The 72089-nt window shown below is 40.3% G+C and overlaps 1 protein-coding gene and 1 long non-coding RNA gene across 2 annotated transcripts; both read right to left on the minus strand.

Moving 5' to 3' along the window:
- Window positions 1–412: 412 nt before the first annotated feature.
- Window positions 413–53077, minus strand: glra4a (glycine receptor, alpha 4a; the record flags this gene model as incomplete). The annotated part of the gene is made up of 9 exons (XM_083980333.1): window positions 413–703; window positions 6295–6444; window positions 8578–8792; window positions 9123–9260; window positions 15108–15190; window positions 16257–16480; window positions 17607–17674; window positions 19741–19871; window positions 53010–53077. The coding sequence occupies 9 exons, from the start codon at window positions 53075–53077 to the stop codon at window positions 413–415; spliced, it is 1368 nt and encodes a 455-aa protein (XP_083836459.1).
- Window positions 53078–57226: 4149 nt separating this feature from the next.
- Window positions 57227–59125, minus strand: LOC310992582. Its single transcript, XR_014595700.1, has 4 exons — window positions 59096–59125; window positions 58785–58873; window positions 58065–58256; window positions 57227–57645 (listed from the first exon to the last, which is right to left on the minus strand). It is a non-coding gene; the product is annotated as an uncharacterized lncRNA (long non-coding RNA).
- Between the last annotated feature and the right edge of the window lie 12964 nt (window positions 59126–72089).

Raw genomic sequence — 72089 nt, forward strand, 5'->3', positions numbered from 1 at the left:
CAAGTCAGTATATCTCATCCAGCCAGGATCAACATCAATCAACTTCTCTAAACTCTCCTCATCGCAAACAAACGTCATAAACTCAAAAGCACCAGCAGTGTTTTGTCTCTGTTGCAATCAGGACAAATCAAAACCTAGATGGTTACAGAGGCCAACACAGACGACACCAGCCTTAATCCACGCAACTTAACCTTGTCTTTCCCCTTTGTCACTCTTACTCTGAGATCCTGAAGACGCACCTGAGCACAAAGTTTTTTTTTTTCTTTGTTTTTTTTTAAGCAGTGGTTTTAAGAAGCACATCTGCTTCTTGCCACATTTCCTCATTGTAATGTAGATCTGACAGGCAGTTTTGGTTCTGAGAAAAAAAAAAGGAACTAAAAAATGTAAGCGTCTGGTGTCGGCAGAGAGCGTTTTACAAATTTGCATGGATGTCCTCGTGTCGCAGCACTTTATAGGTGATCCAGTAGAAGATGTTGAATATGAGGAAGCTCAAGGGAAATACGGCTCTGGATATGGTGTCAATGCGCTTGGCCCGGTCCACAAAACGCTTGTGAAGTACCCCTCCGTCATACAAAGTGACCGGAGGTGGTGGGGCGAACACAGTGGCCCCTTCCACGGCGGCACCGTCCTTGGTCTGCAGGCAGTGTCCCAGTCCGTAACCCCGGAAGTAAAAACCACGGCTCTCCCTCATCAGTTCTTCCTCCTGTGGAGTCAAGCATAGGGAAAAACAGATTGGCCTCTCTCTGTCAACAAGTATTAGCTTACAGCTTTTCACATTTTCTCTCGCTGGCTGATTCCCAAATGCGTTTGGGGGGTGTAGCAGCACAAAAGGGTAGCAGAGTGCAACAGATTAAGGACAGTGGCAGAAAAAAGAAACGTGGGCCACCATTGAAAAAGGCAATTTTCAAATACAGTGAATGATTTGCTAGTGACTGTGTGTAAAATGGGCGACTCCTGGTTTGTCTCCATGTTTTGCTTAAAAATGAACACAAATGTTTGTTTGAAAAAACTCAAAAGTTCATTGATGAGGTCTCTAACAAGAACTTTGTTTTCTAAATGCAGGTTGCACAACACAAACAAATTGTGTGTTTTTTTTTCCTATAAATGAAAATAGTAAATCGAGACAAATATAATTAATCCAAAATTAACATTTTTGGTTCACGCTGTTTCACTATAACAAAGAGATTAGCTATTTTGGGTTTCTGTAATAGCTGCGGAAAAGTATCAAAGTCTTTTTGTCAGACAAACTACTGGGTTATTCAGACGTTGTCACGTATTTAACCACTGCTTACCTCATATTTCATGGTAATACATGAGAGACCCATGATGGGGGCTTATACAGGCAGTAGCCTCAGATAAACTTTAATCAATTACGCTTTTTGAAGTTTCTGCAACACAAAGAGGGGAATTGGAGGGCATCTTCATTAAAAGGAAGAAAGAAATTATAATTGTGAAAGTTAATCAAAAAATTAACCTCCATCTCTCCTTTCAAGTTGCAGAATGATAGACTTTTCAAAATGCCTATTAATAAAAAGTCATGATCTAAGCCCCACCAAAAAAAAAAAAAAAAAGATTGCACTTGGTATTATGCTTTGATGAATGGCAGGGCACTTTCTTACAGTGAATGAGACACTGTTCCCGCCCTCTGAAGAGAATATTAATAGACATGCAGCTTAACTCTGACAGCCTCCTGACACTTTGAGAGATTCACTTTAGCAGGGGAAAGTGAAGATGTGGGATCTAAATTGGATGATTAGTAGTCAGTGTGAAGTGCCCTGAAAGCTCTGATCCCTGCGTCCCCTCCTCGCTCTCTCTGCTCCTCTCTCGCTGACCCGGGCAGCTCTCTGCTCAACTTCACATCCCGGTGCTGGGGGGACAGACTTGGCCGTGACGTGAGACACTACCAGCTCCTGTCAAAGGTCCAGCGCTACTAATGTATTTCACACCTGTCTCTCTGTGTTAAATTTCTCTTGTGCAGTGCATTCACTTAGGCCTTAAACAACTTCCTGTACCTTTGATCTCTTCCAACTGCCCTTTATTTGCACCCTTACTGTTGAGCTGAGGGCGACGGTGCTGCCTTCATTTACTGTAAACTTCCTCCATTTTACAATTGTCTGGTTGTGACTACCTCTATGTGGGCGATCTGTTGCTCCAATGACAAATTACACCATACAACAGGGGGATAGGGAGCAGTAGCTCTTCTAGCACAGCTTAATTATCCCTCCTACTCTTTCCTAAACGATACAGTACATCATGTGTGAAGGTCTAATGGTGCGTTTCTCTAAAGATAATAGGTGCTCATTGTTTTTTGGTCTGTGTGCTCAGCAGCAACCACACACTATGTGATTTGTTGGCATAAGATCAGCTGAGGATAGTCCTGATTATCACATTGTGCTCAGTAATGTCATTTTCATTGAGTGATCACTGGCCAGCTGTTTTTTTCCTTTTTTAGGAGTCAGTTCTGTTTTGAAAAAACAACTGAAAGAATTAGAAAAAAAAAACTCAGCTGGGAAATGCACCTCTTTTTCTTTTATGCCGAGAATTGATGAGAAGATTAAGACAACTTTCCTTTCCGTCTTGTAAAGCTAGTTAGTTTAAGGGATAGTTCAACATTTTGGCAAATTGGCCCATTGCCATAATCCCTATAGTCATAAGAGTAGGTTTGTTACCTTTTTACTTTTTGGTGCAAGCTATTTTAGAGCAGTGGAGCTGCTCAGAGCTACGCTACGGAGGCTAATGGGATTTCTTGGTTTCCCTCATCAAACTCATCAAATACACAATCCAACAACTCTAAAACGCTCTGGTGGACAAGTTGTGACCTGCACATTCACGCTATGAGATAATAACAGAGCGTTACAAGATGGAGTTGTTTTCGAGGTAAATTCATGCAAAACCGCTGATGCGCGTTCCTGTCAGGAGCAGTTTTTCGGCAAGCAGTCTCTGCATTTGCCTTGAAAACGGCTCTGTCTCGTAATGTTCCATTATTACTTCATAGTGTGGTGAGTGTGCAGGTCATAACTTGTCCACGAGAGCGTTTTGGAGTTATTGGATTGTGTATTTGATGAGTTTGATGAGGGAAACCAAGAAATCCCATGAGCCTCCGTAGCGTAGCTCTGAGCAGCTCACGGCTCTGCTCCGCTGTTCTAAAATAGCTTGCACCGACAATTAAAGGTAACGAACATACTGCTATGATTATAGGGATTATGGCAATGGGCTAATTTGCGGTCTATTTAAGATGGGCAACTTACCCATCGTCCTCTTTGCTCATCTATGACACAGCAGAATCTCACAGCTCTACCCTATTATCTGCCCCACCACCACCCCATCCACCTGTAGGCTCCGGCTTATAGTCGCTCATCACCCCCATATACTTTAATGAAATCCTTTTCTCAGGGAGTGGTGAAGTCGGAGCCTTGACGCCAAACTCAAATGTATAATGAAGCTCCAATAAATATTTTCAATCATGAGTTGTCTGACTGAATTATGGCAATGGGCTAATTTGCCAAAATGTTGGCCTATCCCTTTAACATATGGTCTATACTAGAAACAGGATGAAACTGGTACCCTTGCTCTGTCAGTAACATATTTACAGGCTTTTGTATGGATCAAACAAATGAACTGTTTGGCCTTTTGATTAGTGACTATCTGAGATTATGGTAGATGGATTTTGTTGCCTTCATAAAGCCAGACCAGCTGTTTCCCCCCTGTTTCTCATGATGCCTGGCTAAGCTGTCGGACTTCACATGAAAAGTATCAAGCTTCTCATATAACACCTTTCAAGACCGCAAATAAACAAGTTTCCCATAATGTTAAACCATTTCTTTAAATTAACCAATTCGATTATTTAAAAAAACAAAAAAACAAAAAAAACAAATAATAGCTCTGCCTTTTGAAAATGCAAACAGTCTTTGAGAAATATTGAATTAAACTTGCAGAACACACGCTAGGAAAGAATAAAGGGCAAAGTGAGTATTGTTGGTATAAAGGGGCAGACGGTCTGAAGGAGAGGGTCACAGAGACGGGGTGAGATCAGCAGAAAGTAGGTTTGGTTGGTTGTGGGAAAGATGCCAGGATAAAGTCAGGTTTGAGGTGAAAGTTGCACAACACAATCAATTTGGGAGGCTGGAGGCATGGACAAAAATTAGGTTTGAAGGTCAGGGTTGACATGAGGGGGGTCAATTTTTTTTTTTTTTTTTTTTTTACCCTGGCACAGGCGCTGCAGTGCTGATTCAGATTCCTGTAGGTTGTGTTGTTACCAGGGATGTCATTCACTTTCCGCAACGACTCAACACTTCCCGGCTGACTGTCAAACACCTCCACAGGAAAAGAAGGTAGATGCATCAAAATAACAATTATTGCTCTATTTCATCTTTTTTGATTTAAAACAAGAAGTATTAGAAACTCCTGTAAGAGAAATTCCTTCACACAATTTGTTCCCTCTGCTACATTTAAATATAAAAAAGGAAAAGGAAACAAATACCTGTGTGTCATGCCAAAAATAAAGTGATTAAAGATGCATACTTCAAATTCAAACAACAAACTCGAGCAGACGTTCTTAGCTTTTAATTGAAGAGGTGCTGTAAGTGTGATAATACAGGGCATTATCTGCCACTGTGAGTTTGGAGAAGTGGCTTTGAAGACGAAGACAAAATCCTCAAGGAGCCTCTTCAAGTTATTTATGTGAAGACTATAAATGGAATTACACATCTATGTATTTATTTTGTAGTCCTGAAGGCTGTGTTGGGTATACAGTCTTTATTGTATTTGTTTGACATCTCTGGTGTTTTCTTAGCCAAAGACGAGGCTGGAACTGCACATTGATTAAACCTGGTCAGTGTGGGATTTGTACACTCCATCAGATTCCCAGCCTCTTTCTAGTACAACACATCGGGTCCTGCGTCAATACCTCTTAGATGGATAGTTGGCGACCTCAAACTCCTCAGTGGGAGTAATTGTGAAGCTGATGTGGACAGGGGAAGTCCTTTCCTCCACAGACCATCATTTCTCTCTGCTGTATCGATGCAGCAGGGACAGACTGCCCAGTAAATCTGCATGGACTCTTCTGCCTTTACTGGGGAACTTTGCCATGAGTCTGGGAGGCTGCCCAGTCTCTGAACTGTTTTAATGGGATTTTCAAGACATCTCATCTGTCTCGCTTGAGAATAACCTCTCTCTCTCTGTCACAGAAGGCCTCACACCTCTTACCAAATGGTTTTATTTGTCAACCTACAAACTGTTTTACTTTATAATCTTCATCGAAGATAAATCCAAGAATTTAGCAGGGATATGTAATAACCCGCAGTGGGTTTACTGATGTTAATAAATCATGCATTAAATGATTTATAGATCACCAACAAACATTTATCAGAACAAACTGTTGGTGTGTTGTCTCCCCTACCAGCTTTGTGTTCTTAAATGAGCATCTAAGACGCTGCCACCTTTTACCTCCTTCATTCAACAGCAGCCTAGTAACATTTTTAACTACAGGCTTTAATGTAGTTATAGAAAATGAAACGCATGTCCCTTAATTAATGTCTCATTAACATTTTCTTTACAACTGCAACCGTCCAATGCCTTATTGGAAAGCTGAGCGAGTCATTTCTATAATTAATTGCATTGTCACTTGAAATAAGAAATCAAGTAGTTCATTAATGGTCAAACTGTCCAATAACAACCCATGAAATCTTGATTTGTAAATGTTAATTCCGTGGAATCAGTGATGATTCAATTGCTTTTATCTTCCTGAAGTTAGTCATAAGTGAGAGGAAGACACCTTGTTAGAAACTGTATTCAAATATATACTAGCTATACTGTATATGTTAATCCATCAAAATTAAGTTAATTTGGCAGGAGATAAAGTAATTGGAGTGCCTCACACTGTCCACTATACGCATGTTAACCAGGGTGGTTCCCGTAGAGCCAGGGTATCCCGTCTCCAGGGGGGTTTGTTGGGAGGCTGTTGCTGTGTCAAACGCGGTGACAGAGGGGAAGGATCACAAAGGCTCTTCACAGGTCAGCGCTCACCATGGAAACAAGCTGAAGTGAAGTGAGCAGATCTTCCTCATGTAATGTGACAGCCAGCTGTAGCGTGTTGATGTTGTCAGTTCCTGAATCTACAGCGTCCCACAATAACGAGATGCATAAGGCGGCGTTATAGGGACTGACAAGGCCTGTGTGTCTGTGTGTGTTTCTCTCCTTAGTTCTTAGAATCTGCTATAATGTGACAGTGTGTATGTGCATGCATTTCCTTGTTGAAGCATGCTTTAGCATGCGTGTGTGTGTATGTGCACTTACTATTCTTTGCTGCCGTTGCTTTTTCCTCAGTCTGATGAACTCCTTGTGTTGCCTTGAGACAAAGTTGACTGCGGCGTACTCCAGCAGGGCAGCGAACACAAACAGAAGACACACTGCCATCCATATGTCAATGGCCTTCACATAGGAAACCTGGGGACACGCAAGGTCACACAGTCATCAATAGCCAATCAATGAGGTTGATGGATAATCTGTGAGTTGTTCACAATCCACCCATTCCTCATCTCGGCCACGTAATGACATACTTTTGTGGCGTGGCCTAGAATTGTAATGAGTCAGCGGGATGTGGGCACTTGACACACAGCCATGAGACAGGTCACGAGTAAGACTTGGGGAGAGCCCTGGCTGTGTCGCTCATGAGAGAGGATGTGTCAAAACACATCAGCAATGAACACTGAGCAGGCATAGTGCGGAAACTTCACTCAATTGAGCAGCAGCTCGCCGACTGTTTCATGGAGAGGGAGAAAGAGTGGGAAATGACACATGGGTTGGGTAAAAACTGTTACCTCCTGTGGACACGGGGAACACCTCAACCATGTTTTAATCAACACTTCCACCACATTAGTCTCATACTCCAGCTGTCACACCTCTTTGTCTTCTTTTTTCGTTCTGTCAAAATACCACTTAACACCCACTCACTGGGCTAACAATCTTAATACTTGTATTATCTGTGCCTTCCTTTCATGATTAACCCATGAGACGGCACTTATGCGTGTTCAGGCAAAGAGGAAATAGACACTAGAAAACTGGACGTGACCAACAAGGTTGTCCAATTACCAAAAATCAAAAGGTAAGAGTTATGTAAACTAATTTTCTTGTCAAATCATTCAAGGTTTTGAAATGATTCCTCCTTGTGCATGTTTTGTAAAATTACAAAAGTTGAAAAGCCTTTATTCTGTTGGCTACATGATAAAGACCCATGTGTAAAACAGATCCACACTAAGACCAGAAACTGTTTTTAGGTAGAACTCTCTTCTTCGTTCATCTCTAGTTCACCCCTAAGGACAAATGGGGTACAATCATGGTGGGGAGAGTGTCCATGGCATCTCCACTACTTTCCGCTAAGTATCCCATATTGCAGTGTTGCATTTTATGGATGTGAAAATTGCAGCAGCACGACTCTACAGCTGTCAGTAGTTTAGTTCAGTATCTATTATACAGACAGTCTATGTTCGTACTGAGCAGCTTCCAGGTGTAAATGTGTGAACTGTGTGAATGTGAACAGGCAACCGTCAAAAAGGCAGCAACGCTCCCGGTGTTAAAAGTTGTTAAAAATCCTTTTCAGGGTCAACATGCAGCCTGGCAAAAATCTGCAAGCACCACCAGTGAGCCAACTGGTAACCTAGCATTAGGCAGAAGTACTGTTGCTATGGTTACCCACAATCTGATATAGGCCTTGTGCAGTGATTTAGAAACACTGGATCTCATCAAGGTATCGTAAAACACATTTTAATGGACACCTGCCAGCCGATCGGAAACAACTGTTTGGCGTTGTGATGGGAGACTGTGTTCTCTCCACGGGTTCAGTCTGCCCTCCTCTGCCCAGGAGCTGTGCCCTGCATGTCTTTCACATGGAGCCCTGTGTCCTCGGCTCACCTGGCTGCATGGTGTCTCCTCCCTACAGTAATTCGTCTCATGCAAAGTCAGCGTTTCATGGCCCAACAGGTCATAGCACTGCAAAACTCTTGCTAATGCCTCCTTTCACCTAACTTTGGGGAAACACAAGTAGGATGCCTTTTTTTTTTGCAGATGACAGTGACCAGAAATCCTTTGTGCATCTGTCATGTGTTTCATGAAGCATTTGTGTCCGCCTTGTCGGCATGTCAGGAAATATCAGCCACTAAAGGAAATGGTATTTCTAAATCATGCATCGGTTTTTTTAAGGGTATATGTCAGAGACAAAATGTCAGAATAGTCGATACAAGTTTCAAACTCTGGATATGCTTCATTTATTAGACTGTTTTAGTTAGTCACTGACCTTTTTTATTGAGCTGCTCGCATTATGTGATGCTGTTTTCTTTCACACATACGTGTTACTTGTAGCACATTTTAAGCTCAGTATGAGAGAACTCCTCTTCTTTGTGCTTCACTGATTTTTTAGACATCAGCAAGACTTGTTTCGAATATGCCCTCAAGTTGAAAAGTAGAAAAATATGAAAAGTTTTGCAGCCCTGATTAGAAATTCAACCCCCGTACTTCTGAATTCTTGCTGATCACTTCACATAGTTAAGTGTCCTACTGCATCAAAGAGGGTTCAGGACTCACCTTGGGCAGCGAGGCCCTGGACCCAGAGCTCTGCGTGGTCATCGTCAGGACAGTGGTGATACCCAGGCCCACTCTGGCAGGTGCAGCATCCATGTTTATCCAGAAAGATACCCATGAGAGGATGACGATGAGGAGTGAAGGGATGTACATCTGGATCAAATAGTATCCCATCTGACGCTCTAGATGGAACTTCACCTCAATGCAGGTGAATTTACCTGAAGGCACACGACATAGTTCGAGTAGTAGTTTATCTCAAATATGCTGTTGGAATAATAGAATATAAGTAGATGTAATTGGTCAATTTGCAGAATCAACGTTTTAGTCATAACAACTATCCTTTGAGCTTTACAAGTCATAAATCAATCCCAACAAAGAATCAAAAGAACTGTATTCATAGTTCAATCAGCTGAATTTCTGCTCTACACTTTGTTCATTTTATAGACCTTTCTGAGGAAGAAGTGAGTCGAAACACTCAATTAGAATTTGCCTTTTTTACCATGGGGTCACTGCTTTCTCAACACTTTTAAATGGAATTCATAATGTACCTGTGTTATAGTGCTTAGTGCAGTAGCCCAAATCCTTCTCCTCTTTTAGCACAAACTGTGGGAGGGTGAGATCATCAGCCACCTGAACAGGGTTGTCAGACAGCCACTCAAAGATCAAGTCATTCATGGTGTAACCAACTGTGAAACGAGAACAGAGCAGATAAAGAGGAGAGAGAAGACGTCTAAATAAGGGGGAGATGGTGAGAAATGAGGCTTTGCAGCAGTCGTGAACTCCGGCATATTTCCTCTTGCTTTGTATTCGGTACAAGAATAACAAAGACAAAGCTGTTTAGGTTTTGATACATTGCTGAAAGTCAAGTAATGTGCAGCACAAGCTGTTAAAAATTCATATCCTTATTATCACTATTGCTGTGATTCTCCCTCCTCTTCCCCCCATTCCTCCTCCTTAACCTCATTTTTCACTGGGATCTTGTTACTGTGGAGTAAAATCTGTGCCTCCGAAACATCAGAAACCTTGGCTAATGAGACTTGGAGAGCGAGGGAAGGAAACTTGGAAGATTGTGGTGATGTAATGGCCCTGTGCCCATCTGTCCAGCTACCAGCTACCCTCTGCCATCATGTTTGTCACAGTAAAGGTCACACACCATAGTTACATTGGAGCTGTCATGGTGGCTTGAAGGTTACAGAATAAGGGGGGGACATGAGGAGCATAGTATCTGCTTAGGATGGTGGAGATACTGCGTGTGTTCACTCGCACTGAGCTTATTAGTGTGTGTAATCCTGTTAATGCACAACATGTGGCTGCAGCCAATAAAAGTGCAGATGTATGTATCTTTGCAAGTGAAATCTAAAACTACTGAAGCATTAAGAAATCTCTGCTCGGGATACATCAATAATTATTTTGCCTACTCGCTTGAAACACAAACACACACAGATTCGCTGTTGATTTGCATGATCCTTTTTCAAGGGCTGAACCTCCTCGCAGCTGCCTGATTATAGGTGTATTAAAAATGCATGTAACATGCAACAATAACGATGCAGAATTCCTCACACATCTGAATAATACTGATGTCTTCTGGGACCCTTTAGGGACTGACTTACAAAGGCATCAATTATTCAAGATGTTATACCCTATCCTGTACCACACGCCTGGAAAAACAACACCACTCAAACACGCTTATCTTGTTCATGAGGAGAAGACGCTGTCATTCACACATCCTGCTCTAACAAGCAAGGGGAATACCAATGCTTTTAAAAGATAATGAAATGGTCTCCTTTTTGTCCACCCATAATGGCCAAGAGACGTTAAAGAGCAACTGACAATGGCCGCGTTTCCCAGATTCGATCTTTCTTAAGGACTTAAGAAGGCTCTTAAGAAGGGTTCGGCTAAGAAGGAGCGCTAAGATACGGGTGTTTCCCAGATGCGTTCTTAACTGCCTTCTTAAGATCACGCCAAAGAAGCTTCTTAAGAAGCTCTTAACGGGAGCTGTCCACCACCACAGTACTGAAACTGAATCAATCGATGCCAGGCAAATCGATTATTATATCACACGGCACCTATTACGCGCATAAATCACACACAGTGACAAGCGCAGCTGCACCGACGGGCGATGAATAAACCGAAAACGGGATTTCCACTTGTCAAACATGGGGTTAACACAGGTCCCGGTGTCCGCGGGCCTGATTAGAAACTTCTCCGCTGTTGTTGCCGCGTTGGTCACGGGCAGCGACGGACTGGCCATAGATGACACGGCACAGCCGCGTAATGATGCGGCCAGACGGCTGCGTGACCATGTGATTGATGTGTGTGAAAATAAAAATGTGCGCAGGGGCTGGCTGGTTTACAGCCAGACAACTCTGGAAGGATGAAAACACAAGGTAGCAAATAGCTCACTTCATAGAGTATCCCCACTGCAAGTTGAAGCATTGCTGTGGTCTGGGTTCAAATCCACCCAATAGAAAATTATTTTGGTGGTCAACACGTTTTTCTTTTCTCATCATCACTGAATGATCAATGCTATACATATAGGCTACATATATATTTAGGCAGTGGAGTGTTAATGCGTGACAGTCTTTTTAGTGCCAGTATAAAATGGCACGGGAGGATCGGTGGCACGGCTGCCACACTCCGTGACACTGACCCTTGCTTGCGATGCCCCCACCACACCAAGAAGCTGCCCACTGCATAAAAACACGATGCAACAGCGACACTAGGGGTTGATTTAAGAACGGCTGTGTTTTTGATGTTCATGCAGATATGGGACGTGGATGTGTGCGTAAAAATTATGATAAATGATAGACATGATGATTCATTTTATTTGTGTGCCTGATGTGCAGAGCACACGTTATTCCTCATATTTAGGTTATTTATTGTTCTTATTTTATTTTTTATCTCTATTTTTTTATTTCGGCACATATTTAATATGTTTTAAACATACGATGCGCACTGTTTAAATCTTGCTTAGTGTGATATTGATTTGCCTTGAAAAAGTGCTAAAAAGTCGCTAAGAAGACTCGAAAGAGTGGGTCAGCTCGATCTTACATTTCCTTCTTAGTGAAAGATCTTCTTAAGCTAAGAGCGACTCTGGGAAACACGTTCTTCTTTCACAGCGTTCTTAAGAGCGCTCCAAAGAAGATCTTAGCGCTAAGAGCTTCTTAACAAATCTGGGAAACGCGGCCAATAGCGCTCGAGGTGCAATGAAAACAAAATTCATGAGACAGAACGTCTGGGATATCTCGGCAAAGTAGAGTAATGAGCGTTAGTCACATGTCATCTCCCTTTTCATGTAAGAGGCAGTTCACCTAATGATAGCCACTATCTTAATATGAGTGTGGTTATACTTCTGATTTGCTGTCTTAGTCTTGCTTTGCACTTATAGTGCAAGTTACGAAGTGGATTTGAGGTTACTGGACACTAATTGCTAAAGGCAAAGTGAAATGGTATAAGCTGCGTATATGGGGCTTTGATGTGTCAGAATAAGGCAGAATCTATTTATACGTCTATATAAGCCAGTGGCACGAAAGGCCAGAAAAGAAGATTGGCCTTGGCTCTCTCGAACCCAAAAGATAACTCTACTTTTTCATCAGCCTCTTCCTCTCTCTCTTTCTTTCTCATGTTGAACAGACGGTGTTGCCACAGCTCCAGCAGTGGCAGTAAAAACCTATAACTAGGGATGGGTACCTTTCGCATTTGAATCGATACGGTATCGATACCCGGTACCTGGGAACCGATACCGGTACCAATCGGTACCTGTTTTCGGTACTTTTTGTGTGTGTGGTAATTTACAGTAAAAAAAAAAAAATCAAAATGTCTAAAATTTTAATATTTACCTCTTAACAACATCACAACTCCTCAGCCTTTAAGAGTGTTTTATTATTTTAGGGATGGGCAGTGATTTTCATATAATGGAATAGTCATTCAATGAAAAAAAAAAAAAGTTTATGAGACTATCGTCTTGTCTGAAAAAATGTCAGTTTTTACTGTGGAAAAATGAGAAACATGGAGAGACTCCTACAGCCATCAGAAAGCTCTGTGTGAAACTTTGTCAAAAAAAAAAAAAAAACTGAAACTGCAGTGCAAACTCTGCAACATGTGGACTTCACGTTTTGACGAGAGGAGAGTGGGAGACTTCATCCTCGTTTAGATGTGCTCTCATTACATGACGAGGACTTGAATGGCGCCGCTGTGATGAGAAGCGGGACTCGGGACCGGACCGCTTCGATACGGATTGTCACAACAGTCCGTTCTTCACGTTAAATGACGGACGGCTGTGTCTCAGGTAGTGATTTAAAACGACGGGCTGGCGCTACCGCTTCTCCACGTCTCATTTCAGAGAGAGGGAGAGAGAGGGATAGAGAGAGAGGGAGAGAGAGAGAGAGAGAAGGGGGGCGGGCGCGAGTGTGCGGGGCTCATGCAGACTGCACTCTCGCTGACGCACGACGATGGTGCGTTCAGGTACCGAAATGTGGTACCGATTGACTTTATGTGAATCGATACTCGGTACTTTGGTGGGAATTCGGTCGGTACCAAAAAAGTACTGAATTTCGGTACCCATCCCTACCTATAACGCCCTCTTAACATCGAGCTCTAGCCAAGGTGATCACACCCTTGGGTGGTGTACCAGCACTTGTCAACACAAGGCCAAGTATCCTCACCCACCAGGCCTTTAATCAGAAATGATTACATCTCCTCTAATGGCTGTGTGATACGATACACTTATAAACACAAACTTGCACACACACATGTTCACATACACACACTTCTGCCTTAAGCACACATCTGTTTGCCTGGAATTCTGCTCTCCTCTGCAGCTAAAGGGTAAAATATTGGTACCGTTGTTTTTTTTTGTTTTTTTTTACTGGCTTGCGTATATCTTCACTACTCATTGGATTTTTTTTAGCGCTTGTCCTGTGTTAATTTGCAGAAATAAATCACGCTGCCTGCTGTACATAGAGGGAGTTCTGGCTCCATACAAACCAATACCTATTGTTCTTATTGAATCAGATAAGAATGCAGGTAGTGATACCACCATTCAGCCTGACTTATTTCTTTGTGAGCAATGCCTCTGTAAAGGAGCAGTGACTTCATTGTATGAGTGCTCTCTCTGTTCCCCCTCTGCTTGGCTTAAATTCTTTTGTCCCGATGATGGGAAATTAGGTCACCTCTAGGCACAGGGGGTGGGTCACATATAATAAAAGGGACACAAAATTAAAGTTTCATTATTTATATCCTGGAAATTGGTTTCATGAGGGCAGATACTATCTCTGCCAACGGCGATGGAGGGCTTAAAGGGGACAATATTATTCCTACCCAACGTTTTTATCGCTGTAATAGCATTTTAAAAGGTTTCAAATTCATTTTGTGCATTTCTCGAGCTCTCTGCTTTTAATAAATGTACAGAAAATGTGAACAAATAGAAATGTAAAACAAGTGATTATTTGCTAAGCTCCACTGCACTGATGCTACACCTGTCAAGCTTCCCACTCACACACACAGCACATTTGCAGCTTACAGTGCTTACAGTGGTAGAGCAACCACTTGAAATACTCAGTGGTTATTGAAACAACTTGTCACTGGTTTCCAACGGTGGCTGATAACAGCAGACATCTAGTCTATAGTCTACAACCATCAATTTCACTAGCTAAACATATATGCCTTGTCTGCAGTTTACAGTGTCTGTCCTTTGGGATGTGGACTAACCAATGTGTCTTAACACTAAGCTACCTAACAGGTTAGGCTGAGGGTTTCAAGAAAATGTCCTAAAATCCAGCAGAGCAGGAGAGTTGTTGTTGTGGGGCTTCCACACACATGGAGAAAAAGCTGTAGTTGTGATGGTAACACTTTATTTTAAGGGGTCCTTGTTCCTGTGTATCTACCTAATTAATTACAGTGTAATTACCTATGTAACCGTATGTAATAACATGTACTTACATTGTAAATACATAGTGTATTTTGGTGTACTTACAGGTCCTTGTTACACTTGTAATAAGAAATGCTTGTGCAAAGAGAGAGGCCACTTTGGCATTTCTTATTACAAGTGTAACAAGGACCTGTAAGTACACCAAAATACACTATGTATTTACAATGTAAGTACATGTTATTACATACGGTTACATAGGTAATTACACTGTAATTAATTAGGTAGATACACAGGAACAAGGACCCCTAAAATAAAGTGTTACCGTTGTGATTCTCATGAATATCTACTTTTCCTAAAATGATGTGGTATGAAATGCCTTAGCCTTGGACATTGATCAGGCTGGGTTACTGCACGCACCAAGATAAGCTTCACATGCTGTTGATAAATAACTGCAAAAACATGGGATGCTATCTGCAAACACAAGAGAATTATTTTCCATACAAACGTTGCATAAAACCCTGGTAATGAGACAAATACTTGGGACAATACCGTGTCTCTTAGTTGGAACACAGCAAGGCTGGCCAAGCAAAAGGTAGAAAATTTGAAAATAAGGAGAGATTTTAAACAGGAAAGTGAAGGAAAAAGGAAGCAAGAAAAGACTCACAGCTTTCAAGCTGCATGGTACAGGTCTGAATATCCATAGGGAAATTCTTCAAGTCCATAGGGCAGGACAGGATAAGAGTCAGCCTAAGATAGACAGAATAGAAGAGAGAAAAGGAGCCTTACTGGGCGTCAAAAGGCACAAGGGGCTCAAGAGAAGGAGAAATTATAGATTAGTGGTGTAATATATCAGCGCCAAAATGCTTTCTTTGCAAATTATGAAACATGAGTTGTGCAATTGGCCAAATAGGCGAAAAAAGGTAACCTTAAAACAGTAAATTGGAGAAAGTGTATAGAGTTTCTACCATTTGATTACTCATTGCACCACAGTAATGGCAAAGTAATTGTTGTAGGCAATGGCATCCTTATGTTTATTTGTTGTGGTGTGGATGCGTTAAGCCTTCATGAATCCATGGAGGAGAGTGAGAGAGCGAGCTATTTGTGAGTCTGTCTGGATGAAAGCTGTGTAATTACCTGCTGTAATGCATCACCCAGAGGCGAGACAAGAGCCGCCAGCAGTATACACTCAGGCACCCATTTGCTACTGCGTTATGATGACACAATATCCTTTTCGCCACATGAAGAACAAACTGTAAACACCCTAGTGATTGACTTTCAACTGTGTCATATATTTAGAGCATAGAAATATGTAACAGAGACAGTAAATCAGTGGAATGAGCTTTTGATTATCTGTATTTACATTACTTTTAATATAAGTAGCTACACTGGAGGAATTTGTTGCACAGCTCTCCCACTACTACTGTTCCCACTTCGCAAGCAATCTAAATCACACTATAGTTAAACATGTAAACATTTGCCTTTGAAATGTTGAAAAATTATTCCACTTCAACTTTATCTTAACCAGCATGATATTTTACAGAAAAGCACCCCAGCGTGTCTCAATCAGGGGGGACATTAATTTAAAATCAACACTGTATTGCACTTTCATCCAACAATTTTGTTGCACTTTCATTTTATGTATTTAGTGGTAGCCTGCCTTTATGACACAAATAATGTGAGTGTGGGAGAGCACTTATTCTGCAGCAACATTTCTGCTTCAAAACTGAGCCCTTGATTAAACCCGTGATGTCATTCTTCGACTGGCCAAATCGCTGCAATCTGTAAAAGTTCGGGAGAATTATCTCTTACTTACCTGATGCTGTACAAAACATTGCCGTTTTGGAAAATCCGTAGCAGCTTGTTATCAGTGGTGACCTCGTGGAAATTGGCTCCTTTCTCATTCGCAAAGAATAAGTCAGGTTTCCAGATAGAGTCCAGCATGGATGGGTCCAGATCAAGGGAGTCATCTGGGTATTCGCTGTATGCCAGACGAGGGTCATTCCAGTTTTGCCGTAGAAATACATTGAGCCTGTAGTCCTGTGGAAAAACTCAGGCGAGTTAATGGAAAATAATAAAGCAGTGTTTTGTGGTGCAAATGGGACTTTTGAAGTGGCTCATTCTGCAGTAGTGATTTGAAGTGCTTCTGGAAATGGATGGATACTGGTCACTAATGGAGTTCCCTCTAACTGAACTGAACATGTTGTTGTACTACACGAAAGATGAAACTTTTGCAAGTGACCATATTGAGATCGGGTGTCAATTTAAATTTCAAAACTACAAAACTAATTTCAAGATACTGTATGTGCATTGAACCGTTCATCACCAGAAAAATGACTATGATCTACAGTGACTGACAAATATGGTTTTACTGTCTGTTCAACCGTAGCAGCCATGTGCTGCTGGTGAACAAAGGGGTTGGCAACACAAGACAGGCCAATGTCAAATGCCGAACGCAATCACTCCTGCCTGCAGCCAGCATACATGAGTAATTAAATTAGAATTCTAATCCATGCAATTAATTCAGAATTCATCTTTGGGCATTGTAGATTGTTGCTTTCCCTGCTTGGTCACTTCATTTATCAGAATAAAAAGCAGGCTTCACCAGTGCATACACTGACATCATTAGTGTTGTCGTACTCTGTGCTAACCTGACCAGAGGTCTGGCCTTCTGGGCCTGCCTTGGTCACCCTTAAACAATTCACCGCTGCATTATGCTGATCCAACAGTTATTACTCTGTAAGTGCAGACTTGAGGGCACCCATTTCCCCATGAACCCCTCGTCCTCTCTCTCTGCCCCCTTTTCATTCATTTTCTCAATTTTTCATTTTAATTGCAGAGTGGACAGTTCATTATCAGTGTGTCAGTGACCCACTGGTCTCTGAAGGTTGCACTGTTATGCTCCAGGAAACACAGAAATGAGGGGATGGCTTCAGCACTGAGTGGATTAGTGAAGAAGTTTGGAGGAAAGAAAGAGGATGGGGTGCTCCAAGTTTTTTTTTTTTTTTCTTCTTTTTTCAAATGGGTGAGATGTAACTGGAATTGCACCAATCATTATCCATAATCATGACAAATTAATTGCAGTCAGGGTTTTAAAGATGATAACGCTGGGAACATATTAGCAGTCGTTGATATAAAACATTTGAAATTACACAGATTTTCTTACCATTGTAGTTTCTGTGATGGACCCAAAGCTGTTGATGAAAATATTACAGGTGACATTCACAGGTGGACCTGAGGGAACAAGAAACAAACTGAATTTCACATCTTTCACCTCAGATGGGATTTATAAGCTCACACTGTTCACTCCTCACATTAAAGACATAACATATTATCACACATGTAAATGTCTAAAAATGACCATAGCACCACTAGCCTACCGCCATTATCTCATATCTCATTTCATGACACCATCTTTGATTATTGTTTTGATTGAGAGACCTCAAGCGGCAGAAGTTACTATATACATGCATTTAAAGATACAAGTTATTATGTACTTCTCATTAGGCCTCTTAAAATTTGCAGCATTTACTCCATTCATTTTCAAAAAGTTGCTGCTTCAGTGCGAGTCATACCAGCTCCAGTGCTACTGCTGCCAACTGAAGTCATTTCGAGGAAGTACATGTTTTTTTTTCTTTTCTTTTAGGGCCTCTCACTTCAAGTGTAATTACTGGTATAAAAAAATCTAATTTACTGAAACTAAACTTAAAAAAAAAGATATAAGAGAAATTCTAGGGGGAAAAGAACTAATGTTGGGATTGTTAAAACTAAGCTCAAGGAAGGTCATAGAGACATGTCTGTCCACATTTTGACAAATCCTCACTGTGCGCTCACCTCCCCAAATTATATTGTGTTACTATTTTGCAATGGCAAATACATTAAACATCACCCAGTGTGTTTATCAATATAATGAAACTTTTTGGCAAAAGTTTTTGGAAACAACTATAGATAGACTACTCACGCTTTGCGAGAATGTTATCTCTGAATCCACTCTAAAATATAATCCCAGTTTCCATTCATAAATCCACTGCAAACAGGAGCTGACAGTAGCCGATTTGGCAATACATTTTTGGATGCCAGTTTGCAAAAAAAAGTAGACAAATACAACCTAAAATGGTATATTTTGTATTTATATGCTCCAAAGGCCCCAGATTGTTCAAAACCACAATAATTATGATTATCCCCCAATCAAAAGTAAGATGAATAGTAATAGTAAAAGTTAAACAATCCATTAAGATCAACTGTTTTGGTGTTATTCTATGTTATGTTAAGTGTCAGGCTTTAAAGGGGACATATTCTGCCCCCTTTCCACAAATTAAAATAGTTCCCAGGTGTCTTAAAGACTATCTGTGACATGCTTTGGTCAAAATACCCCAAGGACCAAACATCACAGCTCTTTTCATCCTCTCAAAACAGCCCTGTTCAGAACGGCTGATTTCAGTGCCTGTCCCTTTAAATGCAAATGAACCACTGCTTGCCCCGCCCCTTCTACCAGTGCAGGTAGGGGTGGGGTTATGCAATTTTGATTCCTAGTTACATCACTGGAAGACAACTGAGGGAACAGCTCGTTAAACCAAATGGATTTCAACCTAGGGAGCCTGCACATTACAGATTTTTTTTTTGTCAATTCTCACATTGTGGGGGCCAGAAGGCAAGACAAACACCTAAATATATGTTAAAGAGCCTTCAAAACGTAATATTTCCATAATGCCCCCTTTAATTAGGCCTAAAATGAGCCAGATATAGGACTTGTGAAGAGGATTCTTGTGTTAGAAGAATGTACTTTGTATGAACACCAACGACCTAAACCACCTCTGTATGACTTGCGCATATACGAAAGTGTACCAGTGAACATAATCCTGACGGCAATTATTTTCCCATCAAAACAACATTGTCAATACAATTTAACAGTATATAAATGTGACTTCTAGGAGACCGTGTTCTTGTACTTGATGGTGAAATATTCTGTTCTTAAATTAAGTCAATAGAAAAACAACAAAATGGCTGGCTGTCACCTCAAAGGCTTAATTAAATGCTGAACTCTTTGAAACCAAGCAGGGTGAAAATGAGGACAAGCTGATGCAATATATGTAGCTATACTGGAAGGCTGGAAACCTGAGATCTATACTATAGCTTCAGAATAACATTCAGCACATACACATGAGAATGGTCAGATGCTCTGCTTTCACATCACAGATCCACTGGTCTTTTTTTTTTTGTTCTGTTTTTTTTTGGACTCATATTTTCCACAGGATTTTCTTGAGGGCTATTGCGATGGTCGGCCTTGGCATGTACTGTACCTTTGAAGTTGGGCCTGATGCGAGCATCATAGCCTGACGTTCTCCCCATGAGCTTGTCCAGGAAGTCAGAAGGCGACAGCTGTGGTCCGGCCCTGCTGGGGGGCTTTATCTCCTCCTTACAGGAGCTCAGTCTGACATTACCCAGGGAGAAAGGGGAGAGAGAGAGAGGGGGTGAACAAATACAAACAGAAAGAACAGAGAGAGGATTTGAGAAATAGCAGAGGAGGACTACTGTGTATATGTATGAGAGGTAGCAGTGGGGGTGGTGGTGGTGGTGGGGAAATAATGAGACACCAACAGAATGAGAAGCCAACAGCTATCAGCAAGTCAGTCATCAGCAAAAAATACCCAGCGGTGGAAGAGGAAATGAGGGTGAAAAATGACGACTGAATGGCTTGCCTCAGCTGGCGACTAAAAGCTTATCTATTTCACATCATGTCTGAGACTTATCGTTGTTGTTAGGCCCCGACTAGAGAGAAGCAAAACAGAAGTGGAGGTAAACTCTTCCCTCTCCTGTGCTTCCTGCTGCTTGTGGCTTAGCAGGGGTAAGACTTGACAGATTGATGGCTCAATTGTAATGCTATGAATGTCACACCGGGGAAGGGAAGGAGTTGATACAAGCTCCGGTGAGGCTCAGGCAGCCACTGACAGGAATAACCAACAGGCCAGAGAGAAAGTAAAGAGAAGGAGAACAGAGAAGATCCAAAAGAAGAAAAGAAAGACATTAGAAATGAGGAATACACTCCTTAAGCAAGGAAACCCTGCTTTATTGTGGAGTGGATTTCTTATGAGCTCCTGCTGTAGCACAGCTGATTGCACCCCATGCTTTGATACAATTGTTAACAGTTCACGATCTGTCATGATCTGAAACTCTGGAGTGCAGATGGTGGGTTCAATCCCCTCCGAGGCACAGCTTTGCTGATACCCTGTATTCTCATGAGTGTGTGTGGAGCCAGCCACTGATCCACCAATCTTATGGCCTCTTAACTGTATTTAGAGTCACATAAACTGCATTGTCAGGGGCTACAGGATTGGAGGAATTTGCGGAGGATATTTTCGGGACTTCATGAGTAAAGCTGAGCTGATCCTGAGAGATTTTCCATTTGTAATAGTGCAGACAACAATTAGAAATCATATGGAAACTAGAATGGCACTAAGGGGAGCGCACACCTCCTCTAAGGCTAAACAATCCTACACATGTCTTTTGTTCTGGGTATATCTTCATTTATGTGTTATCTATAATCCTTAAAGCAGCTGTATGGTGTCATTGCTTTAATGTAAACATTATACAAGGAATTTGCATTCATTAAATGTCAAGTAAAATCCAGATGTAAACCTCCTTAAGTGCTGCTGATGACATATGCATATTTCCTGTTAGTAGTTTGAGTTTAATTTGGGTTCAGCATTTTCTTCCACCATATCCTGATCATCATGTGGATGTACACCAATTTCTTGCTATTTGTGTTTATTTTGGCATCAGGATCCAAATATTATTTCCTGAGAAACCAATGAAAGTGTTGGAAAATAATAAAATCCCAATTTTGTAAAACTAATACAAAATTCCTGCAACAGACACATCTCCAGATCTGCACCAAAATTGTAAGGCATGGTTCATACAAAGTGTGGTCAAAGTTGCTCCTCTACTTTCTGAATATTCCTGCTGACAAATGTAGACAAACTGAATAAAAATGAAGCTACTGTGTGATATTCTGTTACACGTTACAGTAAATGTCCCAAGATGGGTGTGAGGTCTCACCGGGTAATTGCACACTAAGTGGAACAGGCAGTGGCATGGGATATCATCAGTGATGTTGTCTCTATTATCTGGATACACTGAGGACATTCACCTCCCTGTACACCTACATAGGAACTTAGGTGTGTTTCTAGGCTATAGTATGAATTTTACTTTTTGGCCCTTCCTTATTTGCTCTCTGCACAGACTGCTTATCAACACACCTATATTTGAAATGCCCTTGCATGCACACCAGTGATTAGTAATTGCTTCCTAGCCTTCAGAGAGAAAGCAGCATGGTGTCAGTTGCTCAGTGCTCCGAACTGACAGCATTTCCATACAATGTCTGCATATAAAACAATAACAATGCAATCTGTTGCATAATTTAATCAGTTCAATCACTTTTCATGAGGCTGTTATGTTGTCTGCAACTCTCTTTACTGATTCAGATAATGTCATAAACCCCCCCCCCCCCCCCCCCCCCCCCCCCCAAAAAAAAAAAAAAAAAAAAAACCAAGTCACTAACAATCCTGTTTACTTCTCCCTTACCTGAGAGACTGAATCACTGTTAATACATATTTAGCATGCACTGCAGTTAGTGCTGCTTGTGATGAGCTTCTGCTCCGTAGTACATTGACTCTGTTGCTGGTTCCAGTTATTCTGTTCAATTCAGACATGGACTATAGGCCTCTACCCTTGTTTATAAGGTTAATGGCTCTGTGATCGACTACTTACAACATCAAGTCACCACATCATGGCTGTTTCTGTGGCTATTGCAGTGTCTTGATAAGATTTTATCACCTATACGCCTGATCTGACAATGGCGCAGTTCATCACCAGTGATGGGAGCTTTGCTGCTCACAGTTCACTTTGACACATTAAATATTCACTCATACACATATAAACACATCTACTCTTGTGAACCTCATGTGTTTACTACACTATTTACTGTGCTGTACTTATGGAGGCACCTTCTCTGCCTGCACAGCCATGTGAGCGTAGTTAAAATCATGACATATGCCATATTAGTATGATAATATCCATGGTAAGGTACAAAATTTCATTGCGAACCCTTGAATAGTTTCCATCCCTTGAGCTTCACACTTAATGTGGCTAAAAATAATACGAGCACCCTGCACCTTTGGTTGATTTTCCCAGTGGAGCTGCGCACACATCTCAGTCTTTCTTACATTATAGAGCTTAACTCTCACTGGTCCCCTGACTCCCCTCCACTGCTTCTGGCTAAAGTCCACTCTGTACTTTTGCTGATGTTACACTATATTGTAACCGTTTCATCTCCTCCCCTCACACACACACGCGGTTTGACAGAGAGGTGGTCTGAGTCTTAAGTTTACAGTAAACCCCTGATGACAAATGGCCTCTCTTGGGTTGCTTGTTTTACAAAGCAATGTTTAAAAGAACCCTTCAAAACTAACTTATGTGGTTCTTTGTCTGAATGATTCAATTAAAAAAAAAATCCTGTTTGGAAAAGTGTGACTTTTCTTTGATGGATGGTCACAAGCTTTCAGACACAAATGATTGTGACAGTAAATACTATAGTTTTAAAGACATATTGGCAGAAGAAGAATGACTCACTGACACAATAGCGCAGGTTGGCAGTGATTTGTGAATGCATTTAGACATTGCTGGCTTGAGACTGTTGAAAATGGTCCATTTGATGACATTTCTTTCTTGTGAACATTATAAAGGAGTTCACTACAGTCAATCTAGTATTTCCAACACATAACAGGTCAGGCCCGTGGGTCGTGTTTTTATCATGTTTTGATACTGAAAAAGACTCAAGTAGTCTTAAAGCCCCAGTACGGAGCTTTTAACTGGATACGCAAAAGTCTCTGGTTTCTGCTGATGTGTCTCTGTTACCTACAACAGCAAATGAGCCCATCAGTGTGAAGACATGCTATTTCTAAGTAGTCTAATTCTATATTACCTCTGGAAGGCATGGTCGGGTCGGACCACTGATGAAACGATACGAATAGATACATTACTACGCATGCTGCGATAGCTGCTAAAAAAAAAAAAAAAAAAAAAAATTTCAAAGCAAGTCCCGTCTTTCCAACGTTTCCAAAACAAATCTACACGCGCTGGCCGGACAAATGTCTTCACGACAGTGGGAAATACAGTCTTCATTTCAGCAAAACACCACCGCTTTCGTCCACAGGGGCCGCCAAAATCAACACTAAATGAAAAGTCTGTACAGGGGCTTTAATTAAGCAATATTACCCTCGAGGGTGTGCTTTAACGTCATTTGAGCACGACGGTGATGCGGTCAGGACCGAGGCGCTTGCGCCGAGGTCCGCAAGCATCACCGAAGTGCTCAAATTACGTTTAAGCACACCCTCGAGGGTAATATTGCGATTATACAACAATTACCAACAAAATAGAGCGTATAATTAAATAAATATTCATGTTGATGGACATTTTGCTCTCAAAATGTAAAGTTTTTTGCGAGTGTGCTTCCCGTTTCCATGGAAATAAATGGGGTCTGACTAATAACTGAAACACAATCAGTCACGTCAGTAGACTCCTATGTGTAATGGAACCTAGTTCACCTCTACAGCAAATAGTCCGAACCTTAGTAACGACCTAGCAACAGTAATGATTTTCTAGTCCCAGATGAGTGAACTCTGAGCTGACGTTCATGTTTTAACGCGGTCTCGGACTTTCCCGAACTAAATCAACACTGCACAAACTCGCCCAAGTTATGACAAAGATGCCGTTTTTTTCCTTTCACAGATGTAGCTTCTACAACCGCAAACTCTGCATGTAAATGAAGTTATAGCGCCGTGTCGCCGACACAGCTGATAGAGAAAGCCAAACGATTACTCCAGATTACTTAAAAGCCCAAAAGGCGCAAGCGAGAGAGAGGGAGAGAGAGAAACATACAGGTAATCACCTCCGTTTTATCCAATAGTCCAGGCAATTTAGCTAATTTTGGACCCAAAAATAGAACTAATTGTCACAGAAGGTTTTTCACCATACATCATTTCTATGAGGTGTCTAGAACAACATACTAAAAGTCCTAAGAAATCCTAGTTGGGGAAATATGTTTAATTTGCATCATTATTTACTGTATAAAGTCTATGGTGCCGACAACAATACACCCCAATGGGGCTATTTTTTTCCTTTACTCCTATCACAATGAAACTTTACATGATGAAAGTATCCATGAAATGTAAATTTTTTTGTATTACAAGTTTCTTTGAAAATGCATTTGAATATGCAAATGAGCCTTACACTAATCAAATATGCCCAAAATACACCCGAATAGGCTTCTTTTTTTCCTTTACTCCTACCACAATGAAACTTTACACAATGAAAGTAGACATTAAAAGTAACATTTTTTGTATTACAAGTTTCTTGGAAAATGAATTTGAATATGCAAATGAGCAATACACTAATGGATTATGCCCAAAATACACCCGAAAAGGCTTATTTTCTTCCTTTACTCCTACCACAATCACACTTCACACAATAAAAGTATACATTTCTGTATTTCAAGTTTCTTGGAAAATTAATTTTAAATATGTAAATGAGCTCAACACTAATTGAAAAAGCCGCAAGCAGCAAAAACAGGGGCCAAATAACTTAGTTCTTAGTCCCGCTCATATGTTGTTGAACATAACAGCATATTTAATATAACATCACACACAGTCGTTGAAACGACTTTGATGAATTCTGACTTTCTTCTTATGTTCTCTGCAAACTGGGAGGAAAGTCGTTAGGCTTGTTCGCTAATAAATAAAAAAGAATTTAGAAAGCAACTGGAGACAAGACTGTGCAATTAATTCTTAAGGTCAATATAGGTCTTTTAAGTGGCAAGTGACATGTGTGTATGCATAAGTCATGTATGGCAAGTGACAGCACTCAGTGCATAGGTTAACTTATTGAATGGACATGAATGTGTTAGTTATTTGGCCCCTGTTGCTGCTTGTAGCTTTACGGCTTCTTGACCATAAATCAATTAGTGTTGAGCTCATTTACATATTTAAAATTAATTTTCCAAGAAACTTGAAATACAGAAATGTTACTTTTCATGTATACTTTTATTGTGTGAAGTGTGATTGTGGTAGGAGTAAAGGAAGAAAATAAGCCTATTCAGGTGTATTTTGGGCATAATCCATTAGTGTATTGCTCATTTGCATATTCAAATTCATTTTCCAAGAAACTTGTAATACAAAAAATGTTACTTTTAATGTCTATTTTCATTGTGTAAAGTTTCATTGTGGTAGGAGTAAAGGAAAAAAAGAAGCCTATTTGGGTGTATTTTGGGCATATTTGATTAGTGTAAGGCTCATTTGCATATTCAAATTCATTTTCAAAGAAACTTGTAATACAAAAAATGTTACATTTCATGGCTACTTTCATTGTGTAAAGTTTCATTGTGATAGGAGTAAAGGAAAAAAATAGCCCCATTGGGGTGTATTGTTGTCAGCACCATAGACTTTATACAGTAAATAATAATGCGAATTAAACATATTTCCCCAACTAGGATTTCTTAGGACTTTTAGTATGTTGTTCTAGACACCTCATAGAAATGATATATGGTGAAAAACATTCTGTGACAATTAGTCTGTCGTAAAACGCTATTTTGCCTGGACTACAATGAAATATTCAGCTCCAGGCCATATTTAAAAAAAACATATTCACCGCGATCACAACTCGTGTCTCTCCGACTTTGTAACGTTACACACATGGGAGGGAGACAATCCTCTCAGCTGTAACGGGGAAGTTTACAATATATTAACAAAAAATAAAAGAACATAATTGTTCTATAAATGTGACTTTGGCAGCTGTCAGGAACAACCTACAGCAGGTCAATGTAGTTTGTGATTTATTTTCACGAGTAATAAATTACGTTTTTCAAAATAAAAGGGGGAAAAGTCCATGTTGCCATGGAGATGTATAAACAACATGACATGGCGAAGTAATATTTTCAGTGATAAGTCAGCCGTGCTGTAATGCTGATTTGAGCACGTTCTAAATGTCTTATTGACCAATCAGATTGCTTGGTCGGAACTACTTGTTGTATAAACTGTATTAAGAACAGGACAGATACAGTTGTAATATGTCTGATATCAGTGTTTCTTTCTTTTTATGGTTTGATAAGTGAATCTCAAATTTGCATAATACTGCAGCAACCAAAATGTTGTGTTTTTTTTTTATCTTTAATTTCTTTTATTTGTGAGCTCTGTAATATCTGTAAGCAGTGACTCTTTGAGGGTGATTTGGTACTTCAAGGCTAAAGATAATTGTAATAATAGATACAAATTTGGAAAAAAAAATTGGCATACCTAGCTGATACATCCTGGGATATGCACAACAGAAGTTCACATTTTTTACAGACACTTAAACCCTGTGGTGGTGTGACAACAGCTGAACTTCTCACCCCCGGCTGTGCGAGTAGTCGTGGGTTTCTGCTTTCCCTTGGGACCTACAGTGCTTCTCCATCAACCTCCATGCATTTCTGATTAGACACTTTCCTATTGTGTACGGGACCATGGAAGCCTATAGCTGACTATATTTAAATTATAATATAATTTCCAGATATGAATATGTTATTTCAGTAAAAAATGACTGTGTAATATGACTTTTCATTTTCACTTACTACTTATACACATACATACATTGTAGGACCATATTAAAATGAAAATGGAAAAGATGTTTGGATTTTCATTTTCAAAGACATATACCCTTCTGCCCAGTGGACAATATTCAAATGTTAATTAAAATGTTTAAATTAAAATGCAGTATAGACAATTTGACCTGAATAGGCAAACAATATCCAGGCCACAATGAAAATGCATTAGACTGCAGGCTGTTCTGCTTATTGCATTTGAATATGGTCCACTGTGTGGAGTCCACAATGTTTTATTTTTTAGATTTTCTAGTTTTGATTTTAACATAGATTTTGCGTGCCTCAATGTGAAAATAGGTTAAAGGTGTTTTATATTACATTTTTATTTGAATATTGTCCACCCAGCAGCAGGCTATGACTTTTGAAAATTAAATGTCAAACAGCTTTTTCTTATGTTAATTTTAATTTTGTCATATATTGCTCATACGCGTTTGTGGAAATGCAAATTGGTTTACTGCATTTTCACTTCCATTTAGTCCTTTTCAAGCTTCCATATAATGCCATCAGCACTTGAATACTATCTCATCTTACATTGTGAGGGGGATGAAAGAAGAGACAGTCCAAATCTGTTTATGAGCACATCAAATTTTTAGTCTTTGATGCTTTGGCTTAAACTCGTACTGTATGTCTGAAAATTTGCATACTTGTGTCAAGAGTGAATGAGGCTTTAGATGCAGTTTAGAAAGATGGATGAACACCTTCAAAGATGGCTGTTTCTATTGATAACCAGTATATTACATGAGTTGGGCAAATGTTTTCAGATATTAGTACTTTTGAGGTTAATGTACTGTACAGCAGGTCTTCTTAAAATGAGATCTAATTTATTAAACTACATGTGTAACTGCACAGAACCCTTCAAAACTAACTTATGTGGTTCTTTGTCTGAATGATTCAATTATTAAGATGCTCTTTGCTGACATTTAATGAGCCTGACCTTTTACTTCCCTCCACATCCCTTTCATTTGAGCATCCGTGCCAGACTGCTGTCGAGAATACGCAACAACTTTCTTTCCTTCGTTTAAAGAGCTTTGGCTGTCACTCTGCTGTTAACAAGGGATTTTATTTGGCTTTTTAAAGTAAAGTTGACTCAAAGCTGAAATGAAATTGTATATACACACTTTGAAGTTTCAGAAAAAGAGAGGTGGCTATAAAAAAAGAAAGAAAGAGAGCCATATTTAAACACACCTTCACGGCTACTCAGGAATTGATTAGTCTTTGAAATTTCAGTATATGTCAGCCATTGTTAGTGTACATCTTTATTGCTTATATGAATATCTTATCTATTTGAATTCTTGAATCTCTATGAGGAGAAATGAACATTGAAAACAGGGCTTTAATCTTGCAATCCTGTCCAGATACTGACACAGACTTAGACAGAGAAAGATTCAATAATTCTGTTCTGAATGGAGTTTGTATGGTTTAAACTAATGCAAACTACAGCTATGAAAGGGAAAAAGAAAACCGTTACTCTTATAAAACATTGTCTGTCAGCAGATCAACCATGGGAAGCCACTGTATGCGCAAATAATCAGAGGAGCTTTTCACTGTCCGTTCCACCACACCTGGCCTGAAACAAAAATTTCAGTCAGCCATTAATTTTAATCAAAGTATGTGTACACATGACCAGTGTTTCAAATAAACGGCATGTAGTCATTTTCTGCAAACATGGATGCATGGAGCAGTGCAGGACATGGTTTCCTTGTTTTTCCAATTTTCTCACACCCCTACAGCGAAAAACTTATATGGCCCACACTTGTTTGTAATATGTATTATACATAAAATCATTATGTCAAGAGCCCTAACCAGGATAAGTGGGTGCAGACAAATATAACAACACTTAAAAGTCTCACTTTTCAACACATGAAATGAGTTGTGGTACATGTACTGGGTGCTTAAAGAACAGTTAAATACCCATGAAATTCTTGTTTTTGCTGAACTCCTTGGGCCCTAGTTTGCTGGCGCAGCGCAGGTGGCGCAAGGTAGCGCAGCCAGTCTAATGCAAGTTTCGACCAGCGCAGCCTAGCGCAAAGTCAGATTGGAAGATTGGCAGATCGCGCTGCGCTGAGATAGGCGTGGCCGCGCAGCAGGGGGAGGCGTCACAGATTCTGCTTGGTGCAGTGGAAGTTTCGTCCGAAAATGTCCCGCCGAAGTTGCGCTGAAAGCTCGCCACCTCCAACCAGGTCTAGTCTCAGCGCAAGGCGAAGCGCAGCAGGTGCAGTGGAAGTTTGGCTGACTGACCTGCAGTGCACACACGTCACCAAGACCTCACAGGCAGATCTCCACAGTTCCAGACACATTTCAATGCAATAAATATCCACAATAACCACTATTTAATGCAACTAACGGAATCAACACGTGAATTTATATCTATATAGATTGTCCCGTCACATCTGACGTCAGATCAAAGCAGAGATCAAAGGCTGTCGGTGCGTAAAGGAAACTCCACCTGAATTAACACAGCAGGGACGAACTGGCACTGAAAAGCAGCTGTGGATGTCCCAAAAGCAGGACTGAGGGTGGATGACTGCATGTCGCTGCCGTGTTGAGATACCACTCTGCCCTTGTGATGATCGCTGTATTTATTTATTTACTTATTAATTCATAAGCACGTGCGACCGCATCACGCAGCCGTAATGAAAAACAAAACACAAATCATCATCTCTCTTAGTCCACCACCACTGCCTCGGTATCAGATAGTCAGTATATAGCCTACTACAGTATATTCAGCATCTCTATCACAGAGAAAAAAAGAGACGGACAGAGAGAGAGAGAGAGGAGGACAGAGAGAGAGAGAGAGAGAGAGAGAGAGAGAGAGAGAGAGAGAGAGCGCGTCCTTGCTGATTTCATCCACATGGTGTGTGTTTATGTTGTGATTAGTGTAGCCTACACCTCTGATCTTATACACAGGGTTTGAATAAATGTGAGTTTCTTTATTAGTTTATTAGTTGTTGTTTCTTAGATTGCGTAGGGGTTCTCAGTGTATCAGATCAATCCTGGTTAAGTATATTAGTAAACTCATTATTGGTCACTCTGAGCTCGGACCTCCGGGGAAACAGCTGTTTCCTCCGGGGAGAGGTTCGGCCTCTGGCGTCGCTGTTTCCTCCGTCCATGTCCAAGTATAAAATGACAAACTTGCAGCGCGCATCACCCGCCGCGCAGTTAAAGGTGAGGAGAGGAGCTCCTTTGATTGGTGAAGATCTGACTCGGCTGTGTCAAACCCACTCCACGCCTTTCTCTCCTCCTCCCGCCCTGTCTCCTCCCTCTTCACCGTTTGCGCCGGTGGGAGGGACGAGGGGAGGGGCTGCGCCGGTCTAAGTCTGACTGCGCGGCCCACCAATCTTGCGAAATGGACCTGGGCCACACCCCGTTGGCGTGGCGAAGCTGCGCTGATCACAGACTTCACCTGGTCGACGAAACTAGGGCCCCTTATGTTAAGTTTGATACACATTGTGTGTTTGTTTTTGTTAGTTTTTTTTTAATAATCGGGCATCTAAAATACTTATCTCTTGGCTAAGGCCGGGCACAGATCATGGTTACAATTAATAAAAAGGCAACATTAACTGCGCATATGGAATGTAACACAAACCTTCTGACTGCAGCATGAAAGTTGACCTACAAACCTGCACTGCTTCACCTTCTGGCCGTTGGATTCAATTTAAAATATGGATACTGAGCCATTGCAGATGGTGTATAAGATTAATTTTGGGCTTTTCTTGTAAAGCAATTTTAATTGTTGACCATTCACAATCTTTCATAGTAGATAATATCTAAAATGAATGTGCATAGGCAGAAATGGTGCCCACTTCCAGCACAGTGCATCATTTGGTTACAAGGAGTAGTATATGACCAGACACAGTAAAAAAAAAGGGGCTGTAGCTGCCATGGTGTGTATGGTACATAAAGCTTAAATGTATGAGGACACAAATGGACTGGGGAAAGGGGTTAGGGCGGCAAGGTCAGCGTCAGACCAACATTCGTTTACATCTGCAAAATTAACTGTTTCCTCTTGTTCAATATAAAGCTTATGTATATTACAAGTGTAGATAGACATAAATCTAAAATGTATGCATTTGCTGATAGACAGTGAAACCGGTTGATTGGTTTTCACTTAATAACAACATGAAGCATTTTGTCAGTAAGTTATCGTCTTATTCTGTGTAACTTTAACCTCGTTGAGCCTCAGATTTGGAAGTAACGGTCCAAAATGATTTCTAATTAGACGGGATGGGATTCTGCCCATGGAGTGCAAACATATTCTGTTAATTGCTTTTTCATTAGAAAGCTGGTGATCAGAAAAGCACATCATTTCACAGTATGTCTCTTCCTGGTTTCCTACAAGGAAGCACTGGGGGATATCAGGGCCATTAGACATCCATGCATGAACATACCAAGTTTTTAGTGCCATTAGCATAATGGGTAAGAGAACAAAACTGCTTTCTCTGCCTGTTGAAACACATTTCTCTAATTTCTTACTTGTCAAATTGACCCTGACATCCACTTGAGCCTTACTGCTCTCATATCAAGGCTCTCACTATGAAGTTGGATGCAGTTCTTTTGGGCAATCAACACAACTTTCAGTCCATCCATATGAATTGACTCCTGCCAGTGATGGGCCTTACATCAAACTATATCCAAAGATGGCTTTATGGTAATACAATGACATGTCATTTTATTTGACTTAAATGACCTGTGTAGCCATTGTCTTCTCACTACTGTATATGATCGCCTATGGTTACTGCTGTCCCTTTTTTGATCAATAGGCTCATTGGGGAATGGGATTTGGAGCACACTGCAATTTACCCTTACACATTCATCTTCAGTGACATGACCACTGCCAGTCCTGCGCAGACACCCCAAGGTATGGAAGCACATATAAGTAGACGGAGCTTCCTATGGTTAAAGGCTTCTCAGTGAGACTGTTAAACCACATTTGAGTGTCCAAAGTACAGTGGACACATGGATCACAACTAGAGACTTAGAGGGGTTGGAAAAACCAACTTAAACAACCCAGAGAGGCAGACTGTAGTCAGAATGGACTAGTCTTCTGTGTGCCAAATGCCAATAATAAGGAAGACTTAAGGAGGATTGAGATGAAATGAAAAATTATGTGCAGATTGCATTCAGTACAGAGGTGCCATTTGCAAGGCAGATTACTGGAAATTGTTCCACTGGGTTTATGATGTCATGGGAGAAACCTACGGGGCATACATGCATGTTGATAAAATAAAAGATGGATGGATTTGAAATTACTCCTGAATTTTTTAGACAGTTCATTTCTTTTCTTATGACCTCTATCTGTAGAGTAATATCTGTCATTATGTACTGTAGGAGGAGATTGACGAGCTAAAGACTCCACGTCTTGACATCATTACATGCTTCTACTGTATGCTGTCTGCAGTCAAACAAGACCATGAGCCATATTCTGTTTTGCTGCTTCTAGTAAAGGTACAATATGTATGAATGTGAGGCTGTTTCTATTATTCTTTGTTTTTTTATTGCCAATGTAGGTATAGCTAATAATAATAGTAATGTATCATAATAAAGGTAATATAGTAAGGGGACCCTCCAGAGTGCTCTGGTAGAGCACGTACCAGGCGCTAAGTCCTTACCACTGAGGCCCACGTTTAAGTCTGGTCTAGATCCTTGGCTGCATGTGAATGATAGATATAGACAATGTATTTAGTGTCGATCTATAAATCCCATAAATAGACCAAACCCAACAATGTGTTATCTGTCACTGTAATTTAGAGTAAATTATACTCAAACAGCAGTAAAAACAATCCTTTGGTAATACTAATGTACTAAAGTCACATAATTCAGTTTGGGTTAGTCTTCTCATGACATTTGTTGACAGAGAAATGTGGAGTATCCCCACACTCCTTCTTTAAAAGAACTGTTGAATGAATATACCAATCAATATAACAGGTTTATACATAATCATTATAACATAGTCTATATTCCACTGGTTCAGCGTTACTATCACTGATTTTATACATCACAACAGTAAAGCTGAAAGAAAAGAAAATAATTTTTGAGGATGAGTTGCACTTAAAACAAAAAAAATAGTGGCAGAAAACTCCCACAAGATATGTGTTTACAGGCTCGCTTTCATTCCCATGCCTACCTTTGATATCTATTCTCCATAGTGTTAACTTTGATCTTTTTTTTCTTTTTTTTCCAATAAGCATAATTAGTTCAGCCATGAGCCAATGCTAAAAGTAGAATACAGTATACTTCTTGTTAATACAGGACTACATATAGCTGCCTCAATGCAAATTTAGATTAATCCATACTAACCCAGGGTAATTCGCAACTCTGTGCCATCGCTCGTACAATCTAATTTGTAATGCAATCTTTAATCTTCTGAGACTGGGGCTTGGCATCTCTGGAGTACCCAGCAGAAATGATGTTTCCAGGCTTGTGCCACAGTAATGACAAGGGCACAATGAGCTGTGGCTTGATGACATATTTGTTCATGCCTGTTTCTACTATACTGAACTCCAACTACCACCCCAGGCTTTTTTTCCCCATGCAGCCTTAAGTAATCTTCAGCACTCTAATACATTCTAGGCAAGTGACTTAAAATTCATATTTGGGTGAAATATAATCTCTCTCTTTTTGATTAATTCTTTTATCTGTTGGGCTTCTGAACACTGCCATTAAATCTGAGCGAAACTGTCCCACACTTTTCTCCAACACAATTTCTAAATCTGCTGTCAAGATGCCATGACAGAATGAATTGTTCAGCCCACACACACCATCAAGAGAATATTCTTCTCTGAGTTAATCTCTGAAAATACTCTTACATTTAAACTTGGGAATACAGAACACTGAATTCATATGCGGAAATGTCAAACATGTTAAAGACGAGAGCTCTGTGATGAACCTCTGTGCTTATAGTAGATTACAATGTATAGGATCTGTCGAACAATGGCGATACCAGAGCTGCACTGCTGAGATCTTATCCATCACCCTGTGCTTTAATCTGATATCGTCACCTCCACTGATGGGCAGTTATTGGTTTCCTTGCACCTCAATCCCCAGAAACCATATACTGAATTGACTCCTTACTGGCTACCCTACAACTCCATTATGCCACAAATGTGGACAATGAAGAGGAAATGAGATGTCACTCATTGTGTTTTCAGGCATTGGTACCACCCTGTGTGACTTAAAGACTTAAACTTCCAGCATAAACTTCCAGCAAACAGACACAGGAAAGCTGAGAAAGGTTGAATTGTATGAATGGAAGCCACAACCTAAACAGAGTCACTTAAGTGTTTTCTACTCAACTCGAAATGGGGGTCATTGATTCTCTAAACATAGTGGCATGAACAAGATGCCACAATTTCAATGATAAGAATGATTCAAGGATGCACATAGCTGAGAGATTGAGACTTTTTCATAGTGGCAACAAGAGACACTGCCACTTGAAACGCTTTAGTGGAAACAAGGAGTTGTCGTAGCCAATAGATCTTGGTTGAATACTTGATGAAAAACAATATAACAGCCCCGGAGGAGGGGCCCTGCATGTCTTGGGCTAGTATTTTCTTATATTATGTACATTATCAAATGTATATTCTTAGCTAAAACCTACGGTCATAATTGACATTTGAATCAACAGTGACTCAACCAAAGTGATTTAATGTACAGCCCCCTTTTTCCAACCGGCCACTGGCATTATACTCTGTTGGAAAAATGCGTATCTGATTGTATATGTCGTGTTTGGCATTCTTCTTCTCCCCACAGCCAAATCAAACTGACTAATGATTTCCAACAGCAGTGGTTAAAATGGCAATTTTTGTGATAAACCTGAGGAGCTCACCTTTGCCCCCCAACCCCCCCCACCCCGAGGGAGCTGAGTGTAGCATCAAGCATCCTCAGACCCACCCATCCTCCAGATATCTCTCAAAGCCTCTCTGTATTCAGGGCACCTTTTCCACGTCTAAGATCTGATATCGGCGCGGATTGCCTCCTGTCAGTCTGTGAGAAACAGAGTTAGCAGGATTTCTGATAGAGAAAAGGGACTGTACTGACTGCAAAAGATTGCTTTGATGTGTCTGCTTTGGGGCTTGAGATGGACTGTGGCTTTATCCTAATACAGTAGGCAGCTGCTCACCACAGAGGCTTTAGGTTTGTTTTGTCATGTTTCTGCAGACTGGAAAGGAGGGAAATAGTTGTCCATTTTTGTTCAAAAACAGAAGCAGCAGGTCTAGATGAATGCAAATAGAACCTAGTCTTTCTCTATATATTATTAAATATATACAGTACATGCACCTTATCATTTACACATTCAAGACTTTCTGTGGCTTCTTGAAGCTATCACAGCTGATGTATGCCTGCATGGCAGTTCATGCTTATATCGTTATTAGCCTCGCTGTAAGTTGAATGTTCAGACACAGGAGGGTGTAAACATCATGATCAAAGCAGGCTGTTTGTCTCTCTCATCTCCTCCATGTACTGTAGTCAAGGTAATGAAATGCAGTAGATAGAAGTAAAAGGGGGGTACCAGTAAGATTGGATTTCTCGCTGCAGCCAAACTGGGATGGTAATTGCATGACATAATGAAGCACTGCTAAGCGCGCGCGCGTGTGTGTGTGCATGTGTATTTTCGGCATACAAAAAGAGGGCTGTGTGTTTCCTCCACATGTTGGGGCTTTGCATCCCCACACACTCCTCCCATCCTCTAGTTTTGAAGTCTGTCTGGGGAAATCTCTACAGCTGGATTCCTACAGAAGGAGACTACAGTCTAACAGTGAACATGTAATTAGAAGCTGTAGACTGCTTGACTGTGATGATTAATGTTCTCCATTTGCTACGTGTACCTATATGAATATGGATAGAGGTGTCAGCTCCCATCTGTCTCCATATAAATCACATCCTCTGATAGCATATGCTTGTTTTCCTGTCACCACTGCAGCTCATTTCCAGCTATCATAATCTTTTTTTTTCTTCTGTTAACTGCTTTGAGCTGCATATGCAATGGTTTGGCTTTTTGCTACTATGAAGTTTAGTCTTCTGTAGTTCTGGCTTTCCTCTAGCTGCTCCCTCGTGGTTATTAAGTGCTAACTGATGCTGCTTATGGAGGAAGTTAGATTTGGTGGCTCTCTCATTTTGCCCCCAGGACCACGGCACCAAAGAAGTAACTATGCATCGTTAGAGATATGAGAAATACAAGGGCCAGTGGGCAAATCGGTCTCTGCTTGGTCCCAGTTATGATTCACCTGTGCAATTTAAAACAGATGATAAAAGCTACTGGGGATTTGCTGTCAATCTGTATAGAGACATGAGGTTTCAGCCCACGAGGATGAAGTAAAGCAGATGCAGATAAACGTTCCCCCGAAAACACACGATACATCCAGACACACACACACAAAGACGGTCCCTGCACTCTACATGACCCATATTTTGGACATGACAGCAAGGAGGAAGGAAGTTGTAGGCATTGCCGCTGGCCTGTTTCGCTTGATCAAACTGTTGGCTGGAACCAACAGCATCAGGACAAAGCCACCATGGAGCTCAGTCTACCAGGGATTTTCTGAATCACACCCATAAAGGGGCCGACCTAACACTGCATTGTGAAATGTCAGTCCCTCATTTCACTTATGTAGAATGTCAATATGTCTAAAAGCTGGGTTTTACCTTTTTGAGAGAACTTTGACTACATTATTTGAAAGTGTTTTTTGTTCACATCCTTGCTCTTGCTCTATTTATTGTTACGATTGCTAGGATAGCATGTCAGTGAGTTATTCTTTACCAAATTGAAATCATTCTGTTACACAAGGGGGAATGAATTCCCACTGACTGGAAAGTGGCAGGGCATCATCTTATCAATAGGTGTCAGTACATGATGTTGTGATGGCTGTCCCAAAGGGCGTAAAGAGTAAATCTGAGATAAAGAACGTCCTATCCACCATTGTCTAACTGTAGTCAGTGGGTAATGTTAGTACTTTTGAGGAGGTTAAAGTTTCAAAGTATGTTCTTCACCTTGGAAATGGGAGTTGGACAAAGGACATCTTACCCCAAGGTGCATTAAGAAGTTGTCATGGAGTTTTCAGTCATGTGGTATGAGCTTCATCAAGAAAAAATAAAGAAGAAATTTGAACATCTGTTATCCCATGACAACTGAGCAGACTCTTGCTGGTAGAGGTTACAACAACTGCACTGAAGATATTGTGATGAGGGTTAGTTTGTCAAGTAGTAAGAAATCCATTGTAGTATATTTTCACCTGTCCTTATATAGCACCAGAAGTATGAAATACCTTACCCTGTAGTATATTTTATAGTGACACTTGCAAATAATGCACTAAAACCCACAAGATGCTTTACTTGCAGTCTGAGTGAATAGATGGTACTTTTTGAGAATCACTGATTATGTCTTGGTAGAAAAGTCTGTGATGGAATAAAGCTGCAGGTGAAGAAAAGACGTCCTCATGTTTTGAAAAACCCACAGGCGAGACAGACACTGGCTCTGTGAGATTTCCTCAGAGGCTCGAGTCCAAGAGACAACTCAGGCTTTGCTCCATTTGCTTTGCGCACTTTTTCCAGGATGATGTCTTGTTCACAAGAGCCTCTTGGGGTGCTGGACACGCATTGCATGTCTTGCAGTTTTTTTTTCTCCAAAGAACAGAGGCATATGGCTATGGTAATCCTTTAGCCTGTTGAGGAAAAACAAGTTCAGACAGACTACAAGCTAATCCTGTTTGACATACACTGTTGTGCCTTCACCATGTCTTCACTATCAGGTGGATATAATTAAAGCATTGTATAAGAGAGAAGCTAGTGCTTCTGCGATTCACTGAAATTGAAACGTTTTTTTTTTCTTTTTTGGTGTAATATATCCTATCACTTCAGACATGTATTACAAAGATTAAAAACATTTCAAAAAATGTGACGGGATTTACTAGCTGCATAAATGACAACAGCATAACCCCAGGCCATCAAAAGACAGAGTCCTTGACACGTTTAGCAAGCATACCACCCATTTATTGAAAAGCACTCATTTCTCATCCAAAGAGGAGAACCATGGGATTTGACACACTATTTCAGGAAACAATGTGGGCGTCTTATGGGAACATACAGACAAATGGAGGGAGTCCCAGTGGTCAGGCACCAAGGTGAATACATTTTCTGACTTGCATTGTGTCTGTTCAACATGATAAAGACGTGTCTCCAGTCCTGTTATGGATGGTTTGAAAGCTCTGCACCTCGTGTGTGGGCTGCGATAACATGGACAAAGTATGGCAATGCATGACTAAAAAGAGTGTGTGTCACCAAGTACAAAATCACGATAACATCACTTCTTGTGAAGATCAGCACAAAGTTGTCTCCTCCAAGGAGGCGCAATAAAATGAATAGATTTATTGAATTTATTCATGTTAACATATCTCTACCCAAAGTCAATGTGACTTCCACATTACATGTCATTAAGAGAAGGACATTTAAACACTATTAACTGGCTTACCTTGAAATGACCATCTCTGCTGTCTGAGTAAGAGCTAAATTTTACTGCCATCTCGGCACATAAGTTGCTTATGACCACTGAAACCTCTTACAGCATAACAATATGTCCAAACTTGACTATGGGTAATCAACATTATGACCAGTGAAATGCCAAAAAGTCCAAAAATTAAGCTTGGAAAACTTGAACTTATCATTTCCCCCTGTAAAATCAAGTGTGTGCATGGTGACCTGTCTTGTAATTATTAATTCATTGTTATAATGAACAAAACTATATACTGTATTGTCTAAATTGACACATGGACTTTATAACATACACAACATCTTATAGATTAATTTTACAAGCCTTCTATATTAATGCCACGAGGTCTGCAACTGGAACAGAGCCTGATCAGTTTGAGCTTGAGTCTGGTGTGAACTTATTTTCACAGTTTATGTCTGGTTTAAACTGAAATTATACATATCACTGATCATCATATTAACTACTACTTTGACTGAATCAAGAAAAGGGGGAGAGGTAATTAAAGGATCAGGACTCACACAGTTTGATGAATGTGGATTTGACTCCATTCAGTCTGAAACCTGACATTTTGTGCAGAGCCTGTCTGTTAAGTCTTAGATCCATTTTTGCCCATGACTTAGACCATTCATAACCATGCAATTTAGTTTAACAGATCTATGTTTAATGAGATTATTTTAGATGGTTTTGTCGTAGCCTATACTTTTCTCTTTTTCAGTTCTAGAAATCCATAGTGATTTAGTTCTGCTTCAATGACATAATAATGAAATGTCAAGACTGAGCTCAACTTGTTACACTGACATCATACTACTTCCTTAACCTAAATGCTCCTGGTTGTAAACTACTTTACAATATTTTTTGCAAAAATAAGCAAAGCCATCGACACTCACTGCGTTTTTGTTTTACTTTAATTTAGTTCACTTTTATCTTTTAGTGTAGGCCTACTATGATACAGTGGTAAAAATAAGTATTTGATACCCTGCTGATTTTTGCCCTTATTTCACTTGATCAAATGTTAATTAATTTCTAACCTTTATACATGATGACATTAATTCTGGATATTTTGTTGATATTCTGTAGAAACTGTAGACCATCCATTTCTTTGTGGGGGAGCAAACTTATAAAATCAGCAGGGGATCAAATGCTTATTTTCCCCACTGTAATCTGAAGTTAAAATACAGCACTTCACCTGTCAAGGACAACCAGTCATTTCACTAATGTGGAAAGAAAAAGTCTGCCAGTGATCCAGAGGTCAGAACACAAGGGATTTGTGGAAGCACATGAACTGTAGTGTTTTACCCTTGAAGCATCTTTGCACAGTGTATAAAAGACGGACACCTGCAGGCGAGTGAGCACCAATACCAGGCAGTAATTCATTCAGTGTGGGGAGGAATTACACAGGCCCCTGCTTTGTATACCAACATGGACCACTCTCATTTCATGCTGCTGGAGACAAGAGACCCTCTTTCTGCCATTGTGTTATCTGACGAACACAGCTGTAATCCTCCTCAACGACCCTCTGCACCTCCTTCACCACCTGAGAGAACCTGCTTCATCGGTCATCTATGACCTCAGCTGGACTAAAATGGAGTGAGAGGAACATGTTTTTGATGTTTTTGAGCTTTTATTTTTACTGTAGGAAGGCATAAATGGATGTTGCAATGTACCATCCCTAAGAGGATCACACAGTAGCTTCTTTAATCAATGAGCTGTTACATTACAGTCACAGGAATGAGCTTCAGTGACTACAATAAATGCACCTTTGTAAAAAAATGTTAATAGGAGGCGAGCTATGTTTATAGAGCAGCTTGGTGGACTGCTGGCTTTCCAATTACTGAAATATGAACATGTTGAATGAAAGAATAGGCTTTTATCTTTTTGGTTGTTGTGGTCATTTTTAAAGGGATAGTTTTGGCAAATTTGGACCATAATCCCTATAGTCATAGCAGTAGGTTTGTTACCTTTAATTATTGGTGCAAGCTATTTTTCAAACGGCGGAGCAGAGCCGCGAGCTGTTCAGAGCTACGCTACGGAAGCTAATGTGATTTCTTGGTTTCCCTCATCAAACTAATCAAATACACAATCCAACAACTCCAAAATGCTCTCATGGACAAGTTGTGACCTGCACATTCACCACGCTATGAGATAATAACAGAACGTCACGAGACGGAGTTGTTTTTAAGGCAAATGCAAAGAAAGAAAAAAACAGCTTGCACCGACAATTAAAGGTAACGAACCTACTCCTAAAACTATAGGGATTATGGCAATGGCCCAATCTGTCAAAATGTTGAACTATCCCTTTAAAGATTATCCACTACGGTAAAATTATTTAGGTACAGTTTACTATTGAGTATGTTTTCAAAGCAAACCACAAATAAAGTAGTCAAACAGTAAGGATATTATCAATATGAATTATCCCTTTGTTTTATTTGAGGCAGAGCACACGTAAAAGCTTTGTTCTAAATGAGTTATTATTGTGTCCATGCGTGCACTTCGCTCATCCAATATCTCCTTGTTGAGTTCATTTTTTACTTTAAAGCAGAAGTGAGTGATCCGGTCGTTTTCGCTAATGCTGCGTTCCAGGCAGGCTTTTGAAATCGTAAATTACAGCTTCAAGTCACAACTTACGACTTTGTAGCGTTCCAGGCAACCCACTCGTGTTTTTCCGACCTGTTTTACCGGTGAAAGTCACTATAACGGCCACTCGTAACTTCCGACCGGTGAACTCGTACCAGATCGAACTGGTACCACTTCACGGTCGGAAAAATACGAGTTTCCTTGAACGCACCATAACAGTCCTCGTCGCTACGTCACCACATTCACGGCGTTCCTTGGCTGCACACACAGCCCTGCATGCCGTTCTCTCTCCTCATTAAAAACTGTAGGATACGATAAATGTTTTCTCTTCGGCTCAGAGCAGAGCAGAGGGACTGAGAGACCCGTGTTTCAGTCCAAACACTCTATGTAAGTGATTGCTGTCGGAAGATATAACTATTTAAGACTTATATTAACACAAATATATCACTCACTTCTGCTTTAAGTGATCTAATTCTGAATCAAAATGGTCTCATATGCTGAAAAGTGTCACTCAAGTAAAACAGACAAAATAACCTTAATTAAAGCTAATGGGTTAGGCTGAGGTGTACATTTTACTGCGAGTTAGTGACTCTACTACTGTTTCCTGCTCTATTTGGCTGATAAATTACAGGCCTTTGTAATTACTGATTGATTGCAGCATGGTCATTCTAAATGCTTCACTTAATGAGATTTTGATTCAATTACAAAACAGATCTGCAGTTTGACTCTACTCCCCACAGTATGTTGTATGTAAAGCACTTTGGTCAACATCTGTTGTTTTTAAATGTGCTCTAGAAATAAAAATGACTTGACTTGACTTGACAGTTTCTTTTTCTGCAGCCATTTATTATGAGATTTGGGTGTTTTGTAGGCCTCACTCTTCCCTGTCCCTCAGAGTGAGGTTTAATCAGCAGGGGACTGTATGGTCAGACATAATGACATGATGGAGGGTTTCATAATGGGTACCCACTTCATGTTCCTAATTGCAGAGAACATAATGACCTACAGTGGTGAACCTCAGAGCTAGAGTGCTGCTCTAGTCAATAAGTGGCCATTTTAATCTGCCAGGGCCAGAGAAAAAGAGTGGAGCGGTCCACTTAATTGCATTACCCCTCCACTGTGTCACACACTTTGTTACCAAGATAATGACAAGACTCTGTGTGCTGTGTTGTCTCGAGATGTTACACTGTGTGCACAAACCAAAACAAAGAGTCTCATGTATCTGAAAGCACAACTTGGTTTTCAAACCACTGAAGCCACCTGTACTGCGACACCTCCACAGTGCCTCCACCACTGCTGTCTCTCTGGGTTCAAGCAGCCAAGGCAATACTTGAACTTATTTCTGACTATACGTGTGATTATAGCAAGTTGATAGTCTGGCTGAGGGCTGAAGACGCCGGTCGGACAGCAGCAGGGATCATGTCTCTGCTCCGTGACACTGTGACACTGACCGCCGGTAGCGCTGTGGGACTGGGGCTCACGACAGCACCCGCTAATCGCTAATAACCCGAAAACAGCAGTGACACATGCTTTCATGGCGGAGTCTCCAACAGTTCGTTTGTAACATAGACTGTAAGGTCTGTAACAACATTGGAAAAGTCGCTTTTGAAAAAAAAAAAAAAGGAGGGAGGGACCTGCCGTGCCGTGTAACCACAACAACAGAAAAAAAAAAAAAAAAAATGACAGCGAGTGACTAGTGTCACGACTTCCTGTATCTGGCCCTTCAAATTAAAAGCCCTATAGCCTTTCATATACAGTTCAGTCATTGATTTTGACTTAATTTTGACAAGACACGGCTCCAAAAATTTTTATTTTTTTCCTGCGACCAATCGACCAATGAAATCTTGGTCGGCTAATGATTTCTTGGTCGACCAGTGCTTGGTCGACTATTTGGGGGCAGCCCTACTGCTGACTGACCATGTCTGCATCTGAAAATGATTCTGGTGACAATGAATCATTAGAGTGAACCAGAAAAGTAAGATTAAAGGCTGAGAGATGCTGAAAAGGTTCCATAGAGCTGAGGGGAACTGATCCTCAATGGTTTCATCACAGCAAGCAACCCGTTTTCTGAATAGTAATTTCATCCATTATTATTATAGTATATTGATAAGAGCAGCTTTAATTTGATGATTCCTTTCTTTTCTTTTTTGCCCCAGCAAGACCTGCGTCACTCTCTTGTCCTACTTCTTTGGTTAATGTTGCTTTAAGCCTTTTTGCATAGACTTCTGCCAGTTTGCAGTTCTCTGTGGCCATGAGGTGGGAAGTTTATCTCCATGCTTTCTTTTACTCTTGGCGTGACATTTTCATCCATATACATGAACTGTTCATATATGTGAAGCAAGTGATGTCAGCTTAGCATTAGTGGGCTACAGTTCTGCAGAGGCTAAATGTTTACCCTGAGCTGATACGCATCAGTTACACTTCATGATGCGTTTATTATTCAGTGGCTCGGGGTTTTGATTTCAGCTGGCAGCAAAGGCATCTCACAGACACAAGCGGTGTGCGTCAGCAAAAGGGAGAGATGCCCATTTTTCTTCCAAGATGGAAGGTTTTTGTAAGACGTCACTGATTATAGCTTTTAAACTCATGGTGAGATTCTTAATAAGAGAAAAGATCATAAAGATAATTGGGGTATTTCAGGAGATATGCTCCCTGGGGATAGAAACCACTATCTTTTACCCTCCAGCATCAGGATCTCTGTGAAAATTACTATGTCTTCAGATGTGGCAAAGGAGATTGTAATGCACATTTTATATAACAGAAAGAGGTAAAGGTCATGTGTGGTTTGATTGAAATGGGCAGAAAACCATCAGTCACATCTCTCAGCTTGGGGTGTCAGACTAACTGTGAAGGTGCTGGCTGACTGCTGGAGACCATCAGTAAGCTGTCACCTCCATATATCCAAACACAAATTTTATGCCCACTGAGGCTATGGGCAGGTCTGTGTCAGACACCGCTGGCTTGTCAAGGATTTTAGATTAGACTGTGAGGCCAAATATGCATGCTCACCAGCTCCTCGTTTTTATTAAAAGTTGCTCGTAGCAAATTTATAATGAGAAGGATGGCTTCTTAGTTTGGCTGAGAAGTTAACAGTGCAGTGACTTATTCCGGCTGCAAAGATGGTTACTATATAAATTGAACTAGTTTAAAACAAATCCTGACGTTCCTCTGAGAATGGGCAGAGTAAATAAAGACTTGCTTTTGAAGTTTTATTTAACAAGCTACAATTAAATCAACAACTTATCCTCAATGGAATTTAAGTCTTACCAGGGAAAAATATATCAACTCTTTGTTTATCTTTTGATGAATTTTCTTTGTATCCCTAGTCTTCATATTTCATTGATAAGTATACCACTACTGTTCATGGTGGTGCCGTCTGTTCGACTCCTGTCTCCAGCTTGGCTCTCATTTTTTAGTCATTAACTCACGTAAACATCCCATCTGTCCTCCTTTCATGCCTCCTTTTCGTCAGCACTCCTCTCTGCTCTAGTCCGTGTATCAGCCCTGTGTGAGGGGGGGGGGGGGGGTTCCTGTGTTTTCAGAGAGGATAACAGAGCCCCAAAAGTGTCTGTGACACTCTCACTCAAGGTGAAATTACAGCTACACTCGATTGATAATATTGTTTGTTTTTACTGGCATGTGCAATTTTGTTTTTGGAAAAGGTTTAACAAGTGAAACCCTGCATGTGAGCTGACTTCTACGCTTTAATTTCAGTTCAGTTATGCAAAGGGTATGCATTTTCTCCACACGAGGCCAATTTTAGGTTCACCATGTGTGGAAAAACAGTTCCCAGGTGGAATTGACATTTTCTCATCCAGGTTTTTACACACTCATACTTCGTTTTCATCTCCCTGTCAGTTGTAGGCCTAAAACATTTAGAAAAAAAAGCAGACAATCACTGCGAACCTCTTTCCACTACTGTTTACTAGCCTCCAGATATTGCTTTTCTGTTGCAGATACTTCTATACCAGCTGGGACTACCATCAGAATTTAATTAAAAACTATCATAGAAAGATTGTGTCCTCACCCAACAACGAAGCTTTTGAAGTTTGGATTGACTAAATTGTGTTTACTTCTTTCCAGAACATTTTCTTCAGGGAAGGCTTTCGCGCCTGCTCTTTCACAGGTGCTTCTTGATTCAAGTAATTTGATACAATATTTTCAATAAACATGAAAATATGCTTTGAGTTTTAACATAGCGTCTTCTACATGTAGCATTTCCCTTTAGGAAACCCTTGATCTCACACATTTAAGTTGATGTTGAGTGAGAGGAGGGGTCCAAATTCAGACTCTACCTTTTTAATTTCAGTCAACAGCTGTGAAGTTGCTTTTGGGTAGTGGGAACAAGTTATGGTGATCACGTAACATTGTTAGTGATCCACCACTCATACAGATTTTAAAAAAAACTCAGCACAGAATCATTCGCATAGAAATGTCATTAGAAATAATTAATATTAATAATAGAAAAATGCTTATAGTTATCAGGTAATTCACCTACAATTGATTTTCTTTTCACACATCACATGAAAAAATGGTTGTACCCTTCCGCTGCCGACCCTCTCCTAACACAAGTTCACATTGTGTGTGCGTGTGTGCATCTTCACCACTTTGACTCAGTGAGTTATTTCACCTGCTGTTCCTGCTCTTCTAACATTTTAGGACTTCTACAGTGTGTAATTAAGATCCCTACACTCTCTCAGCAGGTGAGTTTCATGAGTGCAGTGTAATGATTTCACCTGAGCCATTCGGACAACCTGGAAAGCTGTCTGTTTCATTACTTTATATTCATGTCATAAGACATAAGACTGTTGATTTATCCCACACATGGGAAGTTTGGTTGTTGTTGTAGTAGCATACAAAGTAGAAAAATATGCAAAACAGACAGAGAGAGAGAGAGAAATATAGATAGTTATACATATCTATCTATATATGTATATTTATTTATCTATACAATAGATAAATATACAAATGTCAATTACATGGTAATCTATATAAGAAATTATTATGACCATTATAATCACCCACTTATAAGAGTGGATTTGACTGGGATAGACGTGATCACTGTGTAAACAGTTTCCACTGCACTTGTCAGGTTTGCCTGCATGAAAGACGTCTGTCTGAAGGCTTTCAGGCAGAAAGGTTTTTAAGCAGAGAGACAACCACAGAAAGTAGTTGTGGTGCTGAAACTTAAACTAACAGTAACTGAAAACTGAGAATAAGAATATATATATAAAACAGAATATACTAAGTTAACTAGTCAAGAGGTCGACAAGGACATGAATCCCAGTGTTTCGGGTAAAAGTCAGAAGTCTGACCAACAGTCTCACAGCAGCTTTTGCCAGAGAGCCTTGACAGCAACACCAGTTTGGCAGCCGTCAGCTACAGGGACAACACTGTAGTTCACACAGGTTATTCAAAAAATATTTGTATTTGACTGCTTTACCACAACTGTCTAAAGCCAGTCTGGATCAGTTTCTGTTCTGACAGAAGGGGGAAATAAAAGTGGATGATGCAACACAGCTAACAAGCTCCATCAGCTCTCTCCATCTGTGGTCTCTCTGGCTCCCTGCTTCCTAAGAGGTCATTGTTAAGACAGTTTGCTATAATAGTGTGAATTTCTGTGTCTAAATTGACCAAAGAACAACTTGACAAAATGTACATAGACTTTCTTCACCATCACATGGAAATCCACTGAATGAAGTGATTTCATTTTAAACACTTTTTAGAGATATTAGAAAAGCAACACTACATTTATGGAGCTATTATTGTTGCAATATTATTTGCAAATGCGTATCTCAATCTGTGTGTGCGTATTCAGATCTGTGTGTGCGTATTCAGATCTGTGTGTGTGTAATATGATCTGTGTGTGTGTATTCAGATCTGTGTGTGCGTATTCAGATCTGTGTGTGTGTATTCAGACCTGTGTGTGTGCAAAAAAAATCTGTGTCTGTATTCAGATTTGCAAGTGAAGACAAATCTGCAAGTGCATGCAAAGATCTGTGAATGTGAACACAGATCTGTAAGTGTACATAGATCTGTAAATGTGTAAACCGATCTGTAAATGCGTACATAGATCTGTAAATGTCTGTCATCACTTACAACTCAGGCAGGAGCTCTCAATTGGCTGTGTTTTTACACGTGAATTTTGCAACACTTCTGCCGCGGCAGATCTGTGATCTGAAAATGTGTAGAAATGAGATTTGTCTGTGACCTCAGTGTTCCTTTGCCCTGAGCTCAGGCTCACAGGCTCACGCTGCCTGGCTGCAGTAGCAGTACCGACCCCGGTCCGTGTACGAAGTATAATTCAATTACGTTGTTCACTTTGTACCATGAGAAATGTCGTTTTTACCGGTATTTCCTGTTTGATTGACGTGAGACGTACAACGCAATTCAGCGCACCGAAGTGCCCGCTTGTTCCTTTCTCCAACTTGTACAATGAAAATTGAAAAAGGAAGTCGAGAGCCGGAACCAGCCTTCAAAGTAAAAGCTCCGCGTTTTGATGGCTACAGCAACGGACAATTTAAAAGAAAGAAGAAGAAAAACTCCGAAACGAATTAAATACTTAATTCACAACAAATCGCCTCCTAAACGATTACCATTTACCCCAGTAAAAACGACATTTCTCATGGTACAAAGTTAACGACGTAATTGAATTATACTTAGTACACGGACCGCGGTACTGCTACTGCAGCCAGGCAGCATGAGCCTGTGAGCCTGAGCTCAGGGCAAAGGAACACTGAGGTCACAGACAAATCTCATTTCTACACATTTGCAGATCACAGATCTGCCGCGGCAGAAGTGTTGCAAAATTCACGTGTAAAAACACAGCCAATTGAGAGCTCCTGCCTGAGTTGTAAGTGATGACAGACATTTACAGATCTATGTACGCATTTACAGATCGGTTTACACATTTACAGATCTATGTACACTTACAGATCTGTGTTCACATTCACAGATCTTTGCATGCACTTGCAGATTTGTCTTCACTTGCAAATCTGAATACGGACACAGATTTTTTTTACACACACACAGGTCTGAATACACACACACAGATCTGAATACGCACACACAGATCTGAATACACACACACAGATCATATTACACACACACAGATCTGAATACGCACACACAGATCTGAATACACACACACAGATCATATTACACACACACAGATCTGAATACGCACACACAGATTGAGATACGCATTTGCAAATAATATTGCAACAATAATAGCTCCATATACATTTTAAGAGAGACATTTGTAGTTAAATATATATATCAACTCCTTATTTGTGACATGTTGCACTGTTTCATGCATCCCATACAGGCCATACAACACTAAACCTGCCACCATTTCCTCGGCAGTGCTTAAAATGTTCAAGAAAGTTTGTTCAGGAAAGAAGTCGGCTGTGGTCAAGGGTACTTGTCCTAAGAGAGGTCATTTGGTACAAAATGTTTCCACCCATTTGTCTTCACCCTGACCAGGCCCACTCCCAAACCTTCTTCTTCTTCTTTTACACTGTGTTCTTGGACTTTTTCAAAAAGGGAGTAACTAAGAGAAGAAGAACAATTGGAGCAAAGTTGTCTTCGTGTTATGGTATTATGCCTGATAACAGTTAGGCAGCTGATTTGGGGTATGAATGGACTTTAGTGAGGCTTATCGTTGTTATTTTCTTTCACCAATTTTTCATTGAGAGAATGTATTTTATGTCCACGCACAGCTTAAAGTTGTTCACTTTCCCACTGAAAGTAGTCGGTAAATACAAGATCTCAGACTGGAAATAATGACTTCTCAGACTTGAGCACACATTTGTGAACATTTTGTGCAAACTGAAGAGTCCAAAGTGTTTTGCTCTTTGATTACGAAATTTGACATTTTAAGTCTACTGTTGGGATATCTGAATATTTTTTCTGTTATTACACAAAATTGGTGTCGGACTAGAAAGTATCTCAGTGGCACAAACATCATCTTAATTGGGCCAGTTATTCGTGGGGATGCTGGAGACTTTCCAACAAACAACAAAATGGACCCAGAAATGTAAATGTCAAACAGTTTCTAACAATGTTCACATTTTTGGACCAGTGATGGTGCATTAAAACAAGTGCACATACTTAAAACCAAATTGTAACATGCTGAACTGGGTGGGTTAGAGAAATTCTTTATGAAGCTCCTTTACTCTTTTCCAAAGATGTCACTTGCAATTTGTTTATTTGGATAATTCTGCTGCTGACCCACTTTCCGAAGATGTGATGTGTTTAAGTTTATCATCAAGTAAAGTCATTACCTACTCGAAATAATTCATTACAGCTCAGAGGAAAAGACAGCACAGCTCCAGCAAATCCACCTCTCCTTCTCTCATGAACACACACACACACACACACACACACACACACACACACACACACACACACACACACACACACACACACACACACACACACACACACACACACACACACACACACACACACACACACACACACACACACACACACACACACACACACACATCAATTGGACAGCCAATAACCAGGCATGTGAGGACCCAGCTCCACTACAAGATAAGACTTATTCTCTGATATTTCCAGTTCTGACTCATGATCTCTCAGTGACTCCAGGCAAGGACAGAAGGGATCCTTGACGCGTTTCTCTGCCCTTCACTTCAATGCAACACGCTGCACTTCACTCTCCATTTGCCAACGAACAGATCCACATCAGATGATGGGGGGCGGGGACACAATTGCACAATTTGTGTGTCCACTGTTGTCATTTCTCATAGTGGGGATACTTTTAGGCTTATTTTAGATTTTTGATTATCTTTTGGAGAGAACAAGATTCCCCAGCCAGCTGCTGCAGTTGTTTAGCTCTGCTTATAATGGACTGAACCTGCACAAATACAAACTGCTGTTGACCACCCCATTGAGAGCAAACACAAGTAGCACAATTTCAAGCTCCATGCCAGATGGCAGAGCTCGCAAATCACAGAAATAACTACAGTATGTGATAAGTGTCTTTATAGTCCCCAACAGAGTGCTCAGAGCTTCACCTGGAGCCAGGCTATACTCAACAAAACATTTTTGGTGCACACAAATGTGTTAGTAGCATTAAATCAAAAAACCTGCCATGTACTGAGTGAAAGCTGAGATTGAATGTTCGGTCAAATTTCATTATGTTGTTTACTTCCTTTTGTCAGGTTTTTCAATATGTTTTTTAAATGAGAATTTTTCAGTTTTCAGTTTTTTATTTTATTCAGTCAAATATGGATATGTCTGGAACGATGTGGTGGCAACTCCGCAAGACCTTATGTATGTATTGCAGCTAACAATACACAGCCAACCTTTAGGTTATTTACGAGTAAGAAACAACAGGTGTTAAGGCTTTAAGTCTAAAGGTCACTCAACAACAGTCCAGAAGTGAATTGGCCACTGGAGCCACTTGGCACTGTGGTAAATAGAGTTGTTCTTCACCTGAAGCTGACGACTTGTGGTGAGTTGCAGTGAGTTGACAACAGCATGACTGTCAACTGTCAAACACACCAAACAAGTCCCTTCATATGGGGTAATAGTGAATACCACCACACTAGTCATGTTGTCGCCCCCTATTGACTGTGCTAGTGTCCACTTATGGACTTGAAACATGAAAACACTCTGCAACAGTGTGATTTTGATGTTATATTTATATTTCTCCACCATATCATCATCAAAGTCCAACTTGAAACAACTCAAAGCATAAAGTAATTGATCTGAGGAATCAGCAGAGAAAACAGGAATCAAACATGAACTGAGAAAAAGTGAACAAAACTCAAATTTTCAACCAACATACCTGTACCCACTGCAGCCATCACAGTCAGTGCAATATAAATTGACGTTTCAGTTAATAAAAGTGTAGTTTTGTATTTCGTTCCTGAAAGCAAAGCAACAAAGTGATAGAAAAAAGATTCAGGGTTCCTCTCTGAGTTAGCATTCAAGACTAACAGACGTTAAGTGTTGAAACAACACAAGACACGACCGACACAGTTGTCATCTCTTTCTCTCTCTCTCACTCACTAACACACAGACTCTCTCTCTCTCTCCCTCTCACACACATTCAGGCACACACACAATCTCTTAACCCTCGGCCTTGAGATGAGATGAACTTTGTTATTTATTACAGCTTTCTTTCCTGTTTCTCATTTCCTCTTGTTGACAACAATCCAGAGCGAAACCTATCATACCAATCCAGCCCTGTGGTCTGTTTTACATGACAATCTTCACATCTCCTCACATCTTTTACAACACTTCCTGTCCCTCACACCCACAGCTCCATCTTCTCTCCCTCCCCCCACCCCTCTCTCCATCTCATCTCGTCTTTCCTATCTGAACCATTTCTCTCCATCTCTCAGCCCCGTCCGCCACTTTACTAATCTCCTCGCCGCCTCCAGCTAAATGAATCAGCTTCACATTTCTCCTCATCCCAGTTTGCTCCCATTCCCATTTTCACCCTCCATCTCTCCAGCCCTACCTCACCACACCCGTATCAGATCCTGCCTGTCTCTCTCACACCTGCCCTCCTCTTCTTGAGCCCTTCCTCCCTCCTCCCCTTCATTCTCCCCTCCCTACATTGCGAGCGGAGAGGCTGCTTGGAGAGAGAGAGAGCATATAATTTCTCAAGAGGAGGTGCTGTCAGCTGACTGCTCTCCAGGCTAAGAGCTGCTCTCCTTGCCCCTGGGTTCACAGAGTCACGGCTCTGTTCCGCTCCAGGATTATGCAGATCTTAATTCCCTTCAGCTCCCACCTGAGGTTGGCAGGGCATGAAATAGGGAAATGTTCACTGCAAATAAAAGTTTTTGCCACCAAGAGGGGGGGAGATGGAAGGGGTAGAAGAGGGCAAGGGTGTATGGAGGAGGAGAAAAGAGAGAAAAGGTGGCTGGGTCGCTGGTTTGAGTGAGTGAGTGAATAAATATGTGAAGGAAAATAAACATGATTTTTTTGGGGGGGGGGGTTTTGCATCTGTCCCCAGGCGCACTGAATACACACTGCAGTCTGCCACCACATGTGTGCTCAACTCTATTACAAGCTCTTATTCTGGAAAGAGGAATCCAGATGTTTGGTATGCATGGCATCTCTCAGGTTTCAGTCAGTAAGCATCAAATGGGTCGCCTCCCAATGAGCTCCTTGCCAACATGTTGTTGGTAAATTGTTAATTAGCCCATGAATATCTTATTATTCACTGGGGTCTTGACGTTACCTTTTAATCTCCTCTAAAAGCCACCAAATTAACCCTGCCATGCAAGCAGGAATTCCACAGGTAGTTTTTCGACCAGGGCAGGTAATAAGGCAGTATAATTATGTTTTTTTTATTCGTTAATTTGTGCAATTAATTTATTTGCATTTGCAACCTGTTTACAAACTGCGACCATGATCTTAAATCTCAGAGTTGGTGTCGAGCGACGAGAGTTTGCGCTGTGGGTAAAAGAAGTGGATGATTTCCAGTGATGATCAACCCCACCTCGACTCGCATGTTCCGCTCTATAAAAGGATGTCTCGGGTTTTCTCACTTAATGATATCCTATTAAATGTGACCAGTGTTTTGGGGGTGTAGTTACCTCAAGGTAACCTCACACATTTCCGTCGCACCAATACTAAAAACCATCTCCGTGTAGTGCACCCCCCCCCTGAAGAGACACGTCTACGTTATCAAGTTCAAAAAGTAAAAGTGCGTAAAATGACAGATGTGAGATGTCGCGGAAAAGTTGATATAAAGCAGTTCATGAGAGGTTGGGAGGGGAAAAAAAAAACAAGTCGCATAAACAACAACGAATATAATAAATGTCAGTGCGCCTCACCTGATAAAGCCTCCTTGGAAAAAGCAGAAAGACAAGACATAGAAAATCCGAATGACCTGTGGGAGCATCCTCTGGCTAAAAATCTCTCCTCAGTCCCGCCGAATAAAACTTGCAAGGAAAAATAATTTCGGGAATCAGCAAATCCACTGAGCAGCTAGTGAGAGTGGGTTAGAGGAGGAAGGCATCGTCTCTCTCAGTGATCCAAGCTTGTCTTTGGGGAAACTTCTCCCCCCTCCCACCAAGTCCACAGAGGGCTGAACACATCCACACAGCAAAGGCTCTCTCTGCTTCAGGCAGCTGGACAGCTCTGGTCAGTCACTCACTCACTCACTCACTCAGTCAGTCAGTCAGTCAGTGTTGCTGCTTGTGTAGAAGGGGAGTGTCGGTTTGCGTGTCACTCTTTATGTGTGTGTGTGTGTGTTGTTGTTTTTTTTAATTATTAAAGTGTGAATTCGCCTTCTTTCTTTCAGTCTGTCTCTCTTGAACCCCCTCTCACTCAAAACAAATTAAACGGGTGAAGATTTAAAGGAACAGTCGCGTTTGTTTTGATGTCTTCCTCATGTGTAATTAGCCTTAATTGGGATGGGGGCAGTGATGGCTGAGATGATGATGATGATGATGATGATGATGATGATGATGATGAGCTAAATTGCATCGCTGAATAGAGGCCGGTTGATGAGCAATCTGGAGTCAAACACTAATAACAAAATTCAGTTTGGAAATATTGGAGGAGGTGTTCAGAGGATTCACGTGTGTGTGTGTGTGTGTGTGTGTGTGTGTGTGTGTGTGTGTGTGTGTGTGTGTGTGTGTGTGTGTGTGTGTGTGTGTGTGTGTGTGTGTGTGTGTGTGTGTGTGTGTGAGTGAGTCTGTCAGTATGTGCAGCTACGTGTGTGTAGGAGTGCAGCCCATGTAGCGCTGGTGTTATAGGTTTAAAATTGTGTTTGAGAGTTTGAGAGTGAGCTCACACAGTCCGTATCTGTAAATCATAGTATCCTGAGTTTTTTGGCTGCTTTTATAAAAAAAAACCTTCCTGTGCATCTCTCTGGCCACTAGAGGGCAGAGCATGCTGAAATAGTTTCATACATATACATTAGGATTTAAAGTTTAAAGCTACACCTACCAAGTTTAGAAATTCTTCTTATGTTAAGTTTATACAAAGTGGCTAACTCATATTGAATTATCTCGTTAAGCCTACTCAGTGTTTTATTATCTTTCAGCCCTTTGTTTTGGTTCCCTGGTTACACGTGAAAACAAAAACAAGACAAATTTTAATATTGCTGCATTTTGGGTCACTGTGTAAATAGACAATCGGTTGCTAAGATGTTTTTCAGGCTGCTACATTAGTTTAGCATTTCACCCCAGTAATGACAGTTACACTGTAAAAAAAATTCCGTAGAATTTACGGTAAAATACTGGCAGCTGTGGTTGCCAGAATTTTACCGTAGAAAATACGGTCACAATGTATTACACATTACGGTATGCTGTTTTGGCAACCGTAAATTTCACAGTAGAGAACTGTTATTTGTTTACGGTAATTTGCTGTAAAAATAACAGTTATAATATAAACCTGTTTACGGTAAATTCTTTTAAAAATAACGGATATACTGTAAACCTAATTACAGTCCATCAGTGAAAAAACACGGTAAAACTGTAAGATATAGTACGGTATTTTATTGCAAAATTCACGGTAAAATACTGGCAGCTGTGGTTGCCAGAATTTCACCGTAAAAAATACGGTACAACACATAATGGAATTACAGTTTGTTGGCGTAGATTTTACAGTCAGAAAATGCAAATGGTAAATTATTAAGGAAATAACCAATTAAAGGACAATTCCAGGCGAATTCAACTCGGGGGTGTATTTTCCTATCATTTTAGGTCTAAAAGAAGGAATCTTAAGATTTTCAGTTTAATCGCTCCTGTTTTGCGGTAGTTGCGTCTGTCCCCGCATCGCCACGGCAGCAATGAATGGGAGTGGATGTAAGTTCCGCTGTTTAGGCTGTTTCCATCCCTCAAAGCCGCAATTTTTTTCCACAGACAGCGTAAGATGGAGACTCAAACATGCACCGAGAAGTTTATTTACTTCAAGCAAGCCGACATGTTTGTAAAACTAGATCTAATTCAAAGTCTCCCAGAGTCTTGCGCGAGCCCGAAGTTGCAGTGCTGGTGTATTCAGGTGCAGTTGGAGCTATCGTTTGTGTCATAAACACAGGAATATCAACTCTTGACTTGCTTCAAGTGTACATTTTTTTCCACAGACAGCGTCAGGTGGCTACTCAAACATGCGCTGAGAAGTTTTTTTTTACTTGAAGCAAGTAAAGAGTTGATATTCCTGTGTTTATGACACAAACTGTAGCTTTCCTACTGCACCTGAACACACCGAGCACGGCAACTGGGTCTCGCGCGAGACTCCGGGAGACTTTGAATTAGATCTAGTTTTACAAACATGTCGGCTTGCTTGCTCAGGGTCCGACGTTAAGGTTTTTTCGTACTTGCCCTGTCGGGCAAGTACTTTTCAAGTCTACTTGCCCCATCTAAATTCTTACTTGCCCTGCCTAGGTTTTTTTTTCTGGTTGTGTGGTGCATACTTTCGCTCATGACTTATATCTTACTAAAATCCTTCCTGTTGACTATACACAACACTTCTTTCTTCAGAAAGCAGTATTTATTATTATCTATAATTGCATTTAAATGGCAATCATTGCAGACATGTAAAATTAACTGCTATTTCACATTATTTGACCAGTAGCAGTTACACCCTCCATGCCCTATCTGAACAGGTGAGCCACCTGTTTAATGCCCGATCACAGTTGAAATCTTGAACTGAAGGGCCTTTTAATGGCTAAAAACATTAACCTGGACAACATTTTAACAGATAGCTGGCTCCTCCAGTCAGATTTTATTCTTTTCATTGCATTCACATGCTGCAGTGGACAATTTAGCTTCAGTATTAATGCAGTATCTAAAAAATATATATATATTAGAAAAGACCAATTTAAAAAATATTTTTTAATATGAAAATGTTCATGTCCATCTATATGCTCTCAATACTTGGTTGGGGCCATTTGACTTGAACTACTGGAAATAGCCTAGACTTTTCCATGTTACTCTAGTTTATTGAGTTGCCCCTGTAAAACTCAAGGATGTGGGACATTGAAACAACAGTGACAGGCAAACAGCCAATCATGTGTGTCAAACTCAATTTAGTTCAGGGGTAACAAACAGCACAATTTGATCTCAAGTAGGCCTAACCAGTAAAGCAATAGCATGATAGCCTATACATATAGCCTATTTTAAAATGTTTATTTTTCCTCTGTTTTAGTACATTATTAAGATGTTTACAGTTAATGAACTATCCTTTTACAAAACATATTATGAACCACCTGAAATTTCTTGATAAAAATATGTGCAATTTAAAATTTTCACACTTGCTGAGGGCCGGACTGGACCCACTGTTGGGCCGGTTTTGGCCCGCGGGCCGCATGTTTCACACCCCTGTTTGAAGCGCCGTCTCCACGTGTGTTTATTGACAACAGGATAGGACACGTTAGCTCGTCGGTATGGTAACTAAACGGTAACGGGTGACTGTTGCGTGCGTCTGCCCCGAGTCTGAAACAGCGGCGGCGTTAATGAAGCAGCGTCAGGCCGCTCACCGTCAGTGAAATGCTCGGTGAAATCGCCGATTAAATACAGCCAGCCGCGAGCAACGTACAGCCTATCTCACCTGGTAGAGCACCCGCTGCAGCGACCCAGCTCGATCCCACCTGACAGTGCCTTTGCTCCGCGTCAACCCCCCCTCTCACTCGCTCCCTCTCCCCCCGTCTCTCTCCAGCTGTCCTTTCAAAATAAATGCATAAAACGTCCGAAAATAAAAAATAATAAAATCTGAGTCGGTGCTTGCCCGACCGGGCAAGTCCGCGCAGGTTCTACCTGCCCGCCGGTAATTTTTACTTGCCCCGGGCAATCGGGCAACCGTTATTGTCGAACCCTGTTGCTTAAATAAACTTCTCGGTGCATGTTTGAGTAGCCATCTGACGCTGTCTGTGGGAAAAATTTGCGGCTTTGAGGGCTGTAAACAGCCTAAACAGCGGAACTTACATCCACTCCCATTCATCGCTGCCGTGGCGATGCGGGAACAGACGCAACTACTGCAAAACGGGAGCGATTAAACTGAAAATCTTCAGATTCCTTCTTTTAGACCTAAAATGATAGGAAAATACACCCCCGAGTTGAATTCGCCTGGAATTGTCCTTTAAGCCCATTGTAAACCAAAGTACAGACTATAATTGATAAACTTTAAGAACCTCTCTTTGCATATACACATTCTCTGTGAAAAACAGAACTTGTCCAGTATACTCACAAGGCAGTGTTGACATCTTGAAAAGACAGTGTGTGTCCATACATATGAAGAAGGATAGTCCATGATAGAAGAAATAAACATAATGAAAAAAGGAGCCACTTGCCCTGTGTTGATCAACACTAATGAGTCACTGAGTCCAGACTTGGCTGAAGAGGGCTCTTAACATATACATGGTGTTCAAGAAACTGGAACTTAAAGCATCCAGCAGTCACCAGTTCTGCTTGAAGACTCATATATTGTCCATTTGGTGTCCACTGTAGACTGGCATGATCCTCTCTGCAGCCAGAAAACAGAAACAAAGCAAAGGTTAGATTGATGCAGTGCCTGAGCATGGTGCCTACAGAGATAAATTCAGCCTTCTGTTGTTAAACTGAGCTCCAATGAGCTATACATAGAATGAAACCAGCACTCTGGAATATAGTTTTGCAGGTCATCAGGAGTATTTCATTTATTTTATTGTATTAGTGTAAAAGGTAGAAACTGTCACTTTTCAGGACTAAATGATCATCAGTATTTGTTTCACCCTTGTCGAATTGCAGCCAAAATCCTGAATCCTGTCCGTAATACTGATTTTTTTTCTACTGTATGTTTGTATGAAGCTGTTGGCACCGTGCATTTGTGGGAGATCGATTGAGTGAAGTTTGAGTTGTGCTTGCATCTACTCATTTGCTACACTGACATAAACCATTGCTTACCTCTAATTAGCCTTGACAAGACTGGTGTTTGAGTCATTGGGTCCAGACTTGACTGAAGACAGGTGGGACAGAGTCTCATACAGACATGGTACAATGTTGAAGAAACTTTGGGCAGGTGTTGTCATCATTCCTGCTTGAAAATTCACCAGCAGTCTTCAATCAGGTGTTTACTGTGGACTGGCATGAACCTCTCTGCAACCAGACAAAGAAAGACAACAAAGAAAACATTGTTAATGATAATGATAATTATTATTATATAGCACACTGTTGCAAAGTGCTTCCTGCAGCAACAACAACAACAAACAAAACATTAATAAAAGAAGTTGGAACAGAAAAAAAAAAAATGGTGAATGAAGAGTAGGTTTAAAAAATCTAATAGAAAGGCCAACCAATAAATATGATTTCAGGAGGCGCTTAAAACAGTTAACAGATTTAGCAGATCTAATAGATTGAGAGAGATTGAGGGAGAAACTGTGGAGGCTACAGCTGAAAACACACAATCCTTTGGATTTGACATTAAATCAGTGATTTTGATGTATTTTTTTAAGGATAGTTCCGAGGATTTATCCTTAAGGAACTCCAGATAATAGGGTAGTAGACATAAATGGGAGACATAATTATTGATGTGGCCATGTAAATATTTGACAGGTATGAAGAAACAAAAACATTTAGGCTAATGGCAGCACCAGTTCAGAAGCCTATCAATTTAAATGTACTCACTGAAGCTGAGTGTTGATAACGCTGAAGATGTACTGGCCATGCCACATTCCTGCAAAGTAGGCTGCCTTGCATTCTCCAGCTGCACCATGCTGAGGAGAAGGTAAAATGATTTTGTAGTGTTAAAAATGTGTACAACTAAGGATGGGATGGTTCTGTACAAATATAGTATATGTTGAACACAAAATGAACTCATGTAACACTTCAGTAATAATGATAATGGACAGAAGTAGCTACATGGATATCTGAACAAGGCAGTTTTAGGCCGGTGTATTTTCCCTCTTCCACACAAACACAGTAACACATAACTTTACCTTAACAGTAATGATGTTGGCCTCCCTTAGGAACGTCTGCACCTCCATGAGAGCAAGGCTCCTCTTCAGACCGTCTATCTCCATGTGCTAACGTTAGCTTCCACATACTTTACTCTGATTAGAAAACACAAAAACTCTGGTTACTCTCAGGTCCTGTCTCTCACGCTAGTCTCATGCTATAGTAGTCAGCGTTATTAGCTTAACGATCCACCGTTAGCGTTAGCATAACGACCGTTATCGTTATTAGCATAACAATAGACCGTTAGCTGTATTAGCATAACGGTCGTTAGCGTTAGCCTAGCCATCGTTAGCGTTAGCCTAGCTCATGTGCTAAACGGCCTGTCGCTACCCGATCTGCGACGCTACCGGATCCGTGACAAAACTGGTCTGCGCATGCGCAGACCGGCCGCCATCTTGGACAGCTGCCTACGGCAACTCCACTTGGACAAACTTCATTTGGGCACTGCCCGATTTGCGTACATGCTTTAAGTTCTGTGAATTTAAAATACGGTACTGTGAAAATGATTAAAAAATAAAATAAAATAAAAATAAAAACCGCGTAGGTCCGTCATAAGACAGCCGCGGCAGACTCGTTTGTTCAGTGAGTGTTGTGGTAGTTGTGATTGTTTGTGGTTGTCATGGTGATGAGGCCGGCGAGAAAAGAGGACAGTAAACATTAAAAGTCGCCTGTGTTCCTGTTTTCTGAGCATCAAGATCCAGACCACCACAACCAACCCTCAATTTACATTACTAATAAAGTATTTAAAAAAATAAATAAAAAGATAAACCGTCTGTGGCGACGCACATAGGGCAGTGATCCTAAGTCAATTCAACTAAGTTTGTCCAAGTGGAGTTGCCGTACGTGGCTGTCACGGATCCGGTAGCGTCGCGGATCGGGTAGCGACACGGCCAAAGTAACACAAACCATGCTCATTTTTAAATACTTACAGTTCATCTGTAGCTTTTCCACGGACAGTTGGTATCGATCCAACCTGAGAAAGTCCAGTCCGATCCACCGACACTAGTTGCTGAAGCAGTCAGACTTTTTTGCAGACTGAAGCTGGGGCATTTCCATCAAAAATAAAATTAATCCACTTTACTTATGTCGTCTTTGGCTGACAACAGAGCAGCTTGGTTGTAACCAGGTTGTAACGGCGCTCCGGCCAAAAATAACGGATCTTGGTGGCGCGCAGCAAACCAACCGTTGACCCAACAAATGGGTTACTATGGTTACAGCTGGGTCACCTGTAGGTCACCCAAGCCAGAGCTGACTCAAGCTTCTTCTTTTTTTCCTTTTTTTTTTTTTTTTTTTTTTACTGTGTGTAGGTATGTTATGGAGACTACATGTTTGTACAATAGAGATGTTTGTATTTTAAAAAAATATATATTTATGTCTAAACTCTTTTGCACATTTATTCTGAAATATATGTTACATATAGGCTATTACATGTTATTTTGACTTAGTATCTTAATCTTATCTTAATTCTGTTTTGACAACATGTAGTTTTTCTATTGCATTAAGTGCTTCACATCGACCCGAACAATGCCCACGTGACCACAGCCTGTCCTGATACCATACTTTTTAAAATTCTACTTTCTATAGAAATGATGGTATGATTTAATGGTTGTGTACCGTAAATTTAAACGTAAACACCAGCAAAATCTGTAATTCAGACAGAATGATACCGTCAATTTTACGGTAATTACACGCTTGTGACATTATGGTATTTTACCGTGAATTTTGCGAACTTTTTACAACATTCACAGTAAAATTCCATATTTTCTACTTAGTAAGACCGTAAAATTTAAAGTTATTTACTGTATCTTGATTTACGGTAATTCAGTGTATTTACTACAGTGATATACTATTTTTGATTTTACGGTATTTTACTGTTGCTATTTGACAGTTTTTTACCGTAATTTCTACGGACATTTCTTACAGTGTAGTTATATAAATAGCTAAATCAATGCACCAGAATCAGAGACTGTCTCCTTCAATGCTGCCTTCTTCATTGTCAAAACGTGGCAACTACATTACCCACGCTGCAATGTGACGACCAACAGTTCAGTCAGAGATGTGCATGTTATACGAGCAGCTTCTGGCTCAAGCAGACCTCGGGCTGCAGAGGTCTGGTACGTCACTTCCTCATAATGCCACACCACATTATCATACTTGTACTTTTCAGCCTTACATTATACTGACTTAAGTGACATCACTCGCACAGCTCTTTCTAAAGCCATTATACCACCCCCCACATATAGTAACAGTGCCTGTGAATGAGTAGTTCACATTTCATGATACATCATGTTTTTAGCTTGATTTGCTGACCCTAAATGTTCAAATAAGCAAATGAATTAAGAGGGAGATAAATGTTCCCTTTAAGGTAAATTAGGTTTAATTATCTGACATGTTACAAATTTAGTTTCTAAAGATATGAAATATTCAGTGTTTTATTTATTTTTCTAGGTTACCAAAGAAATAGCTTGGCTGGGTGGCTTGGTGAAAACAGAGTGCATTGCTAGATGACATTGTGTCTTATTTTCCAAGCAGCAGCAGTCATCAAAGTTAGAAATGACCAGCCATATAAATAAATACAGTATTTTAGTTTGGACTAAAGCTACTTGGGGTAGGTTAGAGACAGAGCAACAACATTAATGAAAGGTACACTGGGCAGAAATTGTTCTCTGGCATGAAGGTTTCACAACAACGTGGATATTTGCTACAGCCAACCTATTTTGGGATCCAAAAAAAAGGTTCTAGTACATAGACGCTAATGTAAATTGTGTGGGTTTTGTTACTTTGTAGTAGACAAGTAGCAACCGTAGTCGCCTTTCCCCAGCTGACATCTCAAAGCAGGTGGACTTCTCCAACAAGTCCACATCAGTCTCTGTCTCTCCCATAGAAGAATAAATCTGTGTTGATTACATACTTGCTAGGTGTCTTTCAGAAATGCAGTGACTCAGGTTATAGATCAGTGTAGCTCTCTCAGTATCCATTAAAGGCTCTGTATTAGAGATCACAGGGCAGTAGCACAATATGACACATCATTCACAGGGTTTGACCATTAAATTGCTTCTGTTGCAGCCATTTTTCTTCCCAAGTGGCTTCCACCCAGCAGATCTAGTGTTTCCTAAGCAGGCTGAGGTGTCACCCTTTTCTTGTTCTCTTTATATGGGAAAACAGAGCAGATTAACCTTTACCTTATTCAGTTACCCAATCTCCTCGTTCGCCTTTCACTGAGGTACGCATTAAAGATGCATTAGATTTCTCTGCTCTTATGAAGGCTGAAAAATCATAAGCTTCTTTGCCTTTTCAATCTGATAATTAATTTACATCCGTTTTTTATTCGTATCAGGTAAATGCTGTTTTACGTTTAGATCTGTTTTATGCGCTGGAAAGAATATTTTCACACCTTGTGAAATATAATATTTATTGAAACGGTTTATTAGGATGCCTCCCATGATGTCTGGTAGCTGCCACGGCAACCGTGTCAGACTCTGGTGTAACACCCAGCTTCTTTTCTACTGTCTTGCATTTCTATTTATTTTCTATCAGCTGCAGAAACCTGAGAGGCCAGCTCTAGTGTGTTGAGGATGTGAAGTTGAGGGAGGTGGAGATGGGGTGAGTAGATGCAGAGAGTCGACGGTGGAGAGAAAAACAGAGAGAGGAAATGAAAAGATGAGGGCTTCTGTCTCTGGCAGCCAGGCTGTTGTTGCTGCTCTCCTATCCAGTTGGCGAGCAGTGGAGCTCTAAAATAAGTGCCGACATCTGGGGCTTGAGAGTACGCCACCTACTACAGATCATTTTCACCCACCAGATTTCCACAAAGGAAGGCAGTGTTGCCAAATTAAGATGAACACTGATGTCACATATCCTATTGGTTAGTCAGGTCTGGCTCATTCTTTTTTTTTTTTTTTTTACAACTTAAAGCCCTGTGTGAATGATATACAGTATATGATTTTTAGAGGGCTCTGTCAGTATATAGTCTTTTCTTAATGTCATTCAATCCTATGGAAAAACAAAAAATGCATTAGCCTGTCACTCAATATTTACAGGCTCCCCTGCCCTGTCTGTAGCCTCAAGCATTCACTCTTTCTTAAGATGCAAATCTTTAAAGGAGCAGTTTCACATTTTCCTGAAATATGCTTGTTCGCGATCTTGCCGAGAGCTGGATGAGAAGATTGACAACACTTTTACATCTGTCCAGTCGGACAGTTTAGATGCGTGGGAGCAGTTATTTGTGGTCACTGTACCAGTCCAGCACGTAACACCCCATGAAACCAGAAAGTTTTGTTTTTCTCCACTTCAGTTTTGTGTGGAGCTAAAACACTTTTAGCAAATGTTATTCACACAGTAATAAATTGTGCATTTGTTGGTGACTATAGTATTCAGCAAATGAAGATGAATATTAGTGTCACGTCTCCCATCAATTAGCCGAGGACTGGCTAAGTCTTAAACTGAATATCTAAATATGATTTTTTTTTTTTAAACGAAGATTGAGTTTATGTTTTTTTTCCCTTATTGTCCTTAGATCCCGTTTAAAAAACAAACAAACAATAAGAGCAATATCAATTATTACCAGTCTCGTGCTTTGAAATGACACCAACTTAATTTTTTCAAATGTTGCAACATAAAATGTTGCAACATCAAAAGGAAAATGAGCTGCTGATAAGATACACAAGTGATATCTGTAGTGAAAGCAGAAAATGTCAACCCTTTTATCTTGTCTGTCACACTGTAACCTCTCACCCTGCCCTCAGCCATGCAGATTAATAGCTGCTTGCCAATGAAAGGTCAGATTCCAGCTGTGGTGATCACTGACCTTTTTCCCTTTCACCCGTACAAGTGGACAGAAGGTGCTCTACGACCAACCCTACCTTAATATAAACATGAGCCATGCTTCTGTTTTATTCATTGTCACATACCAAACTTGACCTTTTTAACACAGTAACCTAAGTAGACGGCGTTGGAGATTGGCTCTAATATTTCCCCACATGACATCACAGGCTTGTTTCTTCACTTGAAGTCTGTAAAGAAAGAGGAATCACTGAGACCCTGATTTAGACTAGTAACAGAGTTGAGTGGAAATTGCTTCAAAAAATGCATGTAATTCCCTATCGACTATCCATTATGTTGTCATCGTGTCCAGCATTTGTACATTTGCTGTGAAAGTGGTTTTTAGCTGGCAAAATTGTGCCTTAGAAGGTTTTCACCCCCTTAGTCCTAGAGAAATGACTGCTCAGCCTGGCACAAAATCCCAATCTTGAGCCTTCCCCTGAAGGATTGACCTGTGGCTGGAGTAGCCTGTTTGTGGCCTAACCTCTTTCTTATCCTCGGCTGCAGAGTAAATAACATTCTGCATGGCTGTCTGGGTCGGTCGGTCTAGGTGAATACAAAAAGCTTTGTGCAGCGGTCCATGCTGTTTATGGCCTAAAGAGGTGATTATCCTTAAAATGTTTAGAGAAACTTACATGGAGACAAGGTTAAGGTGCCATGCTCTATAGAGGTATCTCAGCTGTCTGTATTTAGGACGGTCATGGTAACAACTGTCTCTCCTTTAGAGACGTCACCTTGGCAATCCGGATGAACCTGACAGATTTCAACAATGTGGCAATTATTTCTCCATTTTTCCCCCTCTGTTGTCAAGGTGACAAATATGCAACCTGTTCAAAATCATGACATGATAAATGATCAGTTACATATTTAAAGATATTTTAGCTCCTCAATACAAACTTGCCCTGACAGGCCAGATGGTTTTTCACACTGAACCATCTGGGAAGACTTTATTTGGCAAAAAGGGCAGGTCTTATAAAAAACTCTCTGACTGGTGAGTGGATGAACCATCTGTCTATCATATGACGTATAGTGGGACACAGAAGAGGAAATGCAACATAGCAGCAAACTGCAGTCTGAGGAGCTTTGAAAGCTAGTTATCTTGTCAGTTGGAGATTCTTGCCAGCTTTGAAAGGCAAATTACCAAGACAGTCTCTCCTCTGGAGCTGCTAGTCGCCTAGTTTCTCTCTCAGAGGACACAGATCCGTCTGTGGTCCAGTCACAAGCAAGTAGCTGAGGGTCTGGCAGGGTGGGTTCTCTGTTCTCAGTTTATTCTGATTCTTTATTGCTTTTAGGTTAATTTGTTTGTTTTTAAACCTCGACAAGACTTATCTTTTTAGCTGAGCTTTTTATTCATTTAGTGTTCGGTAGTTATTTGCTTCTTCTTGTAAAGTGTCCTTGCATTATGTGAATGGTGCTTTAAATATATAGTTATTTTTCATTATAATAGAAGGAAAATGACTTAAACCTACATGACAGGATGAATCACTGTGCTTTAGAATATGAGTGTAAACTCTAAGTAACAATACTCCAAAAGTGTAGAAACTGTGTAAATCAAAGACACAATAATCAACAATGAAGTGTTTGCACAGTGAAGCCTCAGATCTCTTCTTCAATTTGTCTGATGTTTATTTTGCCTTTTTGTTGATGTTTTGTTTTCCTTTTCTGCCTGAGCTCCTTTTTTCATTTTTCAGACATTTACTGAAGTTTTACTTTTGGTTTGATACAATCTCTGTTGTTCTTTGGTCTCATTTTGTCATTTTTGTGTTCATCTCGTGTATATGAGAGAAACTTTTTGATAAGGTTTTCTAAAAGGTACGAGGATAAACCTATCCAAGAACTACCCACCTTTCAATAAAGAACGTGCTTGCTCATATCTAAACTCCTCATAAATAAATATAGCGCTCAGCCCATTTCAGGCTAATCCTCATGGCCTTTGCCGTTTACTCAATCATGCTTTCAGCCACAAAAACTTTACTTTGAAGGAAAACTTTATGTAAAATCAAAGTGTGCGGTAAATATTTTATTTGATCATACGGTTACATTCTCCTCATGTAGAGGTAAATGTGCTCCAGGTCTTCAAAGAAGTACAAGTGAAGGTATAATACAAACAGACGTGACCATCAGTCTGCATGCATAAAGCATCCATTCAATTTGTACAACCAGCCAAAGCAGACAGCCAATCCTGAAGAAAGCTGATTGTCTTTGACAGATGGACACAGTAGCCATAGAGAAAATGACAAGGCTATACACACTCAGTCAGAGTCAGTCAACCAAATTATTGGGAGATTACAATGCCAAAGTAAGTTTAACACAATATGGGCTTTACATGTTATTCATATTAGAGGTTGTCAAAGACGTTTTTATGATTCCCAAGCACGTAGTTGAGTAGAGCACCGCAACCCTCTGGTCTGAGGCAATCTCCTTCAAAGAAATTATTATAGGAGGAAAAACTGTCTCAAAGGAACTTCCACCTGTATTATATTGAGACTTACGGTTCAGTTTCTGTATGCCAAGTCCATTTACCTTAATCGACTTGAAAAATCTTTGTAAGAGTCTTACAAAGATTTTTCAAGTCGATTAAGATATGTACCTTTTTGTATATTTGTGGGAATGCATCCACATCCTTAATCTGAATCATCTGAAGCTTGATATTCAGTTCTTTTTACTAATATATAGACAAACCTCAGGACACCTCAACTGTAAAAACATGTGGTATCACAGATGTGTGTGTTAAGTGTCAAGAAAGCAAATATGCACATTATTCCAAAATGTTCAACTATTTCTTAAAAGTAAAACTTACGTACACTTTAATTTCATACCTTGAGTGTAGAATAGCAATTATTATACCTGTTTTTTTGTTTTTGTTTTTGAAAGAATGTGTGTGGCATTGCCACATTAGTGACCAGACAGCTTTTAAATAAGTTCCCAATTCAACCAAATTATCCACCTGACTTGGTTAGAGGTGAAAAGAACAGTGAATGTCAAAGTTATAAGCCAGACTGTCAACTATAGAAACCAACGGCTTTACACAGTTGCCTCCTAATTCAACCTTAGCCCACCAACTTATCCAAGTTGTACTGTCTGTTCCCTCACATGGGAATGCCCTGTGCCCTGTTGTAAATCTATGTTTAGCAGTAACAGTGTGTTCCTGTATTCCTACTGTGAAGCTGGGAGTGAATAAAAACTCTACATTTCAAAGAGTCCAAAGCACAACCCTTTAAAAACTAAAAAAAAAAAAAAAAAGACTAATTAGTTCATCTCACTGGCTCTGACTAAAGCTTCCAGTGGGGCAGGCAGCCTTTTTCACTTGATTGAGACATAATTATGAAGAAACCTCAACAGCACTACACCATCCAGACTGTACAAGGACGTATGAACCCACACAGAATAAATATGGTATGTGCATTGGACTCTCCCTAACCTACAAGGCCTGTCAGAGGAACATGGCATCTCCTGATATTGACAAACAACTGCACAGAGTCTGGTAAAAGCCTGACTGAAGGCCTGGTATGTTCAACAGTGGTATAAATAGAGGAACAAACTAAAATGGAAAGAAAAGGTCAACCATTGACGACCGACGGGAATATGGTGACATGGGTGACGTATGTCACTGAGGGAAAGGTCATGAACGTATTTCTTAGACGCCTGATCAAAGATACTTAGTATCTGCTTTCATTCCTCTCCATTCCTGTGAGGTCCATCTTGCACGCTACAACATACAGTATTTACCACCCTAACCTGTTTCGTGGAACTCTTTCCTCCAATAAAATACCAAGTGCTTTGTGGTACGTCCCGCCAAGTGGACAGACGCTGGTGCTTTGGTCTCACGTTACCTACAAAAGTGAAGTGAACACTTTGCTCAATTCCAGATAAGAGCTTCAAACTTGAGCAGCAAACCCTGTTCCATCTCTCAAACAAGAAAAGACCAAGTCTGCCCCTTTTTACTCTCTCAGCCTTATTTACAGCTACAGAAGGAGACTTTCTCTGCTTCTAAAAACACCCTTTTTTCTCTAACGACATGTGGGGCAGGACTAAATGGCAAAATGAACACCCTGTAACCTCTTGCACCTGCATTTGCATTCCCTCCAGTTTACTATGCTCAACCACGTCCCTCTTTTATTGTGTTGAAACACCGTTAGCAGGCAGTGTGGCCTGCACAGATAACTTGACTGTGTTGTTCAGTTTGTGTGTCCACCATCTACTGTTTTAAACAAATGAAAACATACTGTATGAATGCTTGAGTTTGCAATTAGTTCCAATTTGATTAATTGGCATTTTAAAACAATATACTGCTTTCTGATGCTTTAAAAGGAGACTATTGGGAAGAATGACAGCATTAATTATGATGGTAACAAAGGACAAAGTCAGGTGATGTTATCATAGAGCTAGAATGCGTCTACTTAGAGACGGGCTTAGAAAAAAACAAACAGGCAAAGGCTTATTTTCCACTCATAGCTCTTGATTTTCAGTAACATGTGAAAGTGTCCCAATTTTCATTGTTAAAAAAATACACTGACAGTTCCTTTTTTTAAGCTGAGCACACACCGGCATGCACAAACACACACACGCACACATACACACACACACACTCAGGAGTGTTTGTAGAAACCAAGAATAAATAGCAGGCTTTCATCATTTAGCAGACACGCACACAACGTTCACACACCATTCTCCACTGATCAATTGTAATGATTTGTACACCGAGCAGATTGGAATTGGTGTGCTCTGAGCCATGTTACAACAGTGATGCAGTAGGCTTTAATTGCAGTGTCTTTTATGATACACAAGCCGCTGTATTAAACAGTTGTAATCATGAAATACAACTCTGGCTGTGTTGACTCGACTGTGCAGCTGTGTGCAGCTTAATGGCTCAGGAACATGCTGCAAACACAAATTCGTCTCTCTATGTGCAAGTGCCTTTGAGTGTCAAGGAAAGCGCTCTATAAAATGTGTTAATATTATTACTGTCATTAGGACAAAATATATTTAATCGGCTGAAAATCCATTTCTTGAGGAAAATATTTATTTCATGCTCATAAAAGGAGTTGTTTTTTTTTAAGTATATTGTTCTCTTTTTTTTGCCATTAATTCATAGTATAGTCAAGAGATAGACAGGAAATGGGAGGCAAAGAAAGAGGGAATGACATGCAGCAAAGGGCCACCTGAGTCAGGATTCAATACAGGCCCATGCAGTGAGGACTACTGTATAGCCTCTGCATATGGGGCGCCTGCTCTACCAACTGAGCTAAACGATGCCCCATAAAAGGAGTTTTTGAAGATTGTGGTTTTAAACAATGTCTGTGTGACTCATTTATGTTTGGAGTGGATTTTGAAGAAGCATTCAATCGCTGTCCTATTTTCCACGTTATGCCTGTGACACTTGCAGGGCTAGAAATGGTGCAAGACAACAATACAGTGCCCTGTGACTTCTATTATGTTGCTGTTGTATGTGACAGAAATGAATAGAAAACAAGCAATGTGATAATGCATACAATTTTAATTAGCTTACAGAGGCAGTGAGGGGTTAAAACATCTCCCTCTTGGTTGTAGTTTTCCTTTGCAGCGAGGAATCTTCTGGTCTTTCGGAAAACACAATATACCATCTGCTCTTATGTGGCTATGCTTATACCATTGTTTTGAACCAGTGTCCTTTTTGAATTAATCATGGATATATATTCAATCATGCTCTGAACTTCGTGTAGCCTCCAGGCAGCACTGCACATATTAATGTTTAACATCTACCTTTCTTGGAAAGACACCTGTACATACTATATCCTGATCGTGTGCAATCAGCACTCATTCATGAATGGTTGAATGCTGGCATTGTTACTATTTATTGTAATTTCCAGCACAAAAATGCACCGTGGCTCTGCTCTTCTCATGTTCTGTAACATTATTGAGTCAACTATGCTGTTTAATAATTCTGGCTTATTTGGGATGCTATAAAAACAGTTTGCGTTGCTAATGCTGTGTCAAAATGGTGGTCAATAGTGAGTTCAATAAATCTAGCCTATGCATGTCAAAAAGTTAGAGTCAAGGTAGATCTAATGTTGTCCTCAACAGAACCACACTTTATTCTGGGGGTCCAGGTCTATTTATATTTAAAAACATTAACTGACATAAAACATTTTTTCTTTTTTTTAAATCAGAAACTGTCTACAAGTGCAATTGATTTGTTAAATCAACATTTTCTTCCTCATAGTTTATTCCTGCAAGCCCATGTCATTTCTTCAAACACTGTTGTTCTATTTACATTTCTTTTCCATCTTTTCAGAATTAGATCAATCAATCAATCAATCAATTTATTTATTTCGGGCATGTCAATTTAAATCATCATCATCACACTTCATCTTAGTTCAATAATACAATGCACATGGCCGAAAGGGAAAGCGGGAGAAGCAAAAGCTTATCTAGTCCCGCCCCCATTACCCACAGAATAAAATCTTTATCATAATCTTTTCTCCTTTTTTTTTTTTAACATTCTTTTACTTATGACATTTTGACATATGTTACGGCATTAGTAGTATATAGATCATATCATAGTCTTTTTTTTTTTTTTTTTTTTTACATTTTCATATAACATATTTTACTTATGACATTCGATATAACATGTTGCTGAAGTTTAGCTCTAGACAGTACAGTACATAGATTACGTGTGTGTTTGCACATGTGTCCATATTTGATGTCACAAGACTTCCGGCAGCTTAATCCTGCGGTAGTGGGAAAGCGTATTGACAACTGGGCTGTGATCAATGAAAGAATCCATGTGTGTGCTCAGCAAGAGGGAAACTGCACTTAGTGCTGCATGACATGACACCAGGTAAGATAGTTATTACAGTAATTTGTCACAATCTATAAAGGTTGGAATGTCTCTGCAACACTTCATAATGATGGCAACACAATCAAAAAGTCGAAGTTGCTGCTTCAGAAATATAATTTGTCATATTTATCATTGTATTTAATTGATAATGCAGCACCTTATATTGTACTTTTATTGTTCAGTTGCTGCTTCACCACTAGTAAAAGAGGAAAAGTCTTTGAACTGACGAATCCCAGAGGCCATTTATACAGGCCATATATTTATACAGTAACTTAGTCTGTAAGTTTTGGGTTTCACTTCATTAAGGGTGGATGTTTGTAGAGCTTGATATGCTTGTCAACGATGGTAATTTAGAAACATTTGAAAGCGAAACTGAAAACAAACTGTGGATGTAAAACCCAACCTGTAAACGAGAAAATCAAACTGTCAATTAGACTACAAAAAAAATGTAAATGGAAAAACTACTGTAATTAAAAGAAACAGGCAAATACAACTGTGGGCTGAGAAAAAAATCTAAAGGAAAACAGTTGTACTGTTTTGATTGTGTAACTCGATCAGGCTCTTTTCACTCTCAGATCCTTCTTTGCTTTCATGGTTCAATTCTTTCATTCTCATTTCAGTGTTCTCATTTTATTTAGTTTCTTTATATAGCTACAGGTGTTGTTTAACATCCTCAGTTTGCTATTTTTTTTAATTTGTATATACTGTTGTTCTTATCGTTATGATTGAATAACTCATAAGAACCATTAGCAATAAGGCAGGAAATAGCTGAGTGAATGAGTAATACAATCTAGCAACAGAGTTTTGACTGTAATTCACTTGGTTGAGCTGAATTAACAATTTATCTGAGTCAAATGTCAAAATCCAGCACTAAGGTCATAACCAACCCAGTGTGTGTTCTGTCTCATACTCACCCAGCACCAGGGTTAAGTTTTATTTTTCAATTTACCAACCATTTTCTGAATGCTGTATCATAACAGTGATGGATTTGGAAACATGCAAACATTTCTTTCGTAACCTGTAACAATTTCCTCTGGTGTCCCATGTTTACTGGTATGTGGTTATATATCAGTGGAATAACCTGGCACAGTTTGATTGAGCAGCTGTCTTGGCAGGGAAGTGGACTGTGATGTTTGAACATGAATAATGGCCCCTATTTGGCCATGTAAACCTTCACAGATACTGTAAGCACCATCTGACATTTGAGTAAATGCACCTTAAATTGCTTTAGTTCAGTACACTGGATGGTTAGTGTCAGACTCAAGTACAAAGACGTATGAGTGCTACTCTGGGGAGCGATCTCTCTTTCACTGTGGCCAGAGAGCACAACAACAGAC

The sequence above is a fragment of the Trachurus trachurus genome, assembly GCF_905171665.1.
Source record: "Trachurus trachurus genome assembly, chromosome: 10".
Taxonomy (NCBI): domain Eukaryota; kingdom Metazoa; phylum Chordata; class Actinopteri; order Carangiformes; family Carangidae; genus Trachurus; species Trachurus trachurus.